Source organism: Trachypithecus francoisi, unplaced genomic scaffold (genome assembly GCF_009764315.1).
Source record: "Trachypithecus francoisi isolate TF-2019V2 unplaced genomic scaffold, Tfra_2.0 Lachesis_group12, whole genome shotgun sequence".
NCBI lineage: Eukaryota > Metazoa > Chordata > Mammalia > Primates > Cercopithecidae > Trachypithecus > Trachypithecus francoisi.
In genome coordinates this window covers 8,874,779-8,946,867 of record NW_022681457.1, presented here as the reverse complement: position 1 = coordinate 8,946,867, position 72,089 = coordinate 8,874,779, and the positions used below count along the sequence as shown (strand labels likewise).

Here is a 72,089-nt window from a genome sequence, read left to right as displayed (position 1 = left end):
TGGTGCACGCCTGTAATCCCAGCTACTCAGGAGGCTGAGACAGGATTATCGCTTAAACCCAGGAGGCAGAGGTTGCATTGAGTCAAGATTGCACCACTGTACTCCAGCTTGGGCGACAGAGTGAGACTCTGTCTCAAAATAAAAGATTTTGAAAAATACTGCCACATTTTTATCTAGAACTGGTGCTGTCCAAACAAATACAATGAGAGCCAAGTATGTAATTTCTTTTCTTTCTTTTTTTTTTTTGAGACAGTCTTGCTCTTGCCCAGGCTGGAATGCAGTGGCACAATCTTGGCTCATTGCAACCTCTGCCTCATGGGCTCAAAGGAGTCTTCTGGCTCAGCCTCCCGAATAGCTGGAATTACAGGCATGCACCACCACGCCCGGCAATTTTTGTATTTTTTAGTTTCAACATGTTGGCCAGGCTGTTCTCGAACTCCTGACCTCAGGCAACCCACCCTCCTCGGCTTCCCAAAGTGCTGGGATTAGAGGCCTGAGGCACCGCACCTGGCCAAGTATGTAATTTCAATATTTCCAGTAGCCACATTAAAAAAGCAAAGATAGGCCGGGTACAGTGAAACTAAAATACAAAAACAAAATTAGTGGGGTGTGGTGGCGGGCGCCTGTAGCCCCAGCTACTCCAGAAGCTGAGGCGGGAGAATGGCGTGAACCTGGGAGGCGGAGCTTGCAGTGAGCCGAGATCACGCCACTGCACTCCAGCCTGGGCGACAGAGTCAGACAGAGTCTCGATTAAAAAAAAGCAAAAATAACTTGAAATTCTAACCCAAAATACCTAAATTCTAATACCCAAAATGTTAACCTTAATCAACAGAAAGCATTAATATATAATCAATATAAAAATAAAATATTAACATAATCAATATAAAATATACAAATAAAATAAAGTATGAAAATATTTTACTATTAACAGATGTGACTGTGGGTTGCAGTTCACGATGGCTGATGGACGCAGCTAGTGTATGCTGCTCTCATGGAGAGGAAACAGGGTAACTGCCCAGTCTTCAAGGGCATAGACCAGGACACCACACTGGGATCCACCAGGGCCGTGGTGGGACTTGGAGAACAGGTGAGGCTGGGCAACTGCCCTCCTGGGATTGGAGCGGAGCTAGGGGAAGCTCCCTGATGCAGAGAAAGGGTGAGAGTGAGACCCCCTGGGGTTCCCACACTTCTTTTTTTTTTTCCTTTGGTGTGATCTCGGCTCACAGCAGCCTCTGCTACCCGGGTTCAAGTGATTCTCCTGCCTCAGCCTCCCGAGTAGTGGAGATTACAGGCGCTCGCCACCATGCCCGGCTAATTTTTTTTTTTTTGTATTTTTAGTAGAGGGGGTTTCTCCATGTTGGTCTTGAACTCCTGACCTCCGGTGATCCACCCGCCTTGGCCTCCTAAAGTGCTGGGATTACAGATGTGAGCCACCATGCCCAGCCAGGGACCCACACTTCTGACACAGTCCTTTGCAATCCTGGGCAGAGAAGAGCCCCCTGACCCCCTGAGCTTCCAGAGCAAGCTGGAGGCAGCCTGGAGGGTCTGCGGAGCAGCATTCACGCCAGTGTGGAGCCCCACAGGCCTTGGACCCCTGGACGCCCCGTGAGCACCCTCTTGTCTGCTGCCACAGCGCCAGCAACAAGGAAGGCCAGGCTCTTTGTCCCCCTGCTAGTGAAGCCGCCTGTGCGAAAGTTCTGTCTGTCAGTGGGAAAATGCGAACAGTAAGCTAAGCTAACTCACCCTCCATTAATCCTGGGCTGTTGGGCCAAGCTAATTTTTGAAGACATTTAGGCTACAGTTTAAATGACCATAGGCTTTACTCTGAACTCGACTGCTTTTGTAAAGCTAATAGGAGCCCATCAGGCTGAGGCAGGGAGAAGAACCGGAATCCTGCTAAGGCGCTGACATTCTAGAGGTTGGAAGATAAACAGCTTCCCCAGTTGGTCTTTTGAGATACCTTTCCACGTTTTTTTTTTTTTTTTTTTTTTTTGCATGTCTGACACCCTTGGCTGCACCTGGACCAACAACCCCGCTCCTGTGGTTGCACTTAGGAGCGAATTGGCCCCCAGGAGGCCTAGGATTTCATCTCTGCCCCAACCAATCAGTAGCAAGCATCTGTAACCTGCGGACCCCCACCCCTTCCAAGTTGCCTTTGATTTTACTTCCTCCAAACTGCCTTTGAAAACCTAACCTGTGAGCCTTGGATGGTTTGAGTATGAACTCCATCGCCCACGTGGCATGACCAGCCTCGTGTCTATCGAACTCTTTCTCTCCTGCCATGCCCTGGTCTGTCTTTATGCAGAGGGCGGAAAGAACCCATGGCGAAGTTATGCTAGGATCATGCTGAGGACGGGATGGATGGGCTGTAGGGCCCTGCCTCCGCTGCTCCTTGCCAGGCCAGGCTGACCGGCTTGGGCCCCCAGCACAGCTGCCCCACCCCAGCCTCAGCACCCTGGTCAGTGGCCTCTCCACATTCCTCTGGCAGGGAACTCCCAGAGGTAACTGACAGGCCCTCCATGGTGGCTGCCACTGGGGTCCTGCCCCTGCTCCCCTCAGGCTGGGGCCCCAACTTTCCTGTGGCTCCCGACTATCTACCGCAGGCTCCCTGCCCAGAGGGGCTCACTACCTGCTGGCTTCCAGTGCTCACCCCCACACCCCCCAGGCATTTCAGCTGTGACCCAGAGAGTGCCCATCTGCCAACCCTATCCAACAGGCCTGGGATCGTCCCCCAGGCTCCTACTGCCAGAGTGCCCTGCCTGCACCCGCTGGAGAGTTGGCCAGTGAGCAGGGGACCAGCCTGCCCCTCTCCATCAGAGTCAGCACCTGAATGCTGCGCCAGCCCCACCTCCATTCCAGCCCCACTGGGACTCATACACGCGTTCCAATGGGCCATCGAGCTCAGGGAACTGGGGAACTGACCACCCCATTCCAACACTGCTGGTGCCTGACCACTTCCCTCAGGGCCTGAGGTCAGGCCCAGCCAGCTGGCCACCACCACAACACACACCTGCACAGCTCCAGAGGTGGTGCCCCTTTTACATGAAGCCGCAGTGCCACTGCATGAGAGGCCAGGCGAGCCCTCAATCTCCCTGGATCAGGCTGAGCGACCATGTGCAGCTCCAAAACCATTCCACAGAGAGCCATGAAACAGGCATTTCCTGAGGCTCTCCACCACACTGTGGTCCTGGGAAAGAGTGCAGTGTGCTGGCTGGGTGATGTGGCCCATGCCTGTAATCCCAGCACTTTGGGAGGCCAAGATGGGTGGATCACTTGAGGTCGGAAGTTCGAGATCAGCCTGGCCAATATGGTGAAACCCCGTCTCTACTAAAAATACAAAAATTAGCCAGGTGTGGTGGTACGTGCCTGTAATCCCAGCTGCTCGGGAGGCTGAGGCAGGGGAGTTGCTTGAACCCCAGAGGCAGAGGTTGCAGTGAGCTGAGATCGTGCCACCGCACTCAAGTCTGGGTGACAGAGCAAGACTCCATGTCAAAAAGAAAAAAAAAAGGAGTACAGTGGCCGGGCTCGGTGGCTCACGCCTGTAATCGCAAGACTTTGGGAGGCCGAGGCGAGTGGATCACCTGAGGTCAGGAGTTCAAGATCAGCCTGGCTGAAACCCTGTCTCTACTAAAAATACAAAAGTTAGTGAGGCGTGGTGACTGGCATCTGTAATCCCAGCTACTTGGGAGGCCGAGGCACGAGAATCACTTGAACCCAGGAGGCGGAGGTTGCAGTGAGCTGAGATCATGCCACCGCACTCCAGCCTGGGCGACAGAACAAGACTGTCTCAAAACAAAAAAAGAAGAAGAAGAAGAAAGGAGTACAGTGTGCATCTGAACTAGGAGCCACGAACCCCACGATAGGGGTGTGACGGGACACGATTCATGTTCCTGCCAATCTAGATGAGGAGCTGGTGCAATGTCCTCACCCCCCACGCCCCAGCCCTACACATAGGCCTCAGCGCGTTTCACCTGGAGCTCCTCTTAGCCACCCTCATAGGTCTGGTGCCTGCCCTCATCATTGGGGTATTCCTCTGCAAGCTATGGGCTCCCCCACCCCAGCTGTGTCCCCCACCCCAGGGAACAGGAAGCTCATGGCACCGGCCACTCCATGCTCCAGCCCATCACCTGAAACAATAGACAGTACTTCCCAGGAAACCAGGATCAGGTACAAGCCCACCTGCTTCTGTCGCAGGCAACATTCAACCCAAAGTGCCATCTCCTGGCCTGTAGGTTGAACTGCACAGCCCAATATAAACCTGCCACAGGCCGGGCGCGGTGGCTCACGCCTGTAATCCCAGCACTTTTGGGAGGCCAAGGCGGGTGGATCGCCTGAGATCAGGAGTTTGAGATCAGCCTGGCCAACATGGTGAAACCCTGCCTCTACTAAAAATACAACAATCAGCCAGGTGTGGTGGCATGCGTCTGTAATCCCAGTCATTCGGGAGGCTGAGGCAGGAGAATCGCTTGAACCCGGGATGTGGAGGTTGCAGTGAGCTGAGATGGCACCATCGCACTCCAGCCTGTGCGACGGGAGCAAGACTCCATCTCTAAATAAATAAATAGAACCTGCCAAAAAAAGTGCATAGGGCTATAGAAACAAGGCCAAAAACCCTACCCAACCTTCTCTGCAATCACTCCCTAGGGAGTAGGGGGAAGGGGAGGGACAATAATAATATAGGGAAACAAAAAGAAAAACGTTCTATCTGCATGAAAATAATTACAAAAATCAGAAGTGCCAGCGTTTCCAGATGAGAAGGAACCAGTGTTAAGAATTCTGGCCGGGCGCGGTGGCTCAAGCCTGTAATCCCAGCACTTTGGGAGGCCGAGACGGGCGGATCATGAGGTCAGGAGATCCAGACCATCCTGGCTAACACGGTGAAACCCCGTCTCTACTAAAAACTACAAAAAAAAACTAGCCGGGCGAGGTGGCGGGCGCCTGTAGTCCCAGCTTACCCGGGAGGCTGAGGCAGGAGAATGGCGTGAACCCGGGAGGCGGAGCTTGCAGTGAGCTGAGATCCGGCCACAGCACTCCAGCCTGGGTGACAGAGCCAGACTCCATCTCAAAAAAAAAAAAAAAAAAAAAAAAAAAAAAAGAATTCTGGCACCTGGCTGGGTGCGGTGGCTCACTCCCATAATCCCAGCACTTTGGGAGGCCGAGGCGAGCGGATCACCTGAGGTCGGGAGTTCGAGACCAGCCTGGCCAACATGGTGAAACCCTGTCTCTACTAAAAATACAAAAATAAGCCGGGCATGGTGGTGTGTGCCTGTAATCTCAGCTACTTGGGAGGCTGAGGCAGGAGAATTGCTTGCATCTGGGAGGTGAAAGTTGCAATGAGCTGAGATTGTGCCACAGCCTGGGCAACAGAGCAAGACTACATCTTTAAAAAAATCCAATATCCCTTTATGATAAAAACCCTCAACAAACTCGGCATTGAAGGAACATACCTCAAAATAATAAGAGCTGTCTATGGCGAACACACAGCCAACATTGTACTGAATGGGCAAAAGCTGGAAGCATTTCCCTTAAGAACAGGAAAAAGACAAAGCCGCCCACTCCCACCGCTTTTGTTCACCATAGTACTGGAAGTCCTAGTCGGAGCAATCAGGCAAGAGAAAGAAAGAAAAGGCATCCCCAAAGGGAATGGAATGAAGAAGTCAAGTCATCTCTCTTCATGGATGATATCATTCTATACCGAGAAAACTCTACTCTGCCAAATGGCTCCTAGAACTGATCAACAACTTCAGTAAAATTTCAGGGTATGAAATCAGTGTACAAAAATCAGTAGCATTTCTAGACACCAATAATGTTCAAGCTGAGAGTGAAATCAAGAACGCAATCCCATTTACAATAGACCCCCCCCCCCCCCACACACACACCTAGGAACATATCTAACCAAGGAACTGGAAAGTCTCTACAAGGAGAACTACAAAACACTGCTGAAAGAGGCCAGGTGCAGTGGCTCATGCCTGTAACCCCAGGACTTTGGGAGGCTGAGGCAGGTGGATCACTTGAGGTCAGGAGTTCGAGACCAGCCTGGCCAACATGGTGAAATCCCGTCTCTACTAAAAATACAAAAATTAGCTGGGCGTGGTGCTGTGCACCTGTAGTCCCAGCTACTCGGGAACCTGAGGCAGGAGAATCGCTTGAACCCGTGAGGCAGGGGTTGCAGTGAACTGAGATTGCACCATTGCACTCCAGCCTGGGTGACATAGTGAGACTCTGTCTCAAAAAACAAACAAAACACTGCTGAAAGAAATTGTTGACACAAACGTGAAAAAACTTTCCTTGCTCATGGATTAGCAGAATCAATATTATTAAAAAAGACCACATTGCCAGGCGAGGTGGCTCACGCCTGTAATCCCAGCACTTTGGGAGGCCGAGGCCGGGGGATCACGAGGTCAGGAGTTAGAGACAAGCCTGACCAACATGGTGAAATATTGTCTCTACTAAAAATACAAAAATTAGCCAGGCGTGGTGGCGGGCGCCTGTAATCCCAGCTCCTTGGAGGCTGAGACCTGAGAATCGCTTGAACCTGGGAGGTGGAGGTTGCAGTGAGCCAAGATCGTGCCCCTGCACTCCAGCCCGGGCGACAGAGAGAGACTCCATCTCAAAAACAAAAGGCCATATTAGGATAAATGCTTGAGGTGGTGACTATCCCATGACACTGACGTGATTATTGTACATTGTGTGCCTGTTTCAAAATATTTCATGTAACCCATAAATACATACACCTACTATGTACCCCCAATTTTAATAATTAAAATAATTTTAAAATGGCCGTTTACCCAAAGCAATCTAGAATCACCAAACTACCAATATTATTTTTCACAGAATTATAAAAAACGATTGTAGGCCAGGCAAGGTGGTTCATGCTTGTAATCCCAGCACTTTGGGAGGCCAAGGTAGGCGGATCACCTTAGGCCAGGAGTTTGAGACCAGCGTAGACAACATGGTGAAACCCCGTCTCCACTAAAAATACAAAAATTAGCCAGGTGTGGTGGTACGTGATTGTAACCTCAGCTACTCGGGAGCCTAAGGCAGGAGAATTGCCTGAACCCAGGAGGCAGAGGTTGCAGTAAACTGACATTACACCACTGCACTCCAGCCTGGGTGACAGAGTGAGACTCTGTCTCAAAAAAAAAAAAAAAAAAACCATTGTAAAAGTCATACAGAGCCTAAAATGAGCCCAATAGCCAAAGCGATCTTAAGCCAAAAGAACAAAGCTGGAGGCATGACATTCCAGCTTCAAACTGTACAAGGATACAGTAACTAGGAGCTTCCTGATAGCTGAAGACTTGTAGGCTCCTGGAGAGTAGTGTGCCAAGGGAGGGCGCAGAAACTCTTCACCCCTTCTCCCATACCTTGTGCTATGCATCTCTTTATCTGTGTCATCTGTAATGTCCTTTATAATAAGCCAGTAAATGTAAAACAAAAAAGTATACAGTAACCAAAACACCATGTTACCAGTACAAAAATAGACACATAGGCCACGCGCAGTGGCTCACCCCTGTAATCGCAGCACTTTGGGAGGCCAAGGCAGGCAGATCATTTGAGGTCAGGAGTTTGAGACCAGCCTGGCCAACATGGTGAAACCCCATCTCTACTAAATGTACAAAAATTACCTGGGCATGATGGTGCGTGCCTGTAATCCCAGCTATTCGGCAGGTTGAGGCAGGAGAATTGCTTGAACCTGGGGGGCAGAGGTTGCAGTGAGCTGATATTGCGCCACTGTACTCCAGCCTGGGTGACAGGGTGAGACTCTGTCTCAAAAAAAAAAAAAAAAAAAAAGGCATATATAGTAATGGAACAGAATGGAGAACCCAGAAATAAAGCCACACCTATAAACTTATGATGGACAAAGCTGACAAAAACAAGCAAAGGGAAAAGGACTTCCTATTCAATAAATGGTGCTGGAATAACTGGCTAGCCACATGCAGAAGGCTGACACTGGGCAGGGTGTAGTGCGGCTCTTGTCTGTAATCCCAGCACTTTCGGAGGGCAAGATGAGATAGCTTGAGTCCAAGAGTTCAAAACCAACCGGGGCAACATGGCCAGATCCCGTCTCTGCAAAAATTAAAGAAAAATTAACTGAGAGTGGTGGTGCGTGTTTGCAGTCTCAGCTACTCGGGGGGCTGAGGTGGAAGGATCGCTTGAGTCTGGTGGGCAGAGGCTGCAGTGAGCCAAGATCACGCCACTGTACTCCAGCCTGGATGACAGAGTGAGACTGCCAGCACTCTCAGTGCTGCAATCAACATATGAATACACATGTCTTTTTGGTAGAACAATTAATGGGATTTTCTTTTCTTTTTTTTTGAGACAGGGTCTCGCTGTGTCCCCGAGGTTGGAGGGCAGTGGCGCAATGTCAGCTCGCTGCAGCCTCTGCCTCCTGGGTTCAAGCGATTCTCCTGCCTCAGCCTCCTGAGTAGCTGGCATTACAGGTGCCCATCACCACAACCGACTAATTTTTGTGTTTTTAGTAGAGATGGGGTTTCACCATGTTGGCCACCCTGATCTCAAACTCCTGACCTCAAGTGATCCACCCAGCTCAGCCTCCCAAAGTCTGGGATTACAGGCGTGAGCCACTGTGCCCGGCCTAGGATTTTCTAAAAAACAAACAAACAAAAAAGAATGAAACTGGACTCCCACCTTTCACCATATTGAAAAATTGACTCAAGACTAAAGATTTAAATGTGAGATGTCAAACTATAAAAATCCTAGAGTGGGCTGGGCACAGTGGCTCAAGCCTGTAATCCCAACACTCTGGGAGGCCAAGGTGGGCAGATCACCTGAGGTCAGGAGGCCAGTGTGGGAGAATGGCTTGAGCCCAGGAGTCCAAGAGCAGCCTGGGAAACATAACAAGCCCCCATTCTTTTTTTTTTTTTTCTTTCCTATTTCAGTTCACTGCAACCTCTGTTTCCCAGGTTCAAGCAATTCTCCTGCTTCAGCCTCCCTGGTCGCTGGGAGTCTTGCTCTGTCTCCCAGGCTGGAGTGCAGTGGTGCGATCTTGGCTCACTGCAACCTCCGCCTCTTTGGTTCAAGCAATTCTCCTTCCCCAGCCTCCTGAGTACCTGGGATTACAGCACCCGCCACCACAACTGGCTAGTTTTTATATTTTTAGTAGAGATGTGGTTTCGTGATGTTGGTCAGGCTGGTCTCAAACTCCTGACCTCAGATGATCTGCCTGCCCAGGCCTCCCAAAGTGCTGGGATTAAAGGCATGAGCCACTGCACCCGGCCCAGAGTCTTGCTCTGTTGCCCAGGCTGGTCTCAAACTCCTGTCTTCTAGTGATTCTCCTGCCTTGCCTTCTGAAGTGCTGGGATTACAGGTGTGTACCACTGTTCCAGGATCTTTTTGTACACTGTAGGGGATAAGAGCGGTTTTCACATTTTTATTTTTTTCTTTTCTTTTTTTTTTTTTTAGACATGGTCTTACTCTGACTCCCAGGCTAGAGTGCAGTTCTGCAAACACAGCTCACCACAGCCTTGACCTCTCAGGCTCAGGGGATCCTCCCACCTCAGCCTCTTGAGTAGCTGAGACTACAGGTGAGCGCCATAACCCCCTTCTAAGTTTTCCATTTTTTGTAGAGACGAGGTCTCTCAATGCCGTCCAGGCTAGTTTCTTGAGTTCAAGAGATTCTCCCGCCTTGGTCTCCGGAAATGCTGGGATTACAAGCGTGAGTCACCACGCCCCGCCAGTTTTCGCATTTTTTAAAGCTTGTAAAAATAATGAGGAATACGTGACAGAGAACACATGCGCCCTGCAAAATACGTGTCTAGTAAAATATTTACTAACTGGCCCTTAACAGTTTGCTGACCCTTGGTGCTGTGAAAACTTGTGAAATAAATGACTCCAGGTTTAGTGCAAACTCAGGTGAGGTCACCCCATACATTTGTCCAAAGAGCAAGTGGAATGTGCGCAGAGTTATTCTGGTGGTCTTGCTGTGTGCACGTGTTCAGATGGGGCTTGTCTGGGTGATGCGTTTCACTCAGCCACACGTGCCTAAAAGAGCTCAGAACCTTCCCCATTGCCCTTTGGCTTCTGTAACTATGTAATTACTGCCTCTCCAGAAAATGATGTCTGCTCTGCAGTAAATCCTTTCTCATAAATTCTTTATTTTTTATTTTACACATAATAATGACGTGTTTATGGGATACAGAGTGGTAATTTGATTTCTGTACACAATGCGTAATGATCAAATCAGAGTAATTAGCATATCCATAACCTCAAACATTTATTATTTGTATTGTGAACATTCAAAACCCTTCTAGCTTTTATTTATTTATTTAGAGACAGGGTCTCATTCTGTTGCCCAGGCTGGAGTGCAGTGGCGCAATCACAGCTCACTGCAGCCTCGACCTCCTGGGCTCATGGGCTCAGGTAGGTGATCCTCCCACCTCAGCCCCCTGAGTAGCTGGGACTGCAGGTGGGTGCCACCACGTCAGGCTATTTTTGTATTTTGTTTTTTAGATATTATATATGTAATATATATGTAATTTTTTTTTAATTTAAAAAATTGTTTTGGAGACACTCACTCTGTTGCACAGGCTGGACTGCAGTGGCACAATCTTGGCTCATTGAAACTTCCACCTCCTGAGTTCAAGCGATTCTCCTGCCTCAGCCTCCTGAATAGCTGGGATTACAGGTGCACAACACCACGCCCAGCCATGTATGTATATCCTTTTGCCATTATCATATATCACACTGTTTTAATTACTGTTGCTTTTTAAACAATTTTTGAAATCCAGGCCGGGTGCAGTGGCTCACGTCTGTAATCCCACCACTTTGGGAGGCCGAGGCAGATGGATCCTCTGAGGTCAGGAGCTTGAGACCAGCCTGGCCAACATAGCAAAACCCCATCTCTACTAAAAATACAAAAATGAGCTAGGCATGGTGGCAGGCACCTGTAATCCCAGCTACTTGGGAGGCTGAGGCAGGAGAATCACTTGAACCTGGGATGCGGAGGTTGTGGTGAGCCGAGATCATGCCACTGCACACCAACCTGGGTGACAGAGTAAGACTCCATCTCAAAAAAATAAAAAATAAAAATAAAATTGAAATCCGAAGTGTGAGTCCTCCACTGTTCTTTGTCTATTTGGGGTGTCTTGAAATTCCATACAACTCTAAGAGTTGGTTTCTCCATTTCTGCAAAAAATGTCATTATTTTATTGAGATTGCATTGAATATGTATATATTGCTTTGGGTAATATTGTTATCTTTGAAATTTTATTTTAACAAATAATATAGAGATGGGATCTTGCCATGTTGCCAAGGCTGGTCTGGAACTGCTGGGCTCAAGCAAATCTACCCCATCAGCCTCCCAAAGTGCTAGGATTACAAGCATGAACCACCGAGCCCAGCCATCATCTTAACAATATACAGTTTTCCAATCCAGGACCATGAAATATCTTTTCATTCCCAGCACTTTGGGAGGCTGAGGTGGGTGAATCACCTGAGGTCAGGAGTTCAAGACCAGCCTGGTCAAAATACAAAAACTAGCCGGGCGTGGTGGTGGGCGCCTGTAATCCCAGCTACTCGGGAGGCTGAGGCAGGAGAATGGCGGGAACCCGGGAGGCGGAGCTTGCAGTGAGCGGGGAGTGTGTCACTTCACTCCAGCTTGGGCGACAGAGTGCGCGGTGGCTCAAGCCTGTAATCCCAGCACTTTGGGAGGCCGAGACGGGCGGATCACGAGGTCAGGAGATCGAGACCATCCTGGCTAACACGGTGAAACCCCGTCTCTACTAAAAAATACAAAAAATTAGCCGGGCGAGGTGGCGGGCGCCTGTAGTCCCAGCTACTTGGGAGGCTGAGGCGGGAGAATGGCGTAAACCCAGGAGGCGGAGCTTGCAGTGAGCTGAGATCCGGCCACTGCACTCCAGCCTGGGCGACAGAGCGAGACTCCATCTCAAAAAAAAAAAAAACAAAAAAAACTTTCATTTATTTAGGTTTTTTAAAAAATATATTCTACAAATGTTTTGTATCTTTTGTGTACAACTCATGTACCTCCTTTTTTTTTTTTTTTTTTTTTTGAGACAGAGTTTCGCTCTTGTCCAGGCTGGAGTACAATGGCACGATCTTGGTTCACTGCAACCTCTGCCTCCCGGGTTCAAGTGATTCTCCTGCCTCAGACTCCCAAGTAGCTGGGATTACAGGCATCTGCCACCACACCCAGCTACTTTTGTATTTTTAATAGAGATGAGGTTTCCCCATGTTGGCCTGGCTGGTCTTGAACTCCTGACCTCAGGTGATCCACTTGCCTTGGCCTCCCAAAGTGCTGGGATTACAGGTGTGAGCCACCACACTTGGCTCAATAATGACTTACTTTAGTAAAGCTCTTTGACTTCATGGTCACCCCTTGCCCCACGGCTCTTACTGCTTTTTGTAGTTTTCTGTTTGTTTGTTTGTTTTTTTGAGAGAGAGTCTTGCTCTGTCACCCAGGCTGTAGTGAAGTGGTTCACTCTCAGCTCACTGCAACCTCTGCCTCCTGAGTTCAAGCGATTCTCCTGCTTCAGCCTGCTGAGTAGCTGGGATTACAGGCATGGGCCACCACACCCGGCTCATTTTTGTATTTTAGTAAAGACAGGGTTTCACTAAGTTGACCAGGCTGGTCTTTAACTACTGACCTCAGTCGATCTGCCTGTATAGGCCTCCCAAAGTGCTGGGATTACAGGCATGGGCCACTGTGCCTGGCCACCTCTGGGCTTTATTTTTTTTTTTTGAGACAGAGTCTTGCTCTGTCTCAGAAAAGTGCACTGGCTTGATCTCAGCTCACTGCAACTTCCACCTCTCCAGTTCAAGCAATTCTCCTGCCTCAGCTTCCTGAGTAGCTGAGATTGCAGGTGTGTACCATTGTGCCAGGCTGATTTTTGCATTTTTAGTAGAGACAGATTTTCACTATGGTGGTCAGGCTGGTCTCAAACTCCGGACCTCAAGTGATCCACTCCCCTCGGCCTCCCAAAGTGCTAGGATTACAGGCATGAGGCACCGTGTCAGCCCACCTCTGGGCTTTTTACATAGACTCTGGATGTTGCTCCTTGAACCAAGAGTCCTGCCTGACACACATTCTTCCCATGTTTCCTTCTGTGAACTAACCCTGTCCACCCAGGCTGTCTTCCTGCACCTTGGCTGCGTCCCCTAAGGCCAGGCCAGTGCTGCCTTTCTGCACAGTCTCCTTGTTTCTCAGTATTCTCCCCACCCCCACCCCCATCCCCACATCCCTCCAGCTTCCGGTCACTATCTTCCCCCTGCTTCTCCTCTTCACACTCCGTCCCTTGCTCTTCTCTTCCTACCCCACCCAGCTCCTCCTCTTGTTTACACGGACGGGAATCCCGGGAAGGGCAGTGACCCCACCATGCATGTTGTTCTTGGTGGCGAGGAGGGGACCCTGGGCCCCTTCTGCTGATGTTGGCGTCGGGTCCACAGGGGAAAGGGGCACTAAGCAGGATGATGCCGCGTATGAGGTTGATTCCTAAGGGTACTGAAGCCTAGACCAGAAAGATACCCAGCTCTGAAACCTGGGTCTGGAACCCCTTCCCCTGAACATGCTCCCTCACTTCCCCACCACCCCGGAGCATCTGAATCCTTAACCTAATGCTGAGGTATTTGGAATCCGAGAACTAAGCAGCTTTGATTGAAATGTAACCCTACCCCTGAGGTAGATCAAACAAGCAGGACTTTAACCCTATATTCTGCATCCTTTGCCAACCTTTTTAGGACACCCCTGAGCTCTAACCACACCACCATCCCCCGTGCCTAAGGTTCTCCTGCAGGAGGTAGCGTCTGCCCTCCATCTCCGCAGCTGCTCTCAGGAGCACTCCAGTCCTCTCCCAGTCCTAAGGCCTCTCTCCAGGACTCTTATCCCTTCTCTCCCAGAATTCATCCCCGAGCTCTAACAGTCCCTTCCCACGCGCCAGGCCCTCCCATGCCCATTAGCCACTCCTCTGCCCCCTCAAACTCACTCCCAAGGGGTCTAGGGTCCTCCCCAGTCTATATTCTCCGATTCCTACTACGGGCTCTGGTCCTTTCCCTAAGATAATCCTACCCTCAGCCTAGGACCATCTTAAGATAGTTCAGGTCTCTCCCCTGAGTCTGTGTCCTCACCTCCCCCAGGATTCTGTCAGAGGTGTTTGAACCAGAGTGACTCCATTTTGAGTGTGGCTTAGGAACACGAGGCTGAGACTTGCTGGGCTGCATTCTGAGAAATTTAAGCATTCCGGGCCTCTAGATGTTTACGGTTAAGGGACAAATGAATAATGGTTACTCAACAGACCCAGACGTGGGAGTGTTCAGATATCCTGATCTCTGGAGAACAAAGGCATTCCTAGTTTTGCTTTAAAGACAATATCAATTCTTGCAAAATAATGAAGAAAAAGGAATCCTTTATCATAAACCCTTGTAGCAGAGCACATCTCCCCATATATGTGCACATTGGACCTAGGGTGGATGTGTTCCTCCTAATTTCAGGAGTGTCCTACACTGTCTATGGAGCAGCTGTTCTTTCACCACTTCTTCTTTTCTGTTTTTGAGATGGAGTCTCCCTCTGTCACCGAGGCTGGAGTGCAGTAGCGTGATCTCAGCTCACTGCAACCTCTGCCTCCCGGGTTCAAGTGATTATCCTGCCTCAGCCTCCTGAGTAGCTGGGACTACAGGTGTGGGCCAACACACCTGGCCAGTTTTGTATTTATAGTAGAGATGGGGTTTTGCCATGTTGGCCAGGCTGGTGACTTCAGGTGATCCACCGCCTCAGCCTCCCAAAGTGCTGGGATTACAGGCATGAGCCACCGCACCTGGCCCTACCACTTTACTTTCTTAATAAACTTGCTTTTGCCTTGCACTGAGGACTTATCCTGAATTTTTTTCTCTTTTTTTTTTTTTTTGAGATGCAGTCTCGCTCTGTCCCCCAGGCTGGAGTGCAGTGGCGCGATCTCGGCTCACTGCAAGCTCCACCTCCCGGGTTCACACCATTCTCCTGCCTCAGCCTCCCGAGTAGCTGGACTACAGGCGCCCGCCACCTTGCCCGGCTAATTTTTTGTATTTTTAGTAGAGAAGGGGTTTCACCGTGTTAGCCAGGATGGTCTCGATCTCCTGACCTTGTGATCCGCCTGCCTCGGCCTCCCAAAGTGCTGGGATTACAGGCTTGAGCCACTGCGCCCGGCCGCTGAATTCTTTCTTGTGTGAGATCCAATAACTCTCTCCTGGGGCCTGAACTGGCACCCCTTTCCTGTAACAACTCTACTCCGCGCCCTTACCCCTTCCCCAGGACCAGTCCGCTCACCTCCCTCCCGCCCTGTCCCCGCTGCGGGGCACCGCCAGGATTTGGCAGAGGTCCAGTCTGCTGGCGCGGTTCCTTCTCAAATACGTCGTGTTTCAATATCCAACCAAGAGACCTGCTCATCTTTGATTTTCTTTATTAATATTTGACAAATAATAATTGCATTATATTGATGGAGTACAAGGTGATGTTCTGAGACGTGTATACAATGTGGAATGATTAAATCAAGCTAATTAACATATCCATCACCTCGCTCCCTTATCCTTCTTTGTGGTGAGACATCAGAAACCGACCTGGTTACTGTGATTTTAATCTAATCATCCTGGGGACTGTCTAGAGTGGCGGCACATTGTAGTTTTACTCTACAGTTCCTTGAGGAGCAAGGACATTGAATACACTTTCACTTATTGGCCATTTGGTGATCTTCTGTTGAGACGTGCTTAAGTTTTCTCCCCTTTAAATTGATTTTTTTTTTTTTCCAACTTGAGGGATTCTTTATATTTTCTATGAGAGTTCCTTTGTCAGGTGTACTGTAGAGCAAATATCTTCTTCCAGTCCTGTTTCTTGTCTTTCCCCTATCTTACCAGCATTATTTGATGAACAGAACTTTGTACTTTCGATGAAGTGTAACAACGTTTTGTTTGCGTTGTGTTTTGTGTACTAAGAAATCATTGCGTAACCCACGGTTGTGACAATAATCTCTCAATGTTTTCTTCTAGAAGGCTCAATGGTCTTTTCCAGACTCATTGCACCCACAGGGGGTTTCCTTGTAAAAATTCACTAATGGCAACACAAATGGTAGTAATGAGCATAAAAACAACAGTTAATATTTATTGAACTTATACAATATTCCAGTTACACTTTCAAAGACTTTACATGTACCAAACATTTAATTTCCACAATAGCAGTCTCAGGTAGATGTGACTATCCTTATGTACAAATAATGCACAATAGTGTCTGTGTGCCGGACAACACACAGGGGTAGTGAGCCTTTGGCCCAGTAGTCTCACAGGGAGGAGGGCGGGGGATGGTGGGGACAACTGATAGAGTGGGTGCCATGACTAAAGGCTTTCTCACATGTTACATTAGCAGGGTTATTCCACAGATGCCACGGAATAAAGACAGAATGGTATTGGTAGTCTTTATGTATTCATTAAACTAACCTACACAATAAAAACGTCTACACCAAAAACAATCATTAAGAAAAAGTGATTTTTCCACAATTCAAATTTGCCTCTAGAATGACTTCTGATATTCTATAAGCAGAAGAGTGATCAGTGGGCTGGATGTAGTGGCTCATGCCTGTAATCCTAGCACTTTGGGAGGGCAAGGCAGGTGGATCACCTGAGGTCAGGAGTTCAAGACCAGCCTGGACAACATGGTGAAACCTGTCTCTACTGAAAATACAAAAATTAGCCAGGCATGGTGGTGCACTCCAGCCTGGGCAAGAGTGAGACTCTGTCTCAAAAAAAAAAAAAAAAAAAAAAAAAAAAAAAAAAAAAAAAGGAGTGATCAGTGAAGGCTTTCTTATGTTAAACTGTACCATGATTTTTTCCTCGTGTTGAGGAAGGAATGGATGTAGTCTAGAGAGCTTCCTACATTCTTTGTACAGCAGTCCCCTCTCACCTGAGGGGAATACGTTCCAAGAGCCCCAGTGGATACCTGAAACCACAGATAGTACTCTGTTTTTCCTGTACGTATATACGATACTATATACTACATTTTTTCCTGTACATACGTATCTAAAGTTTGATTTATAAATTAGGCACAGTAAGAGCTTACCAACAATAACTAACAAAATAGAACCACTGTAACAATATACTGTAATAAAATTACATGAACGTAGGTATCTCTCTCTCCCAAAATACCTCATTGTCATGTAGATCTCAGCAACCTCAGTATATGATTTTTGTCTTTTTCCTTATTGAGAACTTTCACCATTTCACTTAAAAGGAAGCACTTTGTGGCTTCTCTTTGGCATATCCGAATCACTGGCATCACTACTCTTGCTCTCTGGGCCACTGTTAAGCAAAGTAGGGACTGCTTGAGCACAAGCACTGTGATGCTATGACAGTCAGTCTGATCACCAAGACGGCTACTAAGTGACGAGCAGGGTGGGTAGCGTAGACAGCGTGACTGTGCTGGACCAAGGGACGATTCACAGCCCTGGCCGGTTGGAGCCGGACAGAGAGATTTCATCACGCTACTCGGAAGGGCCACCATTTGAGACTTACGCATTTGTTATTTCTGGAATTTTCCACTTAATATTTTTGAACTGCAGTAGACTGCAGATAACCAACTGTGGAAAGCGAAACCACAGATACGAGCGGGCTACGGTGTTCAAGAGGCTCTTCAACTGTTGTGGATCCTCTGATGTTCTCGGAGATGGTTCGGGTGGGTACATGCCTTCCCGCATTCCTTACATTCGTAGGATTTCGCCCCGCTGTGCGTTTTCTGATGTTGTGTAAGCTGATGGCCGTGACTAAAGCTCTTCCCACATTCTGTACACCCATAGGGTTTCACCCCGGTATGAATTCTCTCGTGTTTCACAAGGCTGGACCCGTAAATGAAAGCCTTCCCACACTCCTTACATTTGTACGGGGTCTCGCCTGTGTGGATTCTCTCGTGCTGAGTGAGGTGGTAGCCGCAGTTGAAGGCCTTCCCACACTCTGTGCATTTGTACGGCTTCTCGCCCGTGTGTATCCTCTCGTGCTTAACGAGGCTCGAACCCCAGCGAAAGGCCTTCCCACATTCCTTACATTCGTGAGGCTTCTCCCCGGTGTGGATCTTCTGATGCTGAGTGAGGTAATTGACTCGAGTGAAGGCCTTCCCGCACTCTTGACATTCATAGGGTTTCTCACCTGTGTGAATTCTCTTGTGCTGAATGAGGCTTGAACCACATATAAAGGCCTTCCCACAGTCTTTACACTCGTAAGGCTTCTCCCCACTATGAATTCTCTTGTGCTGAATCAGTTTATACACACGGCTGAAGGTCTTCCCACAGTCTTTGCATTCGTAGTCCTTCTCCCCAGTGTGGAATCTCTGGTGCTGGGTGAGCTCGTCACCACGTCGAAAGGCCTTTCCACAGTCTTTACATTCATAGGGTTTTTCACCAGTATGAATTCTCTTATGAATAACGAGGCTTGAGCCCCATCGAAAAGCCTTCCCACAGTCTTTACACTCGTACGGCTTCTCCCCCGTATGAATTTTTTGATGTTGAGTAAGCTGATTGCCCCAACGGAAGGCCTTCTTACATTCTTTACATTCGTAAGGTTTCTCGCCAGTATGGATTTTCTGATGTTGACTAAGTTGATAGCCACGACTAAAGGCCTTCCCACACTCCTTACATTCAAAGGAATTCTCCTTATGATGTCTCTGATGTGGTCTAGGAGGGGTACCTTCTCTAGTAGCAGGCCTTTTTACATAATTGATGAGCATTTGATTGACATACCTCCCTCTCGAGCGGTGCGGTCTTTCAAGCGTACCTTCACATATCCAGTGACGGCCAAGGGATTTACTTCTTCTATCTGAATTCCTTTTGGAAGCCCTTATTTCATGAATGTTCTTTTCTGTAGGTAAACCCTTATTCTCATATGCTGACTCCAAATCTGGGAAAAAAGAACATAGTTTGTTTCCTTTAGAGGGACACAAGTACACACAAACCTAACCACAAACCAAAAACTTGTCTAATAGAAATAAAAATTATCCAGTAGAATAAATGTGAATCACCCAGGGCTCTTGTTAAAGTGTAGATTCTATTTCTGGCACAATACTTAATGAGAATTCCTTGGAGACATCTGTTTTAAAGTCAAACATGAAAAAGGTTCTGACAATTAGTCCTATTATTTCCTATTTTGAAGATGAAAACAAGTATTTGTAGATGATGTGATGATATACTTGGAAAATCAAAGAAAATCAGATATAGAGGTACTGTAACAAAACAATATGCAGTTGGATAGCTGTGTGTAAAGCATTCTGAAACTGATACACATGTATGTCAGTAGTATTATTAAAAGTAACTGGGTAAAGGGCTGGGAGTGGTGGCTCATGCCTGTAATCCCAGCACTTTGGGAGGCCAAGGCAGGCGGATCACCTGAGGTCGGGAGTCCGAGACCAGCCTGACCAACATGGAGAAAGCTTGTCTCTACTAAAGATACAAAATTAGCCAGGTGTGGTGGCACATGACTGCAATCCCAGCTAGTTGGGAGGCTGAGGCATGAAAATTGCTTGAACCTGGGAAGCAGAGGTTGTGGTGAGCTGAGATCATGCTATTGCACTCTAGCCTGGGCAACAAGCATGAAACTCTGTCTCAAAAAACCCCAAAAAAACAAAAAACAGGCTGGGCGTGGTGGCTCACGCTTGTAATCCCAGCACTTTGGGAGGCCGAGGTGGGCAGATCATGAAGTCAGGAGTTCGAGACCAGCCTGGCCAACATGGTGAAACCTTGTCTCTACTAAAAATACAAAAATTAGCTGGGCATGGTGGTGGGAGACTGTAATCCCAGCTACTCAGAAGGGTAAGGCAGGAGAATCGCTTGAACCCGGGAGGTGGAGGTTGCAGTGAGCCGAGATTGTGCCACTGCACTCCAACCTGGGTGACAGAGCTAGACTCCGTCTCAAAAGAAAAAACAAACAAACAAACAAACCCCATCTCTACTAAAAATACAAAAATCAGCCAGGCATGGTGCCATGTGCCTATAATCCCAGCTACTTGGGAGGCTGAGGCAGGAGAACTGCTTGAACCCGGGAGGTGGAGGTTGCAGTGAGCCGACAGAGAGAGACTCTGTCTCAAAAAAAAAAGAAAAAAGGAACTGGGTAAAAGAATACAACATTCAAAAGCAACAAAAAAGATAATCTACAAGACTAAATTTAATTAAAAATGTGAAAAAGTTTAGAACAATAAGAAAAAGTTTAGAACTTGAGCATCAAGAAGGAGGCTAACTGCAAAGGACTGAGAAACAGCAAACGTTTAAATCTATGAGTTCATAATGATACTACAAAATGTTAAATGGCCAGCTTTGGAGCATGCTAGGAAACCAATCCTCTATTATAAAAACTGACAATTGGCTAGGTGCGGTGGCTCATGCCTGTAATCCCAGCACTTTGGGAGACCGAGGTGGGTGGATTACTTGAGCTCAGGAATTCAAAACCAGCCTGGGAAACAGCAAAACCCTGTCTCAGCAAAAAAAAAAAATATAAAAATTAGCCAGGCGTGGTGGTGTGCACCTACAGTCCCAGCTCCTTGGGAGGCTGAGGTGGGAGGATGGCTTGAGCCCGGGAAGTCAAGGCTGCAGTGAGCCCAGACTGCACTACTGCACTCCAGCCTGGGTGACAGAGTAACACCCTGTCTCAAAACAAAAACAAAAACATAAAAGACAAAGAACAAAATTTTATCCTTATTATCCGATATGAACAGTGCCACTGCATGAGCAATTAGCAGATGAAACAAAGTTTCTCTTTAAATTATAACGGCTAATAAATGAAGGGGCAGTGATAGGCGCACAGCATTTGAGCCCCCAGTGTAATGAATGTGAGCACTGCCAATGACTGCCAACGGCAAAGAAGAGCTACAACCAGATACTAGGTGCTTCATGGTGGAGGTACATGACCAGCACCCAGGAAGCGGTATTGCCAACACCTAGATAAAAGAAAAAGAAAATGGGCGCTTAAAGCAGGGCTAACCCACTTTCAGGAATGATAAAGGGGCAGAGGATCATGTCACCTCTACCCCTGCTACTAAAGGCGTGGCCCACAGACCTGCAGCACCAGCAGCACATCAAATGGGGTTAAATATGACAGGAAAAACAAGGTGACAGGGAAATGGGGTGAAGATCAAGTTCGTGGTAAGTTCTTTTTTATTTTTTTTTGAGACGGAGTCTCGCTCTGTCACCCAGGCTGGGGCGCAGTGGTGTGATCTCGGCTCACTGCAAGCTCCGCCTCCCGGGTTCCCTCCATTCTCCTGCCTCAGCCTCCCGAGTAGCTGGGACTACAGGCGCCCGCCACCTCGCCCGGCTAATTTTTTGTATTTTTTTAGTAGAGACGGGGTTTCACCGTGTTAGCCAGGATGGTCTCGATCTCCTGACCTCGTGATCCGCCCGCCTCGGCCTCCCAAAGTGCTGGGATTACAGATGTGAGCCACCGCGCCCGGCTAAGATCTTTCTTTCCTAGAGGCTTTGGGCCTGAACCTTTGGAGAAAGCTTCTCCAACACCTCAGGGTGTGCCTGTTCCCTGCCCAGCGGGGATGCCCTTTGTACAGGTGGCTAACTGGCTCTCACTTTCCTCTGTACTGTTGTCTTGTCTTTTCCCTCACAACCATCAAGGCTCTTTCCCTTAATTCTGTAAGACAGTACATCTGGCTTAGAAATGATATGCCCTTGACCGGGCGCGGTGGCTCAAGCCTGTAATCCCAGCACTTTGGGAGGCCGAGGCGGGCGGATCACGAGGTCAGGAGATCGAGACCCTCCTGGCTAACACGGTGAAACCCCGTCTCTACTAAAAAATACAAAAAACTAGCCGGGCGAGGTGGCGGGCGCCTGTAGCCCCAGCTACTCGGGAGGCTGAGGCAGGAGAATGGCTTAAACCCGGGAGGCGGAGCTTGCAGTGAGCTGAGATCCGGCCACTGCACTCCAGCCTGGGCGACAGAGCGAGACTCCGTCTCAAAAAAAAAAAAAAAAGAAAAAGAAATGATATGCCCTCCTTTAAAAAAACAAAGTGCTAGAGGACATAGAACTTGAGGAAAAATTTCAAGCTCAAAACTTTAAAAATTCTTTAAAAATTATTTTTATTTTTATTTTTTGAGAGGGAGCCTTGCTCTGTTACCCAGGCTGGAGAGCAGTGGTGTGATCTCGGTTCATTGCAACCTCCACCTCCAGGGTTCAAGCAGTTCTCCTGCCTCAGCCTCCCAAGCAGCTGGGATTACAGGCACGGCCACCATGCCCAGCTTTTTGAGACTTGCTCTGTTGCCCAGGCTGGAGTGCAGTGGCATGATCTTGGCTCACTGCAGCCTCTGCCTCCCAGGTCCCAGTGATTCTCCTGCCTCAGCCTCCTGGGTAGCTGGGATTACAGGCGCACAGCACCACACCGGCTAATTTTTGTATTTTTAGTAGAGACGGGTTTTCACCATGTTGGCCAGGCTGGTCTTGAAGTCCTGACTTCAGGTGATCCACCCGCCTCGGACTCCCAAAGTGTTGGGATTACAGGCATGAGCCACCATGCCTGGCCTTAAAAATTTTTTGATTGAGTATTAATCAAATTTATAACAACCAGAAGTCAAAATGCTATTGAGCCAGGTGCAGTGGCTCACGCCTGTAATCCACCCTCTTTGGGAGGCTGAGGTGGGTGAGTTGCTTTAGCCCAGGAGTTCAAGTTCAGCTTGGCCAACATGGCGAAATCCCATCTCTACAAAAAAACACAATAATTAGCTGGGTGTCTTGGTGTGCACCTGTGGTCCCTGCTACTCAGGGAGATGAGGCGGGAGGATTGCTTGAGCCTAGGAGGTTGAGGCTGCAGTTAGCCATGATGGCGCCACTGCACTCCAGCCTGAGTGACAGAGTGAAAAAAAAAAAAAAAAAATCACCTAAAAAAAAAAAAAGGAAAGGAAACGCTATTAATAAAGACTTTATAAAGAGAAAGGAATAAAGAACAAACAGGAAACCAGATAGGTAGGGAAAAGGTCATATTTTATTTATTTAGTTATGTATTTTTCTGAGACAGATACTTGCTCTGTCGCCCAGGATGGAGTGTAGTGGCATTATCTCAGCTCACTGCAATTTCTACCTCCCGATTTCAAGTGATTCTCCTGCCTCAGCCTCCCAAATAGCTGGAATTACAGGCATGCGCCACCACACCTGGCAAATTTTTATATTTTCAATAGAGGTGGGGTTTCACCATGTTGGCCAGGCTGGTCTTGAACTCCTATCCTTGTGATCCATCCGCCTTGGCCTCCCAAAGTGTTGTGATTACAGGAGTGAGTCACTGCACCCGGCCTTATTTTTCATTATTTTTGAGACAGAGTCTAGTTCTGTTGCCTAGGCTGCAGCACAGTAGCGTGATCTTGGCTCACTGCAACCTTTGCTTCCCAGGTTCAAATGATTCTTCTGCACCAGGCTCTGGAGTAGCTGAGATTACAGACATGCGCCACCACGCCTGGCTAATTTTTATATTTTTAGTAGAGACAGGGTTTCACCATGTTGGCCAGGCTGGTCTCGAACTCCTGACCTCAGGTGATCCACCCACCTCAGCCTCCCAAAGTGCTGGGGATTACAGGCAGGAGCCACCGTGCCTGGCCGAGAAAAAGTCGTATTTTAAGTTCCTGTAGGCATTATGGCCGGAGGCAAGCGGGACATGGTGGCTGGCAGGATGGAACCTGGGGACCAGAACTGGAGTGATTTGAATCTAGCTCCTGTTCCCTCTGTCTGATCACACCACTTTGTGCCTCAGTATCCTCATCTCCAAAATAGACAATGATTGTGGCTCTCTCATCTGCTTGTGAGAATGAAATGAAATGTACTTACACACACAGTGCTTAGAACAGTACATGGCACAGAGCAAGCATATATATAAAAATATGCGTATATATGTGTGTGTCTGTATATATATAAAACATATATAAATTCCTATTTATTTATTTATTGTTTTAGCGATGGGGTCTTGATCTGTTACCCAGCCTGGAGTACAGGGGTATGATTATAGCTAACTATAGCCTTCAACTCCTGGGCTCAAGTGATCCTCCTGCCTCAGTCTTCCGAGTAGCTGGGATTACAGGCAGTGTCACCATAGATGGCTTAGCTATTAATATCATTGTTGTTATTTTGCTAGAAGAAAAATAAGTTTCCAGAGATGTTTACAAGATATTGTCATTCAATGTTTAACTCAAAGTTCAGGGATTGTAACTTTCAACCTCACTTCAGGTACGATACGTAAGAAATGAAATACGCCCACTTTGGTTTTATACAAATTCTGTCTGTCTAATCTACTCTACTTCAAACATATAGGCTGCTTTACTAGAACAATTCAGGGCACTGTGTCCACATGTTTTCCCTAGATGTGGGTCCCTAGAGTACCAGAGACCACCAATAGCAATTTGCGTATTGTCTCATAGGACAAACTGGTTCCTTTGAAGATGGTCATGAAATAAACATCCCAGAATTCCAACACATTCCACCGACATTAAGGAAGAGAGATGATTACAGGGGGAGTTGATGAAGGTGGGAAGGTAACCAACAGATGGGAGGGGAAGGTGTCTGATGCTCATGGCCACACCAGTAAGGCTCAATACATTTTTTCTTTATTTTATTTATTTTTTTTTTGAGACGGAGTCTTGCTCTGTCGCCCAGGCTGGAGTGCAGTGGCCAGATCTCGGCTCACTGCAAGCTCCGCCTCCCGGGTTCACGCCACTCTCCTGCCTCAGCCTCCCGAGCAGCTGGGACTACAGGCGCCCACCACCATGCCCGGCTAATTTTTTTGTATTTTTTTTTAGTAGAGACAGGGTTTCACCGTGTTAGCCAGGATGGTCTCGATCTCCTGACCTCGTGATCCGCCCGTCTCGGCCTCCCAAAGTGCTGGGATTACAGGCTTGAGCCACCGCGCCCGGCCTGGCTCAATACATTTCTTGGGAACAGGAAGAAGAAATTCGACTAGTTTCTTGAAAGATGGTCCTGAAATTCATAGTGGCGAGTGGATATTCCAGGAGGCAGTCTAAGTTATCTGAGGTGTGCAACTCACCCAGTGAGACCAAGTTACTGTAGTTCTCCAGCATCACATCCCAGTACAGGTCCCTCTGAGCAGAGTTCAGGCAGGCCCACTCCTCCTGAGAAAAGTCTATGGCTACATCGGCGAATGTCACCAAACCCTGAAACAGAAACCCACATATGCATGATGAAATGAAAGGAAACAGCTTCCGGATGAAGGAGATAAGAGGCCCCCTCTGGGTAGGGTGAACACCTGTGACATGCGCAGGTGGCGGTAAGGACATCAGCGTAACTGTGACAGAAGCAGCATGCCTGCCTGTCACTGAAGAGCTCTACCGCTGCAGAGAAAATGACTTGGACTGTGTAGAATCCTCAGTTAGTCAAACCTGCCAGGAAGTGGATACAACAATCCAAGCTTTCTTCTTGTTGACAAGCCGTGTCTGCTATCTGTCTGCCTTGTAAGTTCTCAACAAGTGTGGATTCCTACAGCACTTTTTCTTTTAAGGGGGGAAGAAAAACCAAGATTTTTGTTTAAGATCTTTTATTTTAGAAAATAGGGTTTGCCAGGTGTGACGGCTCACGCCTGTAATCCCAGAACTTTGGGAGGCCGGGGCAGGTGGATCACCTGAGGTCGGGGGTTCAAGACCAGCCTGACCAACATGGAGAAACCTCGTCTCTACTAAAAATGCAAAATCAGCCAGGCATGGCAGTGAGTGCCTGTAATCCCAGCTACTCAGGAGGCTGAGGCAGGAGAATTGCTTGAACCTGGGAGGCGGAGGTTGCGGTGAGCCGAGATTGCGCCACTGCACTCCAGCCTGGGTGACAAGAGCAAAACACTATCCCAAGAAAAAAAAAAGAAAATAGGGTTTGCATGTTTGAATGTTTTCAAGCCTCAGGTTTATCATGCCAAACTACATTTTAAGCAGTCTTCCTTTTAAGCATTTAAAAAAGTTCCCACACAGGGTAAGTCAGACTGTTCATTATAGTTATTCACTTAGGTTGACCAAAACACCTAAGGCTTTCTCCAATTCTGGGGTATGAGATCATCTCCTACTTCCATACTGGAAGATCTTCATGTTTCTTACCATCTCCAACCCAGTCTTTCCCCTGTTCCTGATTTTTTTTTGTTTTTGTTTTTGTTTTTTGAGACAGAGTCTCGCTCTGTTGCCCGGGCTGGAGTGCAGTGACCGGATCTCAGCTCACTGCAAGCTCCGCCTCCCGGGTTCACGCCATTCTCCTGCCTCAGCCTCCCGAGTAGCTGGGACTACAGGCACCCACCACCTCGCCCGGCTAGTTTTTTGTATCTTTTAGTAGAGACGGAGTTTCACCATGTTAGCCAGGATGGTCTTGATCTCCTGACCCTGTGATCCACCTGCCTCGGCCTCCCAAAGTGCTGGGATTACAGGCATGAGCCACCACGCCTGGCCCCCCGTTCCTGATTTAGAGGATAAGGATGTCAGATGATTTAGAATCATCTTGCGGTCTGAGAGATCCATTCAATAATAAAATTTACCCCCCAGCTTCCCTGGCAGGAACACGACCTCTGTTCGAAGGTCCTAATCACAGCCCCATCCCCTTCCAAAAGTCCCATCAAGCTTGGGATCTGAGCACATACGAAGACAGACCGGTGAATATGAGCATCCCCTCTTATCTACGCAGAAAGCACGCTCAGTGGAGGATTCGTTTCTCACGTGGTCAAATGGGACCAACATATCTAACTCATCGAACCACGGACTTGACTTAAATATGTCCCTCAAAGGACTTTGCTACTTCACTGCTCCAACACTACCTTGGTCCCAAGAGGGAGCAAATAGGAGATTCTGAATCACGTGCTCTGTGATTTCCCCAAAAGGCAGATGCAGAGCTACATGGCGTTATCCTTCACTGGAACAGAAAGAACTGGGAAATAGGTAATTAGGAAGAGCTTGACTAGATAAAAGGCGTCAGATAGTTCACAAGCAGATGCACCAAATGCACATCTCACAGCTCAAGAAGGAAGGGGAAATACACACTTACCTGGGCCATTGTTTTAGAACAGAAGAGCTGATCAGTCCTCTTGGGCTTCCACTGAAGAAGACAAACTCTGAGAGGCTAGAGCTAGGGGCGGAAAAAGAGAGATTAAAACCAGGTGCACCTGGGGTCCCATAGTCCCCGGGGATGTAATATGTACTATTACCTTTTGGCTCCTGTCTTGGCTTCCCAACACAAACACATAACCGTGACACATCTGGGAAAGGTTAAGAGTATCATGGATCAGGCCAGGCGCGGTGGCTCATACCTGTAATCCCAGCACTTTGGGAGGCCGAGGTGGGCGGATCACGACGTCAGGAGATCGAGACCATCCTGGCTAACACAGTGAAACCCCCGTCTCTACTAAAAATACAAAAAATTAGCCGGATGTGGTGGCATGCACCTGTAGTCCCAGCTACTTGGGAGGCTGAGGCAGGGGAATAACTTGAACCCAGGAAGTGGAGGTTGCAGTGAGCTGAGATTGTGCCACTGCACTCCAGCCTGGCGACAGAGCAAGACTCAGTCTCAAAAAAATAAAATAAAATAAAATAAAAAAGAGCATCATGGATCAAACCTAAACCAATCTCTCAATGAAACCTCAGGAAACCTAGCTGCACACAGCAGAGGAGGCTTTACTTTTTTTTTTTTTTTTTTTTTGCCTCAAAGACAGGCCCAGACAATTTAACAGGAGGACTTCATTTCTGACCAGCTCCCTATCGGAGACTGATGGGTGGGATGTAGTAAAGAATGTGGACTTGCCCAAAAAGTAGTCTGGCCTTTGCCCTCTGCTGCTGAAAGTTAATCAATATTACATCTAAGAGGAATGTCTTTGTTTCTGATGGTGGCTTGCTACGCCAGAAATACTAATCAAGTGATTCAGGGTAGGAGCTTTCAGTCATGCAGTACCAGCTGACCTGGAAACTGACATTAACCATGTAGAAATCAATCAACCAACCAGTCAATCATGTCTACATGCTGAAGCCCAATAAAAACTTTCAATATCAGAGCTTAGGTGAGCTTCTCGAGAGTTGGCGATAGTTGGCGCCTGTTGTCACACACCAAAGACAGCAGAGTAATGAGTCCTGACTCCACAGGGAAAGGACACCAGAAGCTCTGTGTCTGGAACCCTCCTGGACTTCAACTTATGTACTTCTTTTTTTTTTTTTTTGAGACGGAGTCTCGCTCTGTCACCCAGACTGGAGTGCAGTGGCCGGATCTCAGCTCACTGCAAGCTCCGCCTCCCAGGTTTATGCCATTCTCCTGCCTCAGCCTCCCGAGTAGCTGGGACTACAGGCGCCCGCCACCTCGCCCAGCTAGTTTTTGTATTTTTTTTTTTTGAGACGGAGTCTCGCTCTGCCGCCCAGGCTGGAGTGCAGTGGCCGGGTCTCAGCTCACTGCAAGCTCCGCCTCCTGGGTTCACGCCATTCTCCTGCCTCAGCCTCCCAAGCAGCTGGGACTACAGGCGCCCGCCATGTCGCCCGGCTAGTTTTTTGTATTTTTTAGTAGAGACGGGGTTTCACATGTTAGCCAGGATGGTCTCGATCTCCTGACCTCGTGATCCGCCCGTCTCGGCCTCCCAAAGTGCTGGGATTACAGGCTTGAGCCACCGCGCCCGGCCTAGTTTTTGTATTTTTTAGTAGAGACGGGGTTTCACCGTGTTAGCCAGGATGGTCTCAATCTTGTGACCTCGTGATCCACCCATCTTGGCTTCGTACTTTTTTTTTTTTGAACGGATCTCGCTCTGTTGCCCAGGCTGGAGTGCAGAGCCACGATCTCGGCCCACCACAACCTCTGCCTCCCGGGTTCAAGCGATTCTCCTGCCTCAGCCTCCTGAGTAGCTGGGACTACAGGCACATGCCACCATGCCCAGCTATTTTTTGTATTTTTAGTAGAGACGGGGTTTCACCATGTTGGCCAGGATGGTCTCGAACTCCCAACCTTGTGATCTGCCCGCCTTGGCCTCCCAAAGTGTTGGGATTACAGGCGTGAGCCACTGCGCCTGGCCACGTACTTCTTTCCTTGAGTGATGACAATCTGTATCCTTCCCTTGTAATAAACTGTAACCATAAGCATAACATCTTTCAGTGAATTCTGTGGGTACTTTTAGTGAAATTTTTTTTTTTTTTTAAGACAGGGTCTCAGTCTCACCCAGGCTAGAGAGCAGTGGTACAATCTCAGCTCACTGCAGCCTTGACTTCCTGGGCTCAAGCAATCCTCCCATCTCAGCCTCCCGAGTAGCTGGGATTACAGGTTGCACCACACCACTGCACTTGGCTAATTTTGTTTGCTTTTTTTTTGGTAGAGATTCGGTCTCACTGTATTTCCCAGGCTGGTCTTGAACTCCTGGTCTCAAGTGATCTTCCCACCTTAGCTTCCCAAGGTGCTAGGATTATAGGCATGAGCCACCATGCCTGGCTCTAATGAACTGTTGAACCTGAGGGTGGTTTGGGGAATGCCCCCCAACCTTGCAGTGGTGTCAGAAGTGAGGGTGGTCTTCTACCAGACTATGCCCATGAGCCTCATAGATCAGCTAACTCTGGATGGGGAATTGTGCTCTAGGATCTGAGAGTGGGTGCTTAAGAGTATTTAATCTCATTCTGAGCCCACCCTGGTCCCTCCAGACAAGCTTCCAGGGTGAAGAGGGGCTGTATTATCCAAACTTGGACCTCTTCTGGCCTCTAGATTGGGTGATGTTACTCAAAACATGGCAGGTGGACAAGGAACTGCTCAGGCAATATACCCAACTTTTTTTTTTTTTGTATACCAGAGGTGATATCTGAGAGCACTTTTGGGTCCAGAAAAGCTGACAGCATAATTACACACAGAATATCCAAGTAAAATAGTAAATGGTTACTGAATGTTAAGTTAGAAAAACTATTTAAAGACATGAGAGATATTTCAGACATACTCTTAGTAGAAAAGTGAGGTTACCAAAACAGAATGACACAATAACATTTGTAAAATTCCATATATAAACACACACACACACGCCTCTCTCTATATATACACATATGCACACATGTATATATGGAGAGAGAGGGGGAGGAGGAGAGAGGGAAGGAGGGAATGCAGACACATACACGCTGACAAACCAACCGTAAGATATCAGTAGAAAAATATAAAAAATAGAGATATAAAAACAGAGAAATAGAAAGCAGAGAAACAGAAAGGAAAAGCTGGGAAGTTCTACGACCCCAGTGCAGAACAGTTAACAGAGTGAACTGGAAACTGCCATCATTAGGCCTGCTCACAACACCGGCCCGTGGCGTCTGAAAACCAGATGTGAGTGTTCTTGCTCTTCTTTCACGTGTGAGTGGCTTGCTGCACCTAAAGTGAGCCTGGTTTCCTGCTAACCTGTCCTATGCAACCTCTCCCTCTGCTGATTTTGCTTTGGATCCCTTCAGTGGAATAAATCAGTATAAACGACGATGTGGTTTACACGGAACCCTCGGTTTCCTCCGGGAGTCCAGAAGATTCAGATTGTGCGAGGCAGTGTATGCATGAACCTTGATCAAAACCTTTCGCTACCATACAAAAATTAGCTGGGCATGGTGGTGGGCGCCTATAATCCCAGCTACTTGGGAGGCTGAGGCAGGAGAATCACTTGGACCCAGGGGGCAGAGGTTGCAGTGAGCCGAGATCACGCCACTTCACTCCAGCCTGGGCGAAAGCGCAAAACTCCGACTCAAAACCAAATCAAACCAAACCAAACCAAACCTTGCACCACCAGACTCTGGTGCGCTTCCCTGGTTGACAGCATGGAACAGGTGTTGTCACAATGCGATGCTGGATGAGCTAGGCACATCCGGTGTGATGTCCCTGGGAGAGGACTGAGGAAGAGGGAGCCTGGTTCCCTGCTAACCTGTCCTATGCAACCTCTCCCTCAGCTGATTTTGCTTTGTATCCCTCCCTTCGCTGGAATAAATCAGTCACGAGTAGATCTAGATGGTGAGTCCTGTGAGTCTATCTAGACAAACAAGGAACCTGGTGGTGGTCTTGACAACTCCTGACACATCCTGTGATCCTGAGTTTCTTAAGTGCACCTATGTGTTGCAACAACAGGCATGCATTCCCTTATCATATACAAATGTGTATTGATTTGAAATGCAGTCAGAGGCAATTAGACTCTCAAAAGACAAAGAAGGTTTCTTTTTTTTCTTAAAAAGTCTACTCCTAGCCAGGCACGGTGGCCTGTAATTCCAGCACTTTGGGAGGCTGAGGCGGACGGATTACTTGAGGTCAGGAGTTTGAGACCAGCCTGGCCAACACGGCGAAACCCCATCTCTACTAGAAAAATGCAAACATTAGCTAGGTGTGGTGGTGTGTGCCTGTAATTCCAGCTACTCAGGAAGCTGAGGCGCAAGAATTGCTTGAATCTAGGAGGTGGGGTTTGCAGTGAGCGCAGATCATGCCACTGTACTCTGGCCTGGGTGACAGAATGAGACTCTGTCTCAGAAATAAAAATAAAAATAAAAAAGGATAAAGGACAAAAAAAGTCCAGACGTAGTGGTTCACACTTGTAGTGCCAACACTGCACTTTGTGGGGCCAAGGTGGGAGGACTGCTTGAAGCCAGGAGTCTGAGACCAGCCTAGGCAACACAGCAAGACCCCATCTCTACAAAAAATTAAAGAAGGAAAAAAATTACATAAAGTATAAAGCCTAGAAAATAAATTCCATTTATCCCAACAAAGAGTCAGTATATTCAGAATTATCTGGTCGTGAATTATCAGGGGCTGTCCTCAGAATGATGTCCCCTTCCTGGCACCTCTCTGAGTGTGTGACCTGGAATTCTCAGCCAGCCTTGACCGCAAGCTGCCTTGAGCTTTTTCTATTTAGTTTCCCTTGCTGGATTATCAACACTGTACAGGCAGCAGCTGAGTCCACTGAGTCAGACTCTCATTCCAAGTACTAACAGCCACAGCATGTGGCTTATTGCAGGCACTGAACAAATGTCTAATTTTGACTCAAAATTCCACATTCTGGAATTTATGACAAGGAAATAGCTATAATAGTATATGAACACATGCCTAAGAATATTCAAAAAATAAGCTTTTTTCTAGGAAAGACTGTCTTTTAAACTGAGATAAATGTAGACACACATGTAGTTATAAGAAATAATAGAGAGTGGTCTTTTGTACCCTTGACCTGATTTACACCAACTGTGACACCCTGCAGAACAACAGTAAAATATCACAACCAGGACAATGATAACCCGTGGATCTTATCTAGATTTTCCTGCAGATAATGTTTAAAAAGGAAAACAATTGAAGTATCTCATGGTAGAGAACACATACATAAATAATGTTGTATAATGATATGGAATACATTTACTAATGATATTGATACACAGTAATTGAGAAAAAAATTTATGATGAAATACCAAGGGAAGAAGGTAGATTTAAAAAATGACGTACAGTCCGGGCGCAGTAGCTCACCCGGTGGCTCACGCCTGTAATCCTGAGGTGGGCGAATCACGAGGTCAAGAGATCGAGACCATCCTGGCCAATATAGTGAAACCCCATCTCTACTACAAATACAAAAATGAGCTGGGCACGGTGGCACGCACCTGTAGTCCCAGCTACTCGGGAGGCTGAGGCAGGAGAATCGCTTGAACCCAGGAGGCGGAGGTTGCAGTGAGCCGAGGTCCCGCCATTGCACTCCAGCCTGGTGACACAGCAAGACTTCATCTCAAAAAAAAAAAAAAAAAAAAAGGCCATAGAGTCTTTTTTTTTTTTTTTTTTTTTTTTTTTGAGACAGGGTCTGACTGTTGCCCAGGCTGCAGTACAGTGACTGTTCACAGGTACCATCCCACTACTGATCAGCACAGGAGTTCTGACCTCCTCTATTTCTGACCTGGGCCGGTTCACCCAAGCCTGTGTTCTTAATTTCACCAAAACATCTCTTTCCACATTATATGTACCTTGTTTTATTTTATTTATTTTTATTTTATTTTATTTTTTGAGATGGAGTCTTGCTCTGTTGCCAAGGCTAGAGTACAGTGGCGCGATCTCAGCTCACTGCAGTCTCCGCCTCCCGAGTCCCAGCGATTCTCCTGCTCAGCCTGCCAAGAAGCTGGGATTACAGGCATGTGCCACCATGCCTGGCTAATTTTGTATTTTTAGTAGAGATGGGGTTTTGCCATGTTGGCCAGGCTGGTCTTGGAACTCCTGACCTCAAGTGATCCACCTGCCTTGGCCTCCCAAAGTGCTGGGATTACAGGCATGAGCCACTGCGCCTGGCGTGAATCTTGTGTTCTATGTGAAATGGAAGATACATGTGAACATTTTTAACTATTGTCATCTTATCACCTAATTCTTTTATCTTGCAAATGTTACTTATACAGTCTTTATTGGTTACTTGTATCTATAACCTTGTTAATGTTATCCAGAAAGTCCATATTTGTAAGGCACCCGATGATTACTTAGAATTTATCAGTGATTACTGTCATGTTCCGGGAAAGAAACATTAAAATTCTAGAATCTCTAGTTATTTTATTTCTTGAGACAGATGCTTGTTCTGTCACCCAGGCTGGAGTGCAGTGGCACAATCTAGGCTCACTGCAACCTCCACCTCCCAGGTTCAAGCCATTCTCCTGCCTCAGCCACCCAAGTACCTGGGATTACAGGTGTGCACCACCATGCCTGCCAAATTTTTGTATTTTTTGTAGAGACAGGGTTTCACCATGTTGGCCAGGCTGGTTTTGAATTCCTGACTTCAGGTGATCTACCCACCTCGGCCTCCCAAAGTGCTGTAAGCCACTGCGCCTGGCCTTCTAGTTTTTTTTTTTTTTTCTTTGAGATGGTCTCACTCTTTCACCCAGGCTGGAGGGCAGTGGTGGGATCACGGTTCATTGCAGCCTTAACCTCCTGGGCTGAAGGGATCCTCCCACTTCAGCTTCCTAAGTAGCTAGGACCACAGGCACACACCACCATGCCTGGCTTGTTTTTTAAATGTTTGGAGAGATGAGGTCTCACTACGTTGCTCAGGTTGGTCTCAAACTCCTGGCCTCAAGCAATCATTCCGCCTTAGAATCTAATTTTAAAGGCTGTCTTTCTTGATAATTGGCTGCTATAGATTAGATTTAAAACTAGATTTAAAGAGTCTCTGGTGTATTCACATGATTAATTAGCAAAATTCCATGCTCCAGAAAGAAAACACATCCATGCTTAAAGGCAAAAAGGAGGACTACAAACACTAATTACAAAAACAAGGACTAGAAACAGTAATTACCTCTGCATTATACAATTATGGGTAATTTAGAGAGTGTTCTCTAAGAGCTCCTTAGGGACCAATTTTTTTTTCCCCCAGCAGGCCTGCATTAATCTCATTATCATAAATTGAACGAGGCCACGAGCAGTGGCTCAGGCCTGTAATCGCAGCACTTTGGGAGGCTGAGACGGGCGGATCACAAGGTCAGGAGATTGAGACCATCCTGGCTAACACAGTGAAACCCCGTCTCTACTAAAAAATACAAAAAACTAGTCGGGCGAGGTGGTGGGCGCCTCGCTACTCGGGAGGCTGAGGCAGGAGAATGGCGTGAACCCAAGAGGCGGAGCTTGCAGTGAGCTGAGATCCGGCCACTGCACTCCAGCCTGGGCCACAGAGCGAGACTCCGTCTCAAAAAAAAAAAAAAAAAGGAAATTGAACGAGATAGTCCCAAATTAAAAGAAAATACCAAACACAAACATAGTTATGGGGGAGCAGGCACACTGTAGTCATTTAGGAAACTCTGAAAGGATAGGCCTGCCTCTCAAATGGGTGTATGTGTGTACATATGTTTTGAGACAGGGTCTCACGCTCTCCCCACTGGGGTACAGTGGCGTGAACACAGCTTACTGAAGCTTTGATCTCCTGGGTTCAAGAGATCCTCCCACCTCAGCCTCCCTAGTAGCTGGGACCACAGTTGCGCATTACCATGGCTGGCTAACTTTTGTTATTTTTGCAGAGATGGGATCTTGCCATTTTGTCCATCTCTCAAATGTGTCTCTATGGTAATTCCAGTACTTTCAAATATGTTACCTCGCATGGCAAAGGAAAATTAAGGTTGCAAATGGACTTAAAATTGCTAATCAGCTGGCTCTAAGATATGGAAGATTCTCTTACTAGAAGCAAGCGCAGGCTGGGCGCGGTGGCTCACACCTGTAATCCCAACACTCTGGGAGGCCGAGACGGGCAGATCATGAGGTCAGGAGATCGAGACCATCCTGGCTAACATGGTGAAACCCCGTCTCTACTAAAACTACAAAAAATTAGCTGGGCATGGTAGCGGGCACCTGTAGTCCCAGCTACTCGGGAGGCTGAGGCAGGAGAATGGCCTGAACCCAGAAGGTGGAGCTTGCAGTGAGCTGAGATCATACCACTGCACTCCAGCCTGGGCAATAGAGTGAGACTCCATCTCAAAAAAAAAAAAAAAAAAAAAAAAAAGAAGCAAGCGCAATGTAATGACCAGAGTCCTTAAACTTGGAAGAGGAGGGTCAGAGTGATGTGAAGGAAAAATGACCTATCTTTATAGGCTTTGGTGATGGAAGAAGGGGTCACGAACTAAGGAGTATGGGTAGGCGTCTAGAGCCTCCAACACCCTGGTTTTAGCCCGGTGAGACCCACTTCAGACTTCTGACCTCTATGACAGTAAGATAATACATTTGTGTTGTATTAAGCTAATAACCTACAGTAATTTGTTAAAAGAGCAAAAATAAACTGATATAAGGCCTAATACTGAAAAAGCAGTGTCACTGAAACAAGCATAACCTTCCTGTTATGGAACATCCTTTCACTGTGTCTCAGTAATACAATCAGACCTTGTGATATAATTGTGTGTATGTTGGTGTATATGTGTGTCTATCTGTGGGTGTGCATATATGTGTGCATACATAGTGTGTGTATATATAGTGTATATGTATGTGTGTGTATATGGTGTGTGTATACATTTGTGTGTATAGTGTGTATATATATGGTGTGTGTGTGTATGGTGTGTGTGTATGGCGTGGATGTGTGTATATGTGCGTCTATATATGGTGTGTGTATATATGTGTGTATGGTGTGTGTGTATGGTGTGGGTATATACGTGTACATATGCGTGTGTATGGTGTGTGTGTGGGTATATGTAGATGTGTATATGTTTGTATATATGAGGTATGCGTGTGTATGGGGTGTGTGTATGTGTGTATATATATGGTGTGTATATATGTATATGTGTGTATGTGTGTATATATGTGTGTGTATGGCATGTATGTGTATATGCTCGTGTGTGTATATGTATATGTGCATTATGGTATGTGTATATGCATGCGTGTGTATATATGTGTATATGTATATATGGGGTATGTATGTGTGTGTATGGTGTATATATGTAGGTGTGTATATTTGTGTATATATGGGGTGTGTGTATATGTGTGTGTATATATGTAGGTGTGTATATCTGTATATATGGGGTATGTGTGTATGGTTTTTATGTGTGTATATATGTAGGTGTGTATAGGTACATATATGGGATGTGTGTGTATATGGGGTATGTGTGAATGGCATGTATATGTGTATATATATGTAGGTGCGTATATGCACATATGGAGTATGTGTGTGTATATGTGTATATATGGTGTGTGTACATGTGTGTATGGTGTATATATGTAGGTGTGTATGTGTATATATGGTGTGTGTGTATGTGTATATGTATGTGTGTATATATGTAGGTGTGTATATGGGGTGTGTGTATGGTATGTATATATGTTATATGTAGGTGTGTATATGTGTGTACATATGAAGTGTGTGTGTATGTGTGTATGATGTATATATATGTAGGTGTGTATATATGGGGTATGTGTGTGTGTGTATGTTCTTGTCCATGGTTCCTGGCTCATAATCCCAGAACCCTTGGTACAGTCTTTTTTTTTTTTTTGAGGCGGAGTCTCGCTCTGTCGCCCGGACTGGAGTGCAGTGGCCAGATCTCAGCTCACTGCAAGCTCCGCCTCCCGGGTTTCCGCCATTCTCCTGCCTCAGCCTCCCGAGTAGCTGGGACTACAGGCGCCCGCCACCTCGCCCGGCTAGTTTTTGTATTTTTAGTAGAGACGGGGTTTCACCGTGTTAGCCAGGATGGTCTCGATCTCCTGACCTCGTGATCCGCCCGTCTCGGCCTCCCAAAGTGCTGGGATTACAGGCTTGAGCCACCGCGCCCGGCCAGGTACAGTCTTAATGTTAGGGCACTTTCAGCCTCAGAAGCAAGCCTCAGGAAGCAGAATCTCTCTCTCTCTCTCTCTCATCTTCTCTTGCCCTCCTTTCACCTGCCCAAAACAGGACTCTCACTCCAGAGAGGGTCCTGCCCTATAACTGTAGGAAGGAACGCTGCACTGAGAGGCTAAGAAGAATCTGAACAGATGGGCCTTGAGTTTCCCCCCTCAGTCTATTAGCATTAGATCAATTCTATTTGTCCAATCACATTTCAACACATTCGTGCATGCTACAGTCACAACTATACAATGAAGTCTCCATAAACGGCCTAAGAAGACAGGGTGAGGAGAGCTTCTGGACAGCTCAACAAGAGGCGTCTGATAGGAAGGTATAAAACAACTCATCCATGTGCTGAAAAGGTGGCGCACCCCAATTCCATGGGAACAGAAGCTCCTGTGCTTGGGACTCTTCCAACTCTAGCCCTACATATCTCTTCATCTGGCTGTTCATTAGTATCCTTTAAAATATCCTTTGTAATAAACTGGTATATATGTTTCCCTGAATTATGAGTCAATCAAATACATTAATAGAAGCCAAAGAGTATAAGAACCCCAACCTGCGGAGGGTTAGCAAAATGTCCCAGAGGCCTGGTCTTGTGGCTAGTGGGGCAGAGTGGGACAGTCTTGCTCACAACCTGTGGAATCTGATGCCATATCCAGGTAGACGGTGTCAGAATTCAGAATTGAACTGCAGGACACCAACTGATGTCCACTACAACAGCTTGCTTCTCCCCACACATTTAGTCACAAAGCTTTTTTTTTTTTTGGAGACAAAGTCTTGCTCTGTCACCCAGGCTGGAGTGTGGTGGTGGCGTGATCTCACCTCATCACAGGTTCACAGCCTCCCAGGTTGAAGTGATTCTCCTGCCTCAGCCTCCTGAGGAGCTGGGATTACAGGCATGCACCACCAGACCCAGCTAATTTTTGTATTTTACAAAATTGGTTCACTTTATGGAAAGCCCTCAGGTTAAGGAGAATAGTTCTAGACCATCTGAGGCTGTGGTTCATTTTGTGAACTTGCAAACACCCATCTCAGTTACCTTCATATATACGTTGCTCCTGATGTACAGACATCCAGACTCAGCACATAACAGCAGCACTCCCTGCACACTCACACTCCGGGGTGCGGGTCTGTGGGTTTTACACATGTTAATGCATTTCACCCTCCTCACAAGCCTATCTTCAGAAGGCTCAAAAAGCTAACAGGCAGAAACAGGACTCAGATCTTGGTCATCTACATTTAATGTTTGGTCTTAAGTCTTATAAACACATATCATTTAATTTAAAAAAAAAAGGATACTCACCTGACCCTTTAAGATGTTTAACGATCCGTCTTCCTCCTCGGGGATGCTTTTCCTGAAGGATGCTGGCCTGGGGGAAAGAGAACCAGAAGGGTAACACCTGCCATATCTAATCAAACCAAAGAGAAATACAAGGCCCGAGATGGAGTTTCTGGGAGATTCCTGGAGCAAGATGAGGTGATTGAGATGATGAGGCGTGGAGCTGCCCCTCCCCCTGTCTCCCACATCAGGCACGTGTCCCTCTATAGGAGGAATTCTACTCCCGAGGCCACCGTCTCCTGTCACTCATGAGGCCTGCATGGAGAGCACTTCTGGCTCTGAAAGCGTCACCTCATGGCTGTTTCTGCCTTGTTGTTGGTGAATTTCGCGGCGGGGCTCAGGCGCTCACGTCCCTCTGTGGCCCTTGTTCTCAGGCAGGTACCACTTAGTTAGGAGGTGAAGCAGCAGAGACGCTGGAGCCACAGGTTGCGCTGTCACACACACCTGCGTCACCCAGAAGGCCCGATCACCATCCCAGCACAAGCCTGCACAGACGGCTCAGCCTCACCACAGCTCACGCTGTCCTGAGACACATCTGTGCCCCTCATACCCACTAACGCCCCCCCACTGTGGCCCCCGCCACCCCACACAGTGCAAAGGTGCATCCGTGGGCCACGGAGACCCGTCCTGACCGCCGCCCCACACAACCCCCAGAGTGCACCTCACAGAGCACAGTCCCCGGGACGCACCGCCGAGGTTCACAGGTGTGGGCTCCGTCGACCCAAAGCCTCTGGAGCACCCCCGGTCACCAGTTATGGGGCGAGCCCGGCTGTGTCACCCCACACTCTCCAGCAAGTGCGTCACCGTCAGAAGCTCAGTGCCCGCCTCCCCTCGGAGCCATGGGCGCCAATCTCACCTGCGCGGACTGGCGGAGCCACAGCGGTTTAGTCACCAGTGCAGAAGCGCACCCAGGGAGGCCCCCATCACCCCCAATGACGCTCGCGTGCACCCGTGTCACAGTTACGGGGACAGGGCCGCCGCGTCAGCCTCGTACTCCCACGCAAGTGCGTCATACACTCGGTCCCGCCACCCATGGAGGCCAGCGCGCATGCGCACCCTGGACCCGGGAGAGGCCTCGAGCACCCAGCTGCGAGAGCGCGCAAGCAGCAGCAGAGCCCGACACGCATGTGCGTGCACACATCCCGACACGCATGTACACCCAGACCCCGATACACGTGTGCGTGCACACAGAACCCCCCAACGCATGTGTGTGGCCAGACCTTGACACGCATGTGCAACCAGACCCCGACACACATGTGCGCGTGCACAGACGCTGACACATGAACACACTGACACGCGTGCGCGCACCCTTCCTACTCCTTCCTTCCTTGACCTCTCCCGAAGCCGCGGGCGCACTCGGCGGTCCCCCTACCCCAGTGCCTGGCATGTACCCTTGGGTTCCTCCCAGGAAGCGAATGCCCTACTCAGGCTCAAACACACAGGAGCTTCCGGAAGGGATGAGAGGCTTGAGGAGGACGCCGGACCATGTCTGGGGAAACCAGAGCCCCAAGCCCCGTGTCCCAGCATGCAGCGCCTTACGTTCCTGGGGGCTTCTGGGAAACGTAGTCCGGGACGGTCCCAGGCAGGGGCCTCAGGGCGCGTTCCAGGCAGGCAGCCCCACACTGAGTCCATCTTGTTCCCTGCAGACTCCCCTTCCCGACTGGGAGAGGGGCTGTGTCACCCCAGCTGGGACCCCGTCTGGCCTCCGAGCGGGGTGATGCCGGGCGAGCCATGGCTGTCCTCAGAAGGGTATCCTCTCCTAGGCCCCTCTGGAGCGTCACCTGGAATTCTCTGCAGGCCACCGGCCAGCACAGGCTGCCCCAGCTGCTTTTCGATGTCCCTTGTTTGCTGGATTGTAAACAATGTGCAGGCCGCAGTTATGCCCTGTTAGTCACGCTCTCATTCCAAGTACTAATGCCACAGGGTCTACAGGATGTTGCAGGTACTTAACCACAGTCTCATTTTGACTCAAAATCCCACTTTTTAGAATTTATCCCAAGGAAACAGCTAGAGTAGTAAACACATGTATGCCCAATATGTTTGGAGATTATCTTGTGTGTGGAAGTTTTTCTTTGAAATTGATACAACCGTAGAGTCTTAGGTAGTTGTTCACATAATACTGAGAAAGCCTATGTAACTTTCACCTGGTTACCCCATTTGGTGATTGCAGTATACAGTATAACATCACTGCTAGGACATTCACATCATCCACTGATGTTATGCAAATTTCAAGACAGTAATATATATATATATATATTTTTTTTTGAGATGGAGTTTTGCTCTTGTTGCCCAGGTCAGGATTACAGGCATGAGCCACTGCACCCAGCCAAGACAGTAATTTTTAAAAATGAAAATCTTGCAGAAGATAGAGGAAAACATCACAATAGAGTACAGAATAAATTAGTCTGCTATATAATGGCATAAAATACATTTACTAACAGTGATACTGATTCATGTAAATTGAAAGAATGTATCATTAATTACTGAGAGGAAGGTAGGTTTGAAAGGGTATGTATAATTTGGGAGGAGATATTTTGGTGAAACTAAGAACACAGGCTCTATAGTATAACTTTCAAAATGTGAATCTGAGCTCTAACAGTTATTAACTGCTGGTTTCCTCACTAATAAAATTGGGATAATAATACTGTAAGGTATGACTGTCTCAAGTATTAATTATCAGAATATCTAATACATACAGTAATATGTAAAGATTTTTTAAGTTTGTGGTTACTATTGATGATCAGTAACATTACACTGATCCTGAATCCAGTTTTAAAAAAGAAACTCACCTGCTGTTTTTAATTTTTTTTGAAACAGGGTCTCGCTTTGTCACCCAGGCTGGAGAGCAGCAGCACGATCTCAACCACACTGCAATCTCTGCCTTCTAGGCTCAAGTCATCCTTTCACCTTAGCCTCCCAAGAGCTGGGATTACAGGGGCATGCCATCACGTCTGGCTAGTTTTTGTAATTTTTTTCTTTTCTTTTTTTTTGTAGAGACAGGGTCTCGCTATGCTGCCCAGGCTGGCCTTGAACTCCTGAGCTCAAGCAATCTGCCTCCTTGGCCTCCCAAAGTGCTGGGATTACAAACAAAAGCCACTGCACCTGGCCTGCTGTTTTTTCCTTATACTAAAATACGTACTTGTCAAACCAGCTGTCAATATAGTGAATGCTAACCAAAAAGAACTTTCAGAGCCTGATGTTAAGAACAAAATTTGTTTTGTTTAAGCACATTAGGTGAAAAGATTCTAGGACACATAAGGAGGAAATGTTCCCTCTCACAAACAAGCAGGGGAAAAGAGAGATGATTCTGCATCAAAAATTGTGCTCAACTAATATGATCTTAGATGATGCCAAACTGGGAACATTAGCAAGAGGATGAATCATGTGTTCTATGTGTTACAGGACATTCACGCAAACCATTTTAATTGCCATCGTACTCAGTTTCACTTATCTTGGATTTGTTATTTGTCTAGTGGGTATTTTTTACTTGTACATATAATCATGGAAATGTTACTTGTACAAGCATATTTGTAAGGCAACAGGCATCAGTGATTACTGTCATGGTCTTTGAAAGAACCATTAAAATCATAGAAAATTTAATTCTGAAAGGCTGTAGAGCCATTTGTTCCAGAACCAGATTTGTTCCAGAACCCCCCTGGATATCAAAATCCTTGAATGCTTAAGACCCTTATGGCCGGGCGCGGTGGCTCAAGCCTGTAATCCCAGCACTTTGGGAGGCCGAGACGGGCGGATCACGAGGTCAGGAGATCGAGACCATCCTGGCTAACACGGTGAAACCCTGTCTCTACTAAAAATACAAAAAATTAGCCGGGCGAGGTGGCGGGCACCTGTAGTCCCAGCTACTCGAGAGGCTGAGGCAGGAGAATGGCGGGAACCCGGGAGGCGGAGCTTGCAGTGAGCTGAGATGCGGCCACTGCACTCCAGCCCCGGCGACAGAGCGAGACTCTGTCTCAAAAAAAAAAAAGACCCTTATACAAAGTGGTGTAGTATCTGCACATAACCTATCCACATCCTCTTGTACATTTTAGATCATCTCTAGATTCTTTATAAATATCTAATGCTAATAATTTTCATACTGTATTATTTAGAATAATGAGAAGAAAAGTCTGTACATGTTCAATACAGATGTTTGCATCTGTAAAATAGGATGCAAACATCCTATTTTTTTTACCAAGGATATTTTCGACCTGTGGTTGAATCCACAGATGCAGAACTCATTCCAAGGGTGCACTATATTTTTTGATAATTTGTTGCCATGCGATTAGTTTCAGATGATGTGTCTCTAATCCTATAAGGTATAAACACATGAGAGGTTTTCCAAAACAAGACAAAGATCACTGGCACGCCCCTCCCGTCCCCACATGCTTGCAGGTCTAATGTGACCCGTGGCTGGGCTGGATGCTTTTTATAAACCACCACTTGGAAAGTCTTTGATTCATTTACTTTATCAATTAGAAGGACTTAATGTTCCAGAAACAAAAGCACATACATGTTTAGATGGGAAGTGGAGGACTATAAACATATATACCAAAATATGATTAACAGTAATTATCTCTAGATGGAATTACGGGTAATTAATTCTGAGATTCTTCTTTATGAACTCCTTAAAGGACTGAATTTTTTTGCAGTTGGCCTGCATTAATCCCATTACAAGAAATGAAAGTTAAGGGAGTCCTAATTTTTAAAAATGATTGGCTGGGCATGGTGGCTCAAGCCTGTAATCCCAGCACTTTGGGAGGCCGAGGTGGGTGGATCATGAGGTCACGAGTTAGAGACCAGCCTGACTAACATAGTGAAACCCCATCTCTACTAAAAAAGACAATAATTAGCCAGGCATAGTGGTGCACGCTACTGCGGAGGCTGAGGTAAGAGAAGTGCTTGAACCCAGGAGGCGGAGGTTGGGCCAAGATTGCACCACTGCACTCCAGGCTGGGCGACAGAGCAAGACTCTGTCTCAAAAAAAGAGAAAAAAAAAAAAAAAAAGATTAACGGCCAGGCATGGTGGCTCATGCCTGTAATCCCAGCACTTTGGGAGGCCAAGGTGGGCAGATCACTTGAGGTCAGGAGTTTGAGACCAGCATGGCCAACATGGCAAAACCCCATCTCTACTAAAAATACAAAATTTAGCCGGGCTTGGTGGCGGAAGCCTGTAATCCCAGCTACTCGGGAGCCTGAGACAGGAGAATCACTTGAACTTAGGAGTCGAAGGTTGCAGTGAGTCAAGATCAGGCCACTGCACTCCAGCATGGGTGACAGAGCAAGACTCCATCTCAAAAAAAAAAAAAAAAAAGACAAAATAGACTTTAAATAAAAACTGTAAAGAGAGGCAAAGAATGTTATTATATAATAAAATCAGTCCATCAGTCAAGATGATATATTAATTATAAATATGTATGCATCCGGCATTGGAGCTCTTAAATACATAAAGCAAACATTAAGAAAGCTCAAGGGAGGGTTAGATTTTAATACAGTGATAGAAGAGGACTTCAAATCCTACTTTCAACAAAGGAAAGATCATTCAGACAGAAAATCAACACGGCAACATTGGACTTGAATTACACTTTAGACCAAATGCGCCTAATGGTTGTATTCTGCACCATCTCTCTAACAGCAGCAGCAGGCACATTCTTCTCAAGCACACATGAAACATTCTCCAGGACAGATCATGCTAGGTCATGATACAAATCTTAAGAAATTTACAATGACTGAAATCATATGAATGATCTTTTCCAACCACAAGGGCATAAAGCTAGAAATCAACGATGGGAGAAATTTAGGTCAATTTAAAAATATGTGGATATTAAGCAACGTGATGCTAAACAACCCATGGGCCGGGGGACAAACTGTAAAAATATTTTCAGACAAACGTAAATGTAAACACAACATTCTCAAATCTTAAAGAATGCAAGAGAGGCAGTTCTAAGCCGGAAGTTTATAGCAATAAATACTTATATCACGAAAGAAGGAAGATCTCAAACAAACATTTCAAGGAACCAGAAAATGAACAAATGGAGTCCAAAGATAGGAAGGAAGGAAATAATAAAGATTAGAGCAAAAAATAAGTAAAATACAGACTGGAAAACAATATGAAAAGATTTTTAAGGTTTTTTTTTTTTTGAGACAGAGTTCCCACTGTTCCCATAGACAGAATTTCTAACGTTAGAATCATTAGGCTTTTAAGAATTGCGTAAGATGTTTCTCAGGTCCCAAATTCCAGCAAAATAGCTGATGCCAAGCAGTCTGAAGACATCCACATAGCAACAGAATCAGCGTGAGAATAGTTTCTTCATCTTCCTTTCTCATGATTGCACCCTGCACTCTTCAACCAGTGATTTCCACACTTTAAAACCCTTAAAAACCCTAGCTCCAAACTCCTTGGGAAGATGGATTTCATTTTCATCCCACCTCCTTGTTCTGCAGCCTGACAGTAAACCTTCTTTCTTTGCTGCAACCTGCTGTATAGACATGCCGTGCTCACGGGGCAACAGACCTATTACGATGATAACATTGGCACGAAAACACACAATGGAAGAATAGAGCCCAGAAACAAATCCAAACTCATGGTCAAATGATCTTTGACAAAGGTGCCAAAATCACACAACGGGGAAAGGATGATCTCTTCAATACGTAGTGTTGGGAAACTGGGTATTTGCAGGCAGAAGAATGCAACTGGACCCTTCTTTTACTTCATATAGTAAAATGAGGCCAGGCGTGGTGGCTCACCCGAGGTCAGGAGTTTAAGACCAGCCTGGTCGCCGGGCGCGGTGGCTCAAGCCTGTAATCCCAGCACTTTGGGAGGCCGAGACGGGCGGATCACGAGGTCAGGAGATCGAGACCATCCTGGCTAACACGGTGAAACCCCGTCTCTACTAAAAAAATACAAAAAACTAGCTGGGCGAGGTGGCGGGCGCCTGTAGTCCCAGCTACTCGGGAGGCTGAGGCAGGAGAATGGCGTAAACCCGGAGGCGGAGCTTGCAGTGAGCTGAGATCCGGCCACTGCACTCCAGCCTGGGCGACAGAGCGAGACTCTGGCTCGAAAAAAAAAAAAAAAAAAAAAAAGACAGCCTGGCCAACACGGGGAAATTCCGTCTCTACTAAAAATACAAAAATTAGCCAGGTATGGTGGCAGCAGCCTGTAGTCTCAGCTACTTAGGAGGCTGAGGGAGGAGAATCACTTGAACCTGGGAGGCGGAGGTTGCAGTGAGTCGAGATTGTGCCACACCCAGCTTGGGTGACAGAGTGAGACTTAGTCTCAAAAAAAGAAAAAAGAAAAAAAGAAAAATTAAGTCAAAATGGATTAAAGACATAAAAGTATGACCAGAAGCTGTAAAACTACTGGGAGAATACATAAGGAAAATTCTCCTTCACATCACCCTTGGCAATGAGTTTTTGGCTATCACACCAGAAGATCATCCTACAAAAGCAAAAATAAGTAAATGGGACTATGTCAAACTAAAAATTTCCCACACAGCAAAGGAAACAATAAAATGAAAAGGCAGCCTACAGACTGGGAGAGACTGTTTGCAAACCATATATCTGATAAGGGGTTAACATCTAAAACAGGGCTGGGCATGGTGGCTCACACCTGGAATCCCAGAACTTTGGAAGGCTGAGGTGGGAGGATCGCTTAAGCCCAGGAGTTTAAGATCAGCCTGGGCAACATGGTAAGACCCCATATCTACAAAAAACTGAAAAATTAGCTGGGCATGGGCTGGGCGTGGTGGCTCACACCTGTAATCCAGCACTTTGGGAGGCCGAGGCAAGCAGATCACGAGGTCAGGAGATCGAGATCATCCTGGCTAACACAGTGAAACTCCGTCTCTACTAAAAATACAAAAATTAGCCAGGTATGGTGGCAGCAGCCTGTAGTCTCAGCTACTTAGGAGGCTGAGGGAGGAGAATCACTTGAACCTGGGAGGCGGAGGTTGCAGTGAGTCGAGATTGTGCCACACCAGCTTGGGTGACAGAGTGAGACTTAGTCTCAAAAAAGAAAAAGAAAAAAGAAAAATTAAGTCAAAATGGATTAAAGACATAAAAGTATGACCAGAAGCTGTAAAACTACTGGGAGAATACATAAGGAAAATTCTCCTTCACATCACCCTTGGCAATGAGTTTTTGGCTATCACACCAGAAGATCATCCTACAAAAGCAAAAATAAGTAAATGGGACTATGTCAAACTAAAAATTTCCCACACAGCAAAGGAAACAATAAAATGAAAAGGCAGCCTACAGACTGGGAGAGACTGTTTGCAAACCATATATCTGATAAGGGGTTAACATCTAAAACAGGGCTGGGCATGGTGGCTCACACCTGGAATCCCAGAACTTTGGAAGGCTGAGGTGGGAGGATCGCTTAAGCCCAGGAGTTTAAGATCAGCCTGGGCAACATGGTAAGACCCCATATCTACAAAAAACTGAAAAATTAGCTGGGCATGGGCTGGGCGTGGTGGCTCACACCTGTAATCCCAGCACTTTGGGAGGCCGAGGCAAGCAGATCACGAGGTCAGGAGATCGAGATCATCCTGGCTAACACAGTGAAACTCCGTCTCTACTAAAAATACAAAAAAAAAAAAAAAAAAATAGTTGGGCGTGGTGGCATGCGCCTGTAGTCCCAGCTACTCGGAGGCTAAGGCAGGAGAATCACTTGAACCTAGGAGGCGGAGGTTGCAGTGAGTCGAGATCGCGCCACTGCACTCCAGCCTGGGTGACAGAGGGAGACTCCATCTCAAAAAAAAAAAGTAGAAAAGAAAAGAAAAATTAGCGGGGCATGATGGCATGTGCCTGTAGTCCCAGCTACTCGGGAGGCTGAGGTAGGATTACTTGGGTCCAGGAGGTAGAGGCTGCAGTGAGCTGTGACCACTGCGCTCCAGCCTGGATGACAGAGCAAGACCCTGTCTAGAAAACAAACAAACAAACAAACAAAAACGACAAAACATAGAAGTCAAACAACTCAACAGCAAAAAACCAAATAACCCTGATAATAAGTGGGCAGAAAACTTGAACAGCCATTTCTTGATAGAAGACATACAAATTGCTATAAGTCTGTGAAAAATTGCTCAAGATCACTACTATTATTCAGGGCCACACAAAGTTAAACCACAATGAGATATCACCTCATACATGTAAGAATGGCTTTTATTTATTTATTTATTTATTTATTTTTTGAGACAGAGTCTCGCTCTGTCACCCAGGCTGGAGTGCAGTGGCTGGATCTCAGCTCACTGCAAGCTCCGCCTCCCGGGTTCATGCCATTCTCCTGCCTCAGCCTCCCGAGTAGCTGGGACTACAGGCGCCCGCCACCTCGCCCGGCTCGTTTTTTATATTTTTTAGTAGAGACGGGGTTTCACCATGTTAGCCAGGATGGTCTCGATCTCCTGACCTCGTGATCCGCTCGTCTCGGCCTCCCAAATGCTGGGATTACAGGCTTCAGCCACCGCGCCCGGCCCCAAGAATGGCTTTCATTAAAAAACAAACAAACAAAAATATGTTGGCGAGGCTGTGAGGAAAACAGGATCCTTGTACACTGTTGGTCAGAATGTAAATTAGTATAGCCATTAGGGAAAACACTATGGAGATGCCTCAAAAAACTAAAACTATCAGATGACACAGCAATCCCTCTCTGGGTATATATCCAAAGAAAATGAAATTAGTATGTCATGGCGATACCTGTGCTCCCATGTTCACTGCAGTAGCATTATTCACAGTAGTCAAGATAAGGAATCAACCTACATACTTACCAGGAATTAATAAAGAAAGTGTGGTAAAGATAACACAATGCAATGCTATCCAGCTTTTACAAAGAAGGAAATCCTGTTATTGTGACAACATGGATAAACTTGGAGGGCACTGTACTCAGTGAAATAAGCTAGACACAGACAAAGCCTGCATGATGTCATTTACATGTGGAGTATAAAAACAAAATCAAACTCACAGAAGAAGAGGGGTGGTTGTCAGGGACTGGGAGGGTAATGAGAAGATGAAAGGAGTGGGAATAATTTCTGGAGATTTATTGTCTAGCATGGTGACTCAGTATAATGAGTAATATTGTGTACTTTAAATATGCCAAGAGAGTAGATTTAAATGTTCTCATTGCAAATACGATTATCAGTGAGTTGAGGGATATGTTAATCAGCTTGATTTAATCCGCGGTGTATACACAGATCAAAGCCTCTGTAGACCACAAACATACATAAACTGTCACTGAAGACATCTGCCAACCTCTGCAACTCATTATTAAACCATATGGTTTCTCACAGTTCACACAAAGGGGGAACTGAAAAAAAAACGGAAGCTGTCCACCCAAAGAAGTCCAAGTCAATAGAACAAATTTCGATTTACTGCATATTGAAAAACATCCCTGCCTTTGGTGACACAGAAATTTGCTCAAACCCCACTCTTAAAAGTCTTACAAAACTGACAGCTTTGCCAGGTACAGACTAAACAAGCTAACTTTCTCTTTTCTTGGGCTCTAAAAATCAGTCCCATGGAAAAGACCAAAGATATCTGTTCGACTCCACCTAAAAACGAATCCCTTCCTTACCCAAGCAGGCCGTAAAATAAAGCGCTAACATGAACCTCGAGGAGGGATTTTTCTGTACCATCAGATCTTAGAAAACCAGAGCACACAGCAGGACGTCAAAAATTTGACAAATGGGTTTGTGAATACTCCAAGGAGAGGGCTGGTCAGCCAGGGGTACGGGGAGGAATATACCTGCCTGGTCCTTGCCACACCTCCTGGGAAGGAACTACTGGGATACACCGCTATTAGGGAGGATATCTGGGGCCATAAAGAGTAAAGAGTCCTAAGTCATATAAACACAAATCATTTAATGAACAAAAAAGGTACCTCATGTGGAGAGTTGACTTGAAGACATATAATATATTAGGTCAGTGCAAACGTAATTGACGTTAAAGGTAATGGCAAAAACCCCAGTTACTTTTGCACCCACCTAAATAATTTTTTCCCCTCAGGATGCTGTTTCTGCAGGATGCCAGCCTAGGGGAAAGGAAGAACGAGACCCTAGGGTCTTTCTGGAGCACAGGCTGCACTAACAAATACCCTCCAGGGCACGCCTGCCCCCAGGCCATGCCTGAAACCAATCCGAACTGAGAGGACACTGGCATTTGTGAGTTTCAGAGTTCTTGGGGACTAACCTGTATTTACCGGATTCTAGAACACGTGGTTCTCCCAACACCGACCTACCAAGTTAGTCACCTCTCCCTCCACAAGGGTTCCCACTCCCGAGGCTTCCTGTTACTGCAACACAGGAGCCTGTACGGAGAACACGTCTGGCTTGAACACTGTTACCTATGGCGATGGCTGTGCCCTTTGTGTTGGTTCAGTTAATGACGGGGTCCTGGCTCTCATGTCCCACTAGGGGCCGCTGCTCTCAGGCAGGTACCACATGGTTGGAAGGTGAAGGCAGAGGAAGCCCAGAGACAATGGAAATACAAGTGGCAGACTGTGAGTCAGTGACTGGTCTAGGACTGTGGCTGGGTGATCGGGAGCGTGGCCCACTGTGTCCATAAGGGGATGTGACAGGGACTGTGTCACCTCATCTGGGACCCCATCTAATCTCTGGTGGGGTGATGCCAGGCGAGCCATGGCTGTCCTCAGAAGGGTATCTATCCTCTCCTAGGCCCTCTGGAGCGTCACCTGGAATTCTCTCCAGGCCGCCAACCAGCACAGGCTGCCCGAGCTGCTTTTCGGTGTCCCAGTGTCCCTTGCTTGCTGGATTGTAAACAATGTGCAGGCAGCAGTTATGCCCTGTTAGTCACGCTTTCATTCCAAGTACTAACGTCACAGGGTGTGGTATAGTGCGGGCCCTCCACAAACATCTAATTTTGATTCAAAATTCCACATTTGGAATTTATGGGTCCAGGAGGAGGAAACGGTTAGAAAGACAAGAAAACAGAAGTACACAAATGTACGTGACAGAGTGATCAAGAAAAATGTTTTTCTAGGAAAGTTATTTCTTTTTCTAAAAAACTGAGATAACTGTAGATTCACATGTAGTTGTAAATAATAATAGAGACAGATCTGGTATGCCCTTAACCTGACTTACACCAGCAGTGATAGCTTATAAAACTGTAGCACAGGCCGGGCACGGTGGCTTATACCTGTAATCCCAGCACTTTGGGAGGCCAAGGCAGGCAGATCACAAATTCGAGACCAGCCTAGCCAACATGGTGAAACCCCGTCTCTACTAAAAATACAAAAATTAGCTGGCCATGGTAGTGGGAGCCTGTAATCCCAGCTACTCAGGAGGCTGAGGCAGGAGAACTGCTTGAACCCAGGAGGTGGAGGTTGCAGTGAGCCAAGATTGCGCCACTGCACTCCAGCCTGGGTGACAGAGAGAGACTCCGTCTCAAAAAACAAAACAAACAAAAAAAAACAAACAAGAAAAAAACAAAACTACAGTACAGTATCACAGCCAGGATACTGACATAGACTCCATCCTTGATTTTATCTATGATTTCCAGAGACTATTGTTTCAACAATGAAAAAATAGAAATATCTCACAGTATAGATTAAATTATGGTCTGCTATATGATGGCAAGGAATACTAATAATATTGACTTTTTTTTTTTTTTTTGAGACGGAGCTCTATTGCCCAGGCTGGAGCGCAGTGGCGCGATCTCGGCTCACCGCAAGCTCTGCCTCCCGGGCTCACACCATTCTCCTACTTCAGCCTCCTGAGTAGCGACAGGGGTAGTGGGACTACAGGCGCCCGCCACCTCGCCCCGCTAATGTTTTGTACTTTTAGTAGAGACAGGGTTTCACAGGTTTAACTGTAGGCTGTTAGCCAGGATGGTCTCATTCTCCTGACCTAGTAATCCATCCACCTTGGCCTCCCAAAGTGCTGGGATTACAGGCATAAGCCACCATGCCTGGCCTAATAATATTGATTCTTATTGAGAATTTTTTTTTTTTTTTGAGACAGAGTCTCATTCTGATGCCAAGCTGGAGTGCAGTGGTGCAATCTTGGTTCACTGCAACCTCCGCCTCCCGGGTTCACGTGATTCTCCTGCCTCAGCCTCCCAAGTAGCTGGGACTACAGGCGCGCATCACCACGTCCGGCTAATTTTTGTATTTTTAGTGCAGATGGGGTTTCACCATGGTGGCCAGGACGGTCTCGATCTCCTGACCTTGTGATCTGCCTGCCTTGACCTCCCAAAGTGCTGGAATTACAGCTGTGAACCACCGCACTCGGCTTACTGAGAAAATTTTTATGATGAATTACCAAGTGAAGAAGGTAGATTAAGAAGGTGTGTATAATTTGGGCAGAGATGTTTTGGTGAAATTAAGAATACAGGTTGTGGCCGGGCGCGGTGGCTCAAGCCTGTAATCTCAGCACTTTGGGAGGCCGAGACGGGTAGATCATGAGGTCAGGAGATTGAGACCATCCTGGCTAACACGGTGAAACTCCGTCTCTACTAAAAAATACAAAAAACTAGCCAGGTGCGGTGGCGGGCGCCTGTAGTCCCAGCTACTCAGGAGGCTGAGGCAGGAGAATGGCGTAAACCCGGGAGGCGGAGCTTGCAGTGAGCCAAGATCCAGCCACTGCACTCCAGCCCGGGCGACAGAGCAAGACTCCGTCTCAAAAAAAAAAAAAAATAGCCGGGCGTGGTGGTAGGCACCTGTAGTCCCAGCTGCTCGGGAGGCTGAGGCAGGAGAATGGTGTGAAACCAGGAGGCGGAGCCTGTAGTGAGCTGAGGTCCGGCCACTGCACTCCAGCCTGGACGAGAGCGAGACTCCATCTCAAAAAAAAAAAAAAAAAAAGAATACAGGTTGTGTGGTCTGACTTTTGAGATGTGAATCTGAACTCTGGCAGTTAGCCTCATAGTGTCTGTTTCAACACTGATAAAATGGAATAAAAATACTACAGGGCATGATTGTTACAACTGGCAAATAAGATAATCTATGTAAAACACTCAATAATATGTAACATTTGTGCAATAGAAGTTACCTGTTATTATTGAAGACCAACTCACATCGGCCAATCTCCCTTTTTTTCTTTTAAAAAAAGTTTCTTTTTATAATTTTTATTTAAAAAAAATTCATAATAGAGGCTGGGCGTGGTGGCTCATGCCTGTAATCCCAGCACTTTGGGAGGCCAAGGCAGGCGGATCACGAGGTCAGGAGTTCGAGACCAGCCTGACCAATGTGGTGAAACCCCGTCTCTACTAAAGATACAAAAAACTAGCTGGGCATGGTGGTACGCGCCTGTAATCCCAGCTACTAGGGAGGTTGAGGCAGGACGATTGCTTGAACTGGGAGGTGGAGGTTCAGTGAGCCGAGATCGCGCCATTACACTACAGCCTGGGAGACAGGGCGAGACTCCATGTAAAAAAAATAAAAAAACTCATAATAGAGACAGCGTCTTGCCATGCTGCCCAGTCTTAAACTTCTGGGCTCAAGTGATCCTCCTGCCTCACAGCTCCCAAAGTGCTTTGGATTACAGGTGTGAGCCACCATGCCTGTCCCCTTCTTTTTCCTAATGGTAAAATGTGCCGCCCAGCGTGGTGGCTCACGCCTGTAATCCCAGCACTTTCGGAGGCTGAAGCAGGTGGATTACCTGAGGTCGGGAGTTCAAGACCAGCCTGATCAACATGGAAAAACCCTGTCTCTACTAAAAATACAAAATTAGCTGGGTGTGGTGGCACTTGCCTGTAATCTCAGCTACTTAAGAGGCTGAGGCAGGAGAATCGCTTGAACCCGGGAGGCAGAGGTTGCGGTGAGCCGCAATTGCGCCATTGCACTCCAGCCTGGGCAACAAGAGCAAAACTCCATCTCAAAAAAAACCAAAAGTGCCTTTCTTGAACCCGCTATCTGCGTAATCAATATTAACCAAAAATAACAGAGTCTGATGTTAAGAATGAAATTCATTTTGTTTAACAAAACGAATACATTAGCAAAAGAGATTCTAAGAAATATAAAGAGGAAATGTTCCATCAGCAGCTGGGGACAGAGACATTGTTCTGCATAAAAAACATCTAATTTAACGACTCTAATCTGAGAAGATGCCAATTTGAGAACATTAGCAAGAGGCTGAATCTTGTGTTCCACAGGATAAGGGAGATACATATGAGATACTGTCATCTAATTCTTTTTCTATCTTGGAAATGCTACTTATATAGCCCATATTTGTTACTTGTACAAATAATCTTGCTAATGTTACATGGAAAGTCTGTATCTGCAAGGCACCCAGTGATTAATGTTCATCAGTGATTATTGTGATGTCCTGGGAAAGGAACATTAACATTCTGTAATCTAATTCTAAAAGGCTGTCTTTGTTGAACAGTTGTTGCCATAGGTTAGATTCAGGTGATGTATTTCTAATCCTATAAGGTAGAAATATGTGAGAGATATTTCAAAGCAAGGCAAAGATCACCAGCATAGCCCTTCCCCTCCCAACACACACACGGGTGTAATGAGATTCATGGCTGGGTTGGATTCCTTTTATAAATGAAGATGTGGAGTCTTTGGCTCACTTATGATTAATTAGCAAGATTCAATACTCCAAAAACAAAACACACACATGCTTGGAGGCAAAGGAGAGGACTAGAAACATAAATACCATTTCAAACGTCTTTTTCTTGTTTTTTTTTTTTTTTTTTTTTTGAGACATTGTCTCCCTTTGTCACCCACGCTAGAGTGCAGTGGCATAATCATGGCTCACTGCAGCCTGGAACCCCTAAGCTCAAGTGATCCTCCCACCTCAGCCTTCTGAGTAGCTGAAACTATAGGTATGCACCACCATGCCTGGCTAATTTTTTTCAATTTTTTATTTTAGTAGAGATGGAGTCTCACTCTTGCCCAGGCTGGTCTCAAACTCTTGACCTCAAGTGATCATCCCGCTTTGGCCTCCCAAAGTGTTGGCCATTTAAAATGTTAATCAGTGATTATCTCTGGAGGGTACAATTATAGGTAATTTGGAGATTCTTCTTTAAGGGCTCCTTAGGGACTTTTTTTTTTTTTTTGCCCCCAGCAGGGCTGCATTAATCCTAGTATAAGAAATATAACAAGATAGGAGCAGTGTACAGTGGCTTGCGCCTGTAATCCCAGGGACTTGAGAGGCCGGGGTGGGAAGATCACTTTAACCCCGGAGATTGAGGCTGCTGTGAACTATTATCAACCCCCCGCACTCCAGCATGGTCAACAGAACACAACCTTGTCTATAAGGAAAAAACAAAACAAAACAAAACAAAAACACATAAAAAAAGAAATATAGGCCAGGCGTCCCGGTGACTCACACCTGTAATCCCAGCATTTTGGGAGGCCGAGGCAGGCAGAGCACCTGAGGTCGGGAGCTCGAGACCAGCCTGATCAACATGGAGAAACTCTGTCTCTACTAAAAATACAAAATTAGCTAGGCGTGGTGGTGCATGCCTGTAATCCCAGCTACTCAGGAGGCTGAGGCAGGAGAATTGCTTGAACCCAGGAGGCAGAGGTTACGGTGAGCCGAGATCACGCCACTGCACTCCAGCCTGGGCAGAGCGAAACTCCATCTCAAAAAAAAAAAAAAAAAAAAAAAAAATAGAACATGATTATGATTATACCACATTAAAAAAAAAGGACTATAGTTATGGGGGAGCTAGTACATTGCTGTCATGAAGGAAACTCTGAATGGATTGGCCTATGAGAGGCAAAATCACTCCCTCTCAAATATGTCAATATGGTAATGCTGGCACCTGTGATTATATTACCTTACATGGCAAAGGGGAATTAAGGTTGCACATGGACTAAAATTGCTAATGGGCTGACACTAAGATGGTGAAGATTATCCTGAGTTACCTCAGTGGGCCTAATGTAATCACCACGGTCCTCAAAGTTAGAAGAGGGTCAGATGAACAGAAAGAAGTAGGGTCAGAGTAATGTGATGGAAATAGACTTGACCTGTCTTTGCAGCTTTGATGATGGAAGAAGGGGTCATGAGCCAAGGAGTGTGGGCAGCGTCTAGAAGCCAGCAAAAGCAAGGACACAAAACACCTCCTACAGGGCAGGCTTGGTGGTGGCTCATGCCTGTAATCCCAGCACTTTGGGAGGCTGAGGTGGGCTAATTAATCACCTGAGGTCAGGAGTTCGAGACCAGCCTGATCAACATGGAGAAACCCCATTTCTACTAAAAATACAAAAATTAGCTGCGGATAGTGGCGCGTACCTGTAATCCCAGCTACTCGGGAGGCTGAGGCGGGAGAATCACTTGAATCTGGGAGTGGAGGTTGCAGTGAGCCAAGATTGTGCCACTGTGCTCCAGCATGGGCAACAGAGCAAGACTCCATCTCAATTAAAAAAAAAAAAAAAAAAAAAAAAAAAAAAAAGACCATCTTCTAGAGCCTCCAAGCACAAACACCTCCCAGAGCCCTGCCAACATCTTGGTTTTGGCCCAGTGAGACCCACTTCAGACTTCTGACCTCTAGGATAGCAAGATAATATATTTGTGTTGTATTAATAAATCTGTGGTAATTTGTTAAAGCAGGAAAAAAAAACTGATACAAGGCTTAGTATTGAAAAAAGTGTCACTGAAACAGGCACAACCTTCCTGTTCTAAAACATGTTTTCGCTCGGTTTCAGTAATACAATCAGACCCTCAACACAATAATGTAGCTAAATTGCCTCTGTAGGCATCTTAATTAACGGAGTATTTTGTCCCCTCCCTGCCAAATTCTTACATTAAAATCCTATCCCTCAATGCGATACTATTAGGAGGTGGGGCCTCTGGGAGGTGATTAGGTCATGAGGGTGGAACCCTCAGGAATGGAATTAGTGCCCTATGAAAAAGACCCCAGAGAGCTCGCATCTCTTTCCTCCATGAGAGGACACAGCAAGATGGTGACAGTCGCCAACTTGGAAGAGGGCTCTCAACAAAATTTGACCATGCTGGCACCCTCTTCTCAGACTTCCAGCCTCCAGAACTGTGAGCAATAAATGTTGTTTCAGCCACCAGTCTATGGTACTGTGTTGTAGCAGCTGAAACAAACTAACGTAAGAATAAATTAAGGAGTGTGTGCAAAACACAAGAGACTATGGTACAAACATGTGCTCAATAAATGTGGCCAGGCTCCTCTCTTCTGAAGGATTCATGAATAATCCTAAATAATACATTAAAATGTCATGTTGGATAAGGTATTTACAAAAATCTTATTCGATGGAATTTCTAGGCAATGGAAGGATTTCCTTCATTTACTGTTGTTAATAACTATTAGTAGTGTTTAATATTATGTCAGGTGCATTTTTCTTTCTTATGGCTATAACTAAAGTTACTGCTTTGTAGCTGCAGAGTATTCCATGAAATGAATGTGGTATAATTACTTAACCATTTCCACCATCCTGAACAATAATTGTGGTCAAGGTACACAGTCTTCAATTCTGGACCAATGGGTCTAAATGTCTTTGGGGCATGTACACCCTTCTTAATGCCATGAAATTACAGAGTATCTCCTTAGGGTGGTGGTGGTGGGGGACCAATACACTAACACTGATAAACACATAGAGTAAATATATACACAACGTCCCTTGGAAAGTTGTAAGGGGAGTTAAAGGAAGGCCCTCAGGTTAAGGATAACAGTTCTAGGTCATTTGAGGCTGTGGTTCACTTTATGGAAGGCCCTCAGGTTAAGGAGAATAGTTCTAGACCATTTGAGGCTGTGGTTCATTTTGTGGACTTGCAAACACCCATCCCAGTTACTTCATATGTATGTTGCTCCTGATGTACAGACATCCAGACTCAGCACATAACAGCAGCACTCCCTGCGCACTCACACTCCGGGGTGCGGGTCTATGGGTTTTACACATGTTAATGCATTTCACCCTCCTCACAAGCCTATCTTCAGAAGGCTCAAAAAGCTAACAGGCAGAAACAGGACTCAGATCTTGGTCATCTACATTTAATGTTTGGTCTTAAGTCTTACAAACACATATCATTTAATTAAAAAAAAAAAAAGGACACTCACCTGACCCTTTAAGATGTTTAACGATCCGTCTTCCTCCTCGGGGATGCTTTTCCTGAAGGATGCTGGCCTGGGGGAAAGAGAACCAGAAGGGTAACACCTGCCATATCTAATCAAACCAAAGAGAAATACAAGGCCCCGAGATGGAGTTTCTGGGAGATTCCTGGAGCAAGATGAGGTGATTGAGATGATGAGGCGTGGAGCTGCCCCTCCCCCTGTCTCCCACATCAGGCACGTGTCCCTCTATAGGAGGAATTCTACTCCCGAGGCCACCGTCTCCTGTCACTCATGAGGCCTGCATGGAGAGCACTTCTGGCTCTGAAAGCGTCACCTCATGGCTGTTTCTGCCTTGTTGTTGGTGAATTTCGCGGCGGGGCTCAGGCGCTCACGTCCCTCTGTGGCCCTTGTTCTCAGGCAGGTACCACTTAGTTAGGAGGTGAAGCAGCAGAGACGGTGGAGCCACAGGTTGCGCTGTCACACACACCTGCGTCACCCAGAAGGCCCGATCACCATCCCAGCACAAGCCTGCACAGACGGCTCAGCCTCACCACAGCTCACGCTGTCCTGAGACACATCTGCGCCCCTCATACCCACTAACGCCCAGCACGGCCACGCTGTGGACCCCGCCACCCCACACAGTGCAAAGGTGCATCCGTGGGCCACGGAGACCCGTCCTGACCGCCGCCCCACACAACCCCCAGAGTGCACCTCACAGAGCACAGTCCCCGGGACGCACCGCCGAGGTTCACAGGTGTGGGCTCCGTCGACCCACAGCCTCTGGAGCACCCCCGGTCACCAGTTATGGGGCGAGCCCGGCTGTGTCACCCCACACTCTCCAGCAAGTGCGTCACCGTCAGAAGCTCAGTGCCCGCCTCCCCTCGGAGCCACCAGAGCCAATCTCACCTGTGCGGACTGGCGGAGATGCAGCGGCTGCGTCACTGGTGCAAACACGCACCCAGCACGCCTCCCATCGCCCCCAATGACGCTCGCGTGCACCTGTGTCACAGTTACCGGGACAGGGCCGCCGCGTCAGCCTCGTACTCCCACGCAAGTGCGTCATGCACTCGGTCCCGCCACACATGGAGGCCAGCGCGCATGCGCACCCCGGACCCAGGCGCCCCGGGCCTCTAGCTTTGAGCTGCTGGAGCGCGAAAGCGGCAGCAGAGCCGGACATGCATGTGCGCACAGACCCCTACACGTATGTGAGCGACGACAGACCCCCCCCCCCATACATAGTGTGCTCAGCCGTTGAGGTGCCTGTGCGGGCACACAGATCCTGACAGGCGTGTGCGCACGCACAGACGCCGACACGCATGTGTGCATGGAGCCCGACACGCATGTGCAGGCACAACAGAGCCCGACACACATGTGCGCGTGCACAGACTCCGACACGCGGACACACTGAGACGTGTATGTGCACCCCTCCCATCTCTTTCCCTCCTCCGCCTCTCCCAAAGCAGCAGACGCACCCAGTGGTCCCCCAACGCTGGGGTCTCGGGAGGGGGTGAGGCTAGAGGAGGACGCGGGACCAGAGCCCCAAGCCCCATGTCCCAGCATGCAGCACGGCGTACTCCTGGATGGTCTCTGGGAAACGTAGTCCGGGACGGTCCCAGGCAAGGGCCTCAGGGCACGTTCCAGGCAGGCAGCCCCACACTGAGTCCATCTTGCTCCCTGCAGACGCCCCTTTCCGACTGGGAGACGGGCTGTGTCACCCCAGCTGGGACCCCGTCTGGCCTCTGAGTGGGGTGATGCCGGGCGAGCCATGGCTGTCCTCAGAAGGGTATCCTCTCCTAGCCCCTCTGGAGCATCACCTGGAATTCTCTGCAGGCCACCAGCGAGCATAGGCTGCTCAAGCTGCTTTTCGGTGTCTCTTGCTTGCTGGATTGTAAACAATGTGCAGGCAGCAGTTATGCCCTGTTAGTCACGCTCCATTCCAAGTACTAATGCCACAGGGTCTACAGGATGTTGCAGGTACTTAACCACAGTCTCATTTTGACTCAAAATCCCATTTTTTGGTATTTATGCCAAGGAAGTAGCTATAGTCGTACACAATGTTGAAGTATATTCACAAAATACTTTTTTTCTGAAAATGTTTTTCTCTTTTAATTAGATAGACTTTAGATTCATATGTAGTTACAAGAAATAAAATTGAAAGATCTTGTGTATCTTTCACCTGGTTACCCCGGCTGGTGATTGTAGTATATAATACCACAACCGGAAGATTAACATTGATGTCATCCACTGACGTTACCCAGAATTTCTAGAGAATAATGTTTTGTTTGTTTTGAGAAGGAGTTTCGCTCTTGTTGCCCAGGCTCAAGTCAACGGTGTGAGCTTGGCTCACCGCAACCTCTGCCTCCCGGGTTCAAGCGATTCTCCTGCCTCAGCCTCCCCAGTAGTTGGGATGACAGGCATGCGCCACCACGCCGGGCTTTTTTTTTTTTTTTGTATTTTTAAAAGAGACGGGGTTTCTCCATGTTGGTCAGGCTGGTCCCGAACTCCCGACCTCAGGTGATCCGCCCGCCTCGGCCTCACAGTGCTGGGATTACAGGCATGAGCCACCGCACCCAGTAGAGAATAATTTTTAAAAATGAAAATCTTGCAGTGGAGGATAAAGGAAAATCAGATTAAATCATGGTCTGTTATACACTGACATAGAGTACATTTCCTAATAATACTGACTTATTAATTGAGAAAAGTTCTGATGAATCAACAAGTGAAAAGGGTGGGTTAAAAAGGTACATATAATTTGAGCAGAGATGTTTTGGTGAAATTAACACAGGCTCTGTGGTCTGATTTGAGGGTATTAATCTGAGCTCTGATAGTTATTAACTTCACAGTGTGGTAAAATTTCCTCACTGGTAAAAGTGCAAGAAAGATAGTACAATGTATGATTGTTTGAACAGGATCATCTACATGAAACACACAGTATATATAACAATTAAGGGGCCGGGCACTGTGGCTCAAGCCTGTAATCCCAGCACTTTGGGAGGCCGAGACGGGCGGATCACGAGGTCAGGAGATGGAGACCATCCTGGCTAACATGGTGAAACCCTGTCTCTACTAAAAAATACAAAAAACTAGCTGGGCGAGGTGGCGGGCGCCTGTAGTCCCAGCTGCTCGGGAGGCTGAGGCAGGAAAATGGCGTGAACCCGGGAGGCAGAGCTTGCAGTGAGCTGAGATCCGGCCACTGCACTCCAGCCTGGGCGACAGAGCGAGACTCCGTCTCAAAAAAAAACTAGCCGGCGAGGTGGCGGGCGCCTGTAGTCCCAGCTATGCGGGAGGCTGAGGCAGGAGAATGGCCTAAACCCGGGAGGCGGAGCTTGCAGTGAGCTGAGATCCGGCCACTGCACTCCAGCCCGGGCGACAGAGCGAGACTCCGTCTCAAAAACAAACAAACAAACAAACAAACAAAAAACCAATTAAGGTAGCTGTTATTATTAAAAATCAACAACGTATCTCAATCCATTTTCATAAAAGTAACAAGTCTGCTATTTCCTTTTAATTAGGGAGACAGAGACATGATAGTTCCTTTATTTATTTATTTATTTTATTTTATTTTATTTTTTTTTTGAGGCGGAGTCTCGCTCTGTCGCCCGGACTGGAGTGCAGTGGCCGGATCTCAGCTCACTGCAAGCTCCGCCTCCCGGGTTTACGCCATTCTCCTGCCTCAGCCTCCCGAGTAGCTGGGACTACAGGCGCCCGCCACCTCGCCCGGCTAGTTTTTGTATTTTTAGTAGAGACGGGGTTTCACCGTGTTAGCCAGGATGGTCTCGATCTCCTGACCTCGTGATCCGCCCGTCTCGGCCTCCCAAAGTGCTGGGATTACAGGCTTGAGCCACCGCGCCCTGCCGATAGTTCCTTTAAAAATCTAGTTTAAAGATTCTTATCAGCTGGGCGCAGTGGCTCACATCTGTGATCCCAGCACTTTGGGAAGCTGAGGTGGGCGGATCACTTGAGGTTGGGAGTTCAAGACCAACCTGGGCAACATGGTGAACCCTTGTCTATACTGAAAATACAAAAGTTAGCCAGGCATGGTGATGGGTCCCTGTAATCCCAGTTTCTCAGGAGGTTGAGTCAGGAGAATCGCTTGAACCTGGGAGGCAGAGGTTGTAGTGAGCCAAGATTGTGCCACTGCACTCAAGCCTGGGTGACAGGGTAAGACTCTGTCTCGAAAAAAAAAAAAAAAAAAAAGAACATTTTAAACTAGTGCTATCTCATTTTATTTCATATACCTTTGAAATGTTACAGTCAATATTTGTTACTTGCACATATAACCTTGGGAATGTTTCCAAAGTCCATATTTGTAAGGTATCCAGTGTCTATTTTCATATTCATCAATGATTAATTTTTCAAAGCAAGGAAACATGACTGGCATCTCTCCTCTCTCCACATGCACACAGACATAATGTGACCCATGGTTGGGCTGGATTTCTTTTACAAACTATGATTTGGAGAGTTTTTGCCTCGTTTACATGATTAATGGGATTCAATGTTCCAGAAACAAAACACACACATGCTTAGAGGTGGAGGGGAAGACAGTAAACATACATACTAAGTGTTAACAGGAATTATCTTTGATGGTATAAATATGGGTAATTACGGCCGGACAGTGGCTCACACCTGTAATCCCAGTACTTTGAGAGGCTAAGACAGGTGGATCACTTGAGGTCAGGAGTTCGAGACCAGCCTTGGCCGACATGGCGAAACCCCATCTCTACTAAAAATACAAAAATTAGCTGAATGTGGTGGCAGACGCCCGTAATCCCAGCTACTCAGGAGGCTGAGGCAGGAGATCACTTGAACCCAGGAGGCAGAGGTTGCAGTGAGCCGAGCTTGCGCCATTGCACTCCAGCCTGGGTGATAAAAGCAAGACTCTGTCTCAATAAATAAATAAATAAATAAATAAGGGTAATTTTAAGTTTCCTCTTTGTGTGCTTTCAGGGGAATAAATACATATATATATATTTTTTGGTTACAGGCTTTCATTAATCCCATTATAAAGTATATAATTATAGGGAGCCTCAAATTTAAAAAAAGATTAGCAAGGAAAAAGGACCATTGTTATAGGGGGGTGGGTACCTTCTAGTTCTTCAGGAAAGTTTGATGGACAGGCCTGTTACCGGCAGAATATATCCACATCCTACATCTGGAACCTGGGAATCTGTTATGTTACAAGGCAAGATAAATAAGGTTGCAGATGGACTTAAATGCTAACCAGCCACCCTTCAGACAGGGAGATTACCCTGAATTATCCAGGTGGGCCTGGTGCAATTACAAAGTTCCTTAAAAGTAGAGAGGGAAGGCCGGGAGGTGCTTCAAGCCTGTATCCCAGCACTTTGGGAGGCCGGACGGGCGGATCACGAGGTCAGGAGATCGAGACCACTGGTAACACGGTGAAACCCGGTACTAAAAACTACAAAAACTAGCCGGGCAGGTGGCGGCGCCTGTAGTCCCAGCTACCGGGAGGCTGAGACAGGAGAATGAAACCGGGAGCGGAGCTTGCAGTGACTGAGATTGGCCAGCACTGGGTGACAGAGCAAGACTCCGTCTCAAAAAAAAAAAAAGTAGATGAGGGAGTTCCGAAGAAGAGAAACATGTGATGACAGAAACAGGTGGGGAATGAGGTGATAGAAGAAGAACTTGACTTGTCTTTTCTGGGTTTAAAGGTGTAGGATGGGGCTGGGCGCAGTGGGTCACACCTGTAATCCCAACATTTGGGAGGCCGAGGCGGGTGGATCACTTGAGGTCAAGAGTTCGAGACCAGCCTGGTAAACATGGTGAAACCCCATCTGCTAAAAAAAATACAAAAATTAGCCGAGCATGGTGGTGCACGCCTGTAATCCCAGCTACTCAGGATGCTGAGGCAGAAGAATCGCTTGAATCGGGAGGTGGAGGTTGCAGTGAGCTGAGATGGTGCCACTGCACTTCAGCCCGGGCGACAGAGTGAGTGAGACTCTGTATCAAAAAAAAAAAAAAGCAGGATGGGGTCATGAGCTAAGGAGTCTGGGCAGCCTCTAAAAGCTGGGAAAGGCCATGAAAGAGAATTCCTCCTAGAGCCTCCAAAAAGCAACACAGTCTTCAACTTGTTGGTTTTAGCCCAGTGAGACCCACTTTAGACTTTTGACTTCTAGGACTTAAGATGCCACCCCCGATCTTGAATGACCTTTCACTGTGTCTCAGCAATACATTTGTCTTAGTCCGTTTTGGCTGCTATAATAGCTGCTATTACAGGCCTGAGCCACTGCGCCCAGCATATTTTCCTAATAACATTTTCTTTTCTCTAGCTTACTTTATTGTAGGAGTATTGCATATAACACATATACCATTCTATATATGTGTTAATCAACTTTATGTAATCAATAAGGCTTCCATTCAACAGTAGGCTAGTAAATATTTAGGGAGTCAAAAGTTAAACGTGGAGTTTTGACTGCATCGTGGGTTGTTGCCCCAGCTCCATGTTGTTCAAGGGTCAACTGTACATATATCGGACAAAATAGAATTTCAGTCAAAAACTATAAGAAAAGCCAAAGAAAGTCATTATAGAATTATAAAGGAATCAATTCATGAAGAAGATGTATCAATTGTAAATACGTATGTACCCAACATTGGATCAGGTAAATATACAAAGCACACATTACGAGATCTGAAGGGACAAATAGACTGCAATACAATAATAGAAGGGGACTTCAAATCCTACTTTCAACAAAGGACAACTTATTCAGCAGAAAATCAATAAGGAAACACTGGAATTGAATTTTACTTTAGACCAAACGGACCTGTCAGATGTATACAGAGCATCGCACCCAACAGCAGCAGAATACATATTCTTCTCCAGCACACATGAAACATTCTGCAGGACAGATAACATATTAGGCCAAATAACAGGTCTTAAGAAATTTAAGGCAACTGAAATCCTATCGAGCATCTTTTTCAATCAAGTGGTATTAAGCTAGAATTTAGGTAAATTCACCAATATGTGGAAATTAAACAACATGATAATAAGTACCAGTAGGTCAAGGAAGAAATTAAAAGTTTAATTTAAAAATATTTTGAAATAAATGCAAAAGGAAACAACATCCCAAATCTTGAGAAACACAGGAAAAGCAGTTCTAAGAGGGAAGTTTATAGCAGTAAACACCTACATTAAGAAAGGAGAAAGACCTTAAACAAACATTACTTCTCAAGAACCCGAAAAAGAACAAATGAAGGTCATAGTTAATGAAAGGAAGAATAAAGGTTGGAGTAAAAATAAATGGAGACTAGAGAAACAATATGGGAAGATTAACTAAACTAAGAGTTGATTTTTTGAAAAGATAAACAACATTGAAAAACCATGAGACTTTGAAAGACAAAAAAGGGAAGACTCAAAATCAATGAAACCAGAAATGAAAATGGAGACAGCTCATACCACAGAAATACAAAGAATCACGAGAGACTGCAATGAACAATTAGATACCAAAAAAATTGGATAACCTAGAAGATTAATTCCTAGAAACACACAACCTACCAAGACGGAATCATGAAGAAACAGAAAAATCTGATGAGTAATGAGTAAAAAGATTGAATAAGTAATACAGAATCTCTGATCAAAGAACAGCCTAGGACTTGATGATGGCTTCATTGCTGTAGTCTACCAAATATTCACAAAATACCACTTCTGAAACTCTTCCAGAAACTTATAGAGGAAGGAATACTCCCAATTTGCTGCAGTATTATTCACAATACCCAAGGGGAAAACAAACAAACAAAAAAATCACTCTACATGTTAATCAGTACAGGAATGGGTAAAGCAAATGTGGTATATATCACAATTAAATACTATTCAGCCTTAAAAACTAAGAAAATCCAGTCATTTGTGATAACATGGGTGAACCTAGAGGACATTATATTAAGTGAAATAAGCCAAACATAGAAAGATCCACCTGCATTATCTCACCTATTTAAGCTTCAAAAAGCTGAACTCATAGAAGTGAAGAGTGGAATGATGGTTACCAGAGGCTGGTACAGGGGTGGGAACAGGGAGATGAACGGCTACAAAGGCTAGAGAGGAGGAATAAATTCTGCATATCTATTTTATAAACTGGTGGCTATAATGAATAACAATGTATGTTTGAAAATTGCTGAGAGATGTTAAATGTTCTAATCACAAAAATAACTAGTAAGGTGAAGGATGTGTTATTCACTTTGGTTTCATCACTCCATAATGCAAACACGTATCAGAACATAATGTTGTACATAATAAGCACATAATTTGTTTTCTATTGAATAAAAATAAAAAAGGATGTCATTTTAATAAACAAAACAACAATCCAAATAATTAAATAAAAAGAAAAATACAGAGCTATATGTGGCCCATAAATCACAATATTTGCTGCCGAACCTTTTACAGAAAAAATTTGCCAACTCTGTCCTAGATCCAGAACTCATACATATTCAAAATCAAACCACATTGCTTCTCACTGTGCACACAAAACAAGTGGGGAAAAAAAAACAACTCTGAAGCTGCCAGCTTCAAAGAAAACCTAGTAAACAGAACAAATTTCAATGTATTGATTACTTGGAAAACATTTATACCTTTGATGACACAGAAGTTTGCTCAAACTCCACTCTTACAAGCCTCACAAAGCTGACAACCTTGTCACATAGTCAAACCATCTACTTTCTGGCTGTGATATGAAAATCAGGCCTAGGGAAAAGACTAAAGATAGGTGGTGTTGGATTCCACTTAAAAAATGAATCCTTTCCTCGGCAAACCACATTCTAATATCAAGCACTAATGTTAAGCTCCCGGAGGTATTTGTCTATACCATCAGATTCTTAGAAGAGCAGGGCACACAGAAAGAGCTACACAGTTTGCCAAAGGGACACGTGAATAACATTCAGAAGAGAGAATTGGTCAGTGGGGAGTACATTGAGGGATATCCCTGTACGAAACCCCCACACCTCTTTGGAAAGGATGACTGGGATAAGTTGTTATAGTGAGAATATTTAGGGGCAAGGAAAGTAGTCCTGTCTTAAAACACTAATCATTTAATGAATAAAAGGCAACTCACTTGAACCTTGATTTTAAGATGGGTAAATGATGCTTCCTCTCAAGGGGTGCTTTTTAGGAAGGACATTGGTTTAGGGGAAAGAGGAGGATAAGAATGAGACGCTAGGGTCTTTCTAGGCGCACGGCCTACATTAGAAAACACCTCATAAGGCACACCTGCCCTCAGGCCGTATCTGTAACAATCAGAAGAGGGCACTGGGAGAGGGTTTCAGAGATCCCTGGGGTCTACATTGTAGTAACAGGCTGTAGACTGTGTAGCCGTCCTCCCTGTATATGGATGGTCACCCCGCATGGGTCCCATTGCCGCCAAGATACTTGCACACCTGTCACAACTATGGGGACAGAGCAGGCACGTCAACCCCACACACGCCCACGCAAGGGCGTCTTCTCCTCGCACATCAGGTCCCGGGCACCTCTGCTGATGTCAACGCACATGTACACATAGACACGTATTTCCACATGTGCTGGAGCACGGACTGGCAAAAATGGCCAAAATGCCAAGTGATGCCCTGTACATACCGACAGTTGTTTTGCGGTTGCTTCTTTTTACGTCTGAGGGGAATGTGAATTTTACTTCTGAACTTGTCCTTCAAGCCATGATGGCCCAGCAGAGAAGCATTAATTCACCTTACCCTATTGGTCTTCCCTTTGCATCAAACATTATTGGAAAAATACAAGTTATAAAACAAATTGTATTTACATTGGATATTACATGGAATCTGTGAATTCAGAATTAATTGGTTGTAACTCAGCATCCGTGGGCTTGGATATTTGCCCCATCTAAATCTCAAGTTGAGCTGTCACCCCCAGTGCTGGAGGTGGGGCCTGGTGGGAGGTGTTTGGGTCACGGAGGCAGATCCCTCATAGCTTGGTGCTGTCTTGGCCATGGTGAGTGAGTTCTTGCAAAATCTGGTCATTTAAAAGTACGTGGCACCCCCCTGCACCTCCTGCCACTGCTGTGTCCCAACCTTACCCCTCCTTTTGCCATGTGGGACGTGCCTGCTCCCACTTCACCTTCCAAGTAAAGTGGAGTAAAAGCTTCTGAGGCCTCCCTAGAAGCCAAGCGGGATGCCAGATGTCCATACCATACTTCCTTATCAGTCTTCAGAACCACGAGCCAATATAATCTTTATAAATGACCCAGTCTCAGGGATTTCTTGATAGCAATATAAGAACGGCCTACCCGAGTGGGTGCTGTCAGAATGATGTTCCCTTCCTAGCACCTCTCAGGGCATATCACCTGGAATTCTCCACAATCCCTGATCACAGGCTGCCCTGAGCTGCTTCTATTGTTTCCCCCCCTGGCTGGGTTATAAACAACATACAGGTAGCAGCTGTGTCCTTTTAGTTATTCTCTCATTCTTTGTGCTAATATCACAGAGTTTGGCATACTGCAGACACTTAACAAGTCTGATTTTGACTCAAAAGTCTGGTCTTCAAAATTTATCTGAAGGACACAACTACAGTCATTCACAAATGTTTGTGCAAGAATATTCAGGAAATTTTTATCTGTGAATTTTCTTTAGAATAGAGATAAAGATTCACATGCAGTTGTAAGAAACAATACAGCGAGAGAGATCCTGTTTACCTTTTACCTGATTTACACCAATGATGGTTGAACTACAGTATAATACCACAACTAGGACACTGTCACTGATGCAATCAATTGATATTATTCCACTTCTCCAGAAAATAATTTTTTTAAATTTAATCTGTCCTATACCGTCAGATTTTTTTTTTTTTTTTTTTTTTTTTTTGAGACAGAGTCTCGTTCTGTTGCCCAGGCTGGAGTGCAGTGGCATGCTCAGCTCACTGCAAGCTCCACCTCCCGGGTTCACACCATTCTCCTGCCTCAGACTCCCGAATAGCTGGGACTACAGGCGCCCACCACCACGCCCGGCTAATTTTTGTATTTTTAGTAGAGATGGGGTTTCACCGTGTTAGCCAGGATGGTCTCGATCTCCCGACCTCATAATCCGCTCGCCTCAGCCTCCCAAAGTGCTGGGATTATAGGCGTGAGCCTGTAATCATGTAATCATGAATGCTAACTAAAAATAACTTTCCAAGCCTGATGTTAAGCATGAATTTATTTTAATCAGCAAAATTAGCAAAAACGATTCTAAGACACATAAGAAGAAAATGTTGTTTGGCCGGGCGCGGTGGCTCAAGCCTGTAATCCCAGCACTTTGGGAGGCCGAGACGGGCGGATCACGAGGTCAGGAGATCGAGACCATCCTGGCTAGCATGGTGAAACCCCGTCTCTACTAAAAATACAAAAACTAGCCGGGCGAGGTGGCGGGCGCCTGTAGTCCCAGCTACTTGGGAGGCTGAGGCAGGAGAATGGCGTAAACCCGGGAGGTGGAGCTTGCAGTGAGCTGAGATCCGGCCACTGCACTCCAGTCCGGGCGACAAAGCGAGACTCCGCCTCAAAAAAAAAAAAAAAAAAAAAAAAAAGAAAATGTTCCCTCTTTACCAGCAACTAGGGAAATAGAGACATGATTCTGCATCAGAAATCAAGTTTAAAGAATCTAACCTGAGAAGAGATACCAAATTGAGAATATTAGCAAGAGACTGAGTCATGTGTTCTACGTCATATGGGAGACTTATGTAATTATTTCAAATTATTGCCATCTTAGTCATTTCACGTATTTGGATTTCATATATCTTGGATTTGTTACTTGTACATATAATCATGGAAATGTTACTTGTAGTAACATATATATTTGGAATATATATATATTTGAAAATAGTATATATTTGGAAGGCATCAGACATCACTGATTATCATTCTCTGTCAAAGAAACATTAAAATCATTGAAAATCTAATTCTGAAAGGCTCTCTTTCTTTTTATTTTTTTTGAGACAAAGTCTGGCTCTGTCGCCCAGGCTGGAGTGCAGTGGCGCGATCTCGGCTCACTGCAACCTCCGTCTCCCAGGTTCACACCATTCTCCTGCCTCAGCCTCTTGAGTAGCTGGGACTACAGGCGCCCACCACCACGCCCGGCTAATTTTTTGTATTTTTAGTAGAAACGGGGTTTCACCATGTTCGCCAGGATGGTCTCGATCTCCTGACCTTGTGATCCGCCTGCCTCGGCCTCCCAAAGTACTGGGATTACAGGCGTGAGCCACGTGCCCGGCCTCTTTCTTTATAATCTGCTGTCATGGGATTAGTTTGAAATGGTGTATCTCTAATCCTGTAAGGCGTAAATATGTGAGGCTTTTCAAAGCAAGAGAAAGATAACTGGCCTGCCTCTCTCTTCCCCACATGTACACAAATGTAATGTGACCCATGGCTGAGTTGGATTTCTTTCACAAACTAAGATTTAAAGAGTCTTTAACTCAGGCCGGGCGCGGTGGCTCAAGCCTGTAATCCCAGCACTTTGGGAGGCCGAGACGGGCGGATCACGAGGTCAGGAGATCGAGACCATCCTGGCTAATACGCTGAAACCCCGTCTCTACTAAAAATACAAAAAAAACTAGCCGGGCGAGGTGGCTGGCGCCTGTAGTCCCAGCTACTCGGGAGGCTGAGGCAGGAGAATGGCGTAAACCCAGGAGGCAGAGCTTGCAGTGAGTTGAGATCTGGCCACTGCACTCCAGTCCGGGCGACAGAGCGAGACTCCGTCTCAAAAAAAAAAAAAAAAAAAAAGAGTCTTTAACTCATTTACATGATCAATTAGCAGGATTTAATGCTCCAGAAACAAACACACACACGTGTTTAGTGGGGGAGTGGGAGACAGGACACATACCTACAAAATGTTAACAGTAAGTATATCTGGATGGTACAATTAGGAGTAGTTTTGAGTTTCTTCTTTATGAGCTCCTAGAGGACTAATTTTTTTATACCAGGCCTGCGTTAATTGCATTATAAGAAATATAACTTGCTGGGCGCAGTGGCTCATGCCCGTAATCCCAGCACTTTGGGAGGCAAAGGCAGGCAGATCAGGAGGTCAGGAGTTTGAGACCAGCCTGACCAACATGGTGAAACCCTGTCTCTGCTAAAAATACAAAAATTAGCCAGGTGTGGTGGCATGTGCCTGTAATCCCAGCTTCTCAGGAGGCTGAGGCAGGAGAATCACTTGAACCTAGGAGGTGGAGGTTGCAGCGAGAGCCAAGATTGTGCCACTGCACTCCAGCCTGGGTGACAGAGTGAGACTCCATCTGGAAAAAAAAAAAAAAAAGAAATATAACTTAAGGAAGTTCTAAATTTAACAAAATGATTACTCAAGGTAAAAAAATCAGACTTACAAAGGTGCTGGTACCTTGTAGTTATTAATAAATGTTTGAATGAATAGGCTTGTGGTAAGCAGAATAAGTGTATCTCATAAATGTCCGCACCCTAATTCATGAATGCGGGAATATGTGGTGTGGCACGACAAGGGAAATTTCAGTTGCAGATGGACTGAAGTTGCTAATCAGCTAACCTTAAGACAGGGAGATTATCCTGAATTGTGCCAGTGGGTCCAATGTAATCACAGGGTATTAGAAGTAGATGAGGGGGGTCAGAAGAAGAGAAAGAGGTGAGGACAGAGGCAGAGATGAAGTGAGGTGATGTGAGAATGACTTGCCCTTGCTGGCTTTGGTGATACAGAGTTGGGTTGGAAGCCAAGGAGTGCCAGCCTCTAAAAGCCAGGAAAGGAAGGAAAGAAAATGCCTCCGAGAGTCTCCAATAAGCAACACAGCCTTTACATCTCGGTTTTAGCCCTGTGAGACCTACTTGACTTCTGATGGCTTAAGATAAATTTTGCTGTTTTCAACTACTAAATCTGTGATGGTTTAATTGTTACAGCAGCAGAAAGAAACTGACGGTAAGCCTAATACTGGAAAAACAAAGTGATTGATGCAAATGTCACCTCCCTGATTGTGAATGTCCTTTCACTGTGTCTTGGCAATCCTTATGGAATGAGGCAGAAGCAGTTCTAAAAGGGAAGTTTAAAGGAGTAAACATCTACATTAAAAAAGAAAGACCTCAAACACCCTAACATCACACCGAAAGGAACTAGTAAAAGAAGATCAAACTAAGCCTAAAGTAGAACAAAATTAATAATTAAGGTAAAAGCAAAAATAAGAGTAGAATAAAAATAGAAAAACATCAATGCTGCCGGGCGCGGTGGCTCAAGCCTGTAATCCCAGCACTTTGGGGGGCCGAGACGGGCAGATCACGAGGTCAGGAGATCGAGACCATCCTGGCTAACACGGTGAAACCCCGTCTCTACTAAAAAATACAAAAAACTAGCCAGGCGTGGTGGCGGGCGCCTGTAGTCCCAGCTACTCGGGAGGCTGAGGCAGGAGAATGGCGGGAACCCGGGAGGTGGAGCTTGCAGTGAGTCGAGATCGCGCCACTGCACTCCAGCCTGGGCGACAGAGCGAGACTCTGTTTCAAAAAAAACAAAAAAAACCCAAAAAAAAACAAAAAACATCAATGCAACTAAGAGTGGATTTTTGAAAATATAAACAATTCACAAATGTTTAACTAGACTAACAGTGAAAGAATGAGAGAATGTTCAAATAAAAATATTGGAAATAAGA

At 46.3% G+C, this 72,089-nt stretch overlaps 1 protein-coding gene across 11 annotated transcripts; it reads right to left on the bottom strand.

Annotated features, from left to right (window-relative positions):
• Nucleotides 1-15,390: 15,390 nt before the first annotated feature.
• Nucleotides 15,391-58,622, bottom strand: ZNF331 (zinc finger protein 331). Of its 11 annotated transcripts, none has more exons than XM_033229054.1 (6): nt 58,412-58,622; nt 57,512-57,578; nt 38,498-38,564; nt 26,976-27,056; nt 24,994-25,120; nt 15,391-18,879 (listed from the first exon to the last, which is right to left on the bottom strand). In XM_033229054.1, the coding sequence occupies exons 4-6, from the start codon at nt 26,982-26,984 to the stop codon at nt 17,624-17,626; spliced, it is 1,392 nt and encodes a 463-aa protein (XP_033084945.1). In that variant the 5' UTR covers nt 26,985-27,056; nt 38,498-38,564; nt 57,512-57,578; nt 58,412-58,622; the 3' UTR covers nt 15,391-17,623. The 11 variants fall into 11 exon arrangements, with proteins under 11 accessions (XP_033084945.1, XP_033084947.1, XP_033084946.1 ...); XM_033229056.1 differs by having other exon boundaries at nt 58,217-58,422; XM_033229055.1 differs by lacking the exon at nt 58,412-58,622 and adding an exon at nt 58,245-58,397.
• Between the last annotated feature and the right edge of the window lie 13,467 nt (nt 58,623-72,089).

Bases quoted from the DNA above. Each gene is read 5' to 3' on its own strand.
- ZNF331 (XM_033229054.1), bottom strand. The intron at 18,880-24,993 runs GTGAGTTGCACA...CTTTTTTCCCAG, and splicing joins CAGTAACTTGGTCTCACTGG to ATTTGGAGTCAGCATATGAG.